We start from the raw sequence: 60,948 nt of genomic DNA, 5'->3' as shown, positions 1-60,948 counted from the left end.
TGCTTCTTCTTAGGTGGTCGTGTTAATTTATTTTAAATTTAGATACCCTTAATCTTGCTTTTACAAGGGTTATAACGAATCAAAAAAAAAAAAGAATAAAAGGAAAGAAAACAAATACTGAATTTCAGAGAATATTGGAAATGAAAATGATTGAATTGATGTGTTGAGGCGGCAACTTTTAGTCGGACATGGAGATCTATCAAATTGCTCAGGCTTTTGCATTTTGCTCCATAAAACGTGTCTCTTGGCTTAGGGCTTTTGCAACGCTCCAAATAGGGGGTTTTGTTGCAATGGTTATAGGTAGATGATAGCTCAAATATATTTTTATTTTGATAAAATGTTAAAAAAAAAGTTAAATTAATCATTTTTGTCTCTGTATAATATTTTTATTAAAAAATTAATATCGATTGAATTGATATAGTTAAAATTTGTGCAGCAAACTATTAAGTTTATCATTAATTATTGATAACTAAAAAATGTCAAACTATTTATAATTAATGAATAATAGTACTTTATAATGTTTTTAGCTAAAGATGTCAATTTTTGATCATATTGATGTACTTCTCTGATCATATCTGCAAGTTAGAGAGAATTTTTTTTCTTATTTATAAGTTATATTATTAATTTTTGAAATTAAAATGTATACTTGTGCCATTCATTTATTATTGTATATATTTTTATTTTCTTAAAAATGTATATATTAAATAAAGATAAATTTAAAATAGAGTTAATGAAGATTAAGATTTTTTTAAATAAAATATTATGAAAATAAAGTATAAATAGAATCAAAAGAATATTATATATTTGTGTAAAAAATTTAGAAGTATTATACCAATGGCTGCACGCCTACTTTACATATATAAATATATAAATTGGGATTAAACTCACAGCCCCTACGTAGAGCATAGTGGTATTAATTATTAAAGATGTCTTTTGTTGTAACTGTTGGTTTCCAAGGTTTTTGTTTGAATTCCTACCACAACGACTAGAATTTGCCCAACCAAAAAAAAAAAAAAAAACGATTAGAAGGTTTCAAGACAAGGCTCAAATGACGGAATCTTTTTCCCAGCGAAACTCTTTGTAGATCAACAGTGTTTGTAAGCATGCCGATTGCTGAATTGAACCATTTTTCTTTTTAATTTCGGGCTTGTATGTAATTGTTTTAGATAAAAAAGGATTTATTTCTTCTATTTAAAAATATCACCATGAAAAAATATCTCTTATAAAAAAGTGGATGCATGCAGTACAATAATTTATAGGCCATATATATATTGATTTACTCCTCCGCTCCTTAATATAAGACCCCTCATTTAACTAATTTGATTATATTAAGGAAGTTAGGTAAATTAGTTAATTATAATAAATGTGACATGTTTTTCCTAAAATATCATAATCATCTTTGTTAATACCACATCTTCCTCTTCTACTTGATTATGGTTAGGGGAGTATACATAAGGGCAATTTAGATAAAATTGATAAATATGATAAATGAGTCTTATATTGAGATTAAAACTAACTTAATAATTGGGTTCTATATTAAGGATCGGAAAAGTATTATTGTTGTTGTTATTATTTAAACTATGGAGATGGAGATACGGCCAGTTGAGTAATTTACAGTCCGAAGATCCCACGAACATAAACAAAAGAAGTGGCTATGTATAGGGGTGGATGAGGGCGCAGGACGATTGGAAGTCAGCCCTCTTACGGCAATAATAGGGCCTGCAAAGCTTCGCATGGGGTTTCTGGAAAAGGTTCCTTATCTGCTGAGGTGGCCGGACGTTATTGGGTACACTAGATTCTCAGGGCTGACGTGGAATAGGGTTAAGGAACTAGTTGAGAATTCACGTGTATCAAGGTAAGAGGTGGCCTTTGGATCTCTCCTCTCTGCAATGATGTGAGCTTTTTTGGCGTCTTTCGCCTCTTATCTGCCATCCCATTTCAACTTCTTTTGTCCTTCAACTTCTTTTTTAAAATTTTTCTTATTTTTATCAGCAACAGATTTTTACACACTTCTAAAAATGTTAATTATTTCTCAACAATAATATTATCTAATAACATTAAGAACTCTCTTATTATATAATGCTGTTTCATTCTTTTTTTTTTGTTTGAGTATTTGTCTGTTAAGTTGTACTGATAGAATAAGTTGAGTGTTTTTTTACACTCACCTATTAGTAATTGTAATACTTTTTTGTGATTAATAAAATTGAATTCTTTTTATCAAGAAAATCCAAAAATGAACGGATTGATTAATTTTTCTTAGTTCTTTAATTATATAGAAAGATAACACTATATTAATTTCATAAATTTCATTGAAAAATTATACTTTCAGAAATTTAACATATTTTATAAAAATAAACAATTTTAAGTAACTTTCTCAATGCGTATAAAAAAGTTATGCTTTTTATATAAAAAGAACAGAAAAGAAGCATCTTGAATTATAAAGAACACCATAAAATAAATAATATTACTATATTATTGGTGAATTGAATTCTAATTTCTGCTTATAAATTATAGGCCAACTAAATTTCTATTAATTTACAAGTTTTTAAGAATAAAATTGATTGATTGATATTCAGGTAAAAAAAAAAGAATAAAGTTGATATTACTTCTCGTAATTTATGATTTTGCTTGGCTGCCCTTCTAATTATGTTTTCCAAATTTCATTAGCCAATATATAATAAATGAGTGCCCTCTCAATTGCCCGGGAAAAGTCGGTTAACTCGGTTATTGACAAACTAAAATTTTCCTTTATTTTGCCAAAAAAAATTCATGTCATGAGCGTTAATCCCTTGTCGCTGCAAGGCGGTGGCGTTGTTGAATCTTGATGATTTTTTTTTTCCTTTTTCTTTGTTTTTGGTAACTTCAAATTCAGATTTACACTTTTGCCAGAGGATCAAATGCACGCTGCCAATTAGATTTTCAGAAACACATGCGGGCACAGATCCATTACCCATAAACCATAAATATTACACCATTGAAAAAATAAATAAAAGCTTTTGCCCAAAAAAAAAATTTTATACTATGTGATCCAAAGCTAAAACTAATTTATCTAAATTCAATTATGAGTATATGTGCACCAATAATATCTTCTTTTTTTTTTGCCAGAGAATAATATCCTTTTTGTTCTAAGATTTTGTCGCCTGATTAATATTTGTTCCCAATTAACTGCCATTAAGAGTACTGATGTCTAAAGCGGAATATACAGAAGTATATTGCGGATTAATGTTAAACAAACAAAAAAATACTAGTAATAACAATATCATTACTAGGTTAAACATTAGAAAAGAAGACAGCAGAAAATTTTGATGACTGAATATTAAAATAAGTTTGAAAAAATTAAAACAAGTTGGAACTACAATTAATTTTTTTAAAAATATTTAAGAATTAACATCTTTTTTTAAGAAAATAAAAAACAATAATTTTGATCTGATCCGCCTTATATAAAAAGGGGATACGTGACTCAAAAATAAACAGACAAGAGCATATGAACAGGATATTCTTCTGCTACCTGGCTTCCAGACTCATATTGAAACTTGTAAATAATGATGGAAGCATATTGTGTGTTTTTCAGGAAAAACGTCCTTTTCTTTTTGAAAAAATCACAAATAAAGACCCCTAAATTACTGAAATTACACAAAGGTCACTTGAATAAGCAAAATTACCATGAGGGACCCAGTCTCATATTGTAAATATGAAATCTTGATGAAATGTCTGAAATGCCCCTCAGTCAAATGACAAGTTCAATTTAACGAATAACAACTTCAGTAGATTAAATCATAACTTGATTGAAGGTATGCTAAATGACAAGTTGACTATAGGAAATAACAAGTTTACTTTAGCGGATGACAACTTCAGTGGATCAAATTATAATTTGACTGAGGGGCATTTCAGACATTTTGCCAAGATTTCATATTTACAATATGAGACTGGGTCCTTCATGGTAATTTTGCTTGTTCAGGTGACCTCTGTGTAATTTTGATAATTCAAGGGTCTTTATTTGTCATTTTTCCTTTCTTTTTAGATATTTCCTTAAAATATCCAACTGGTTTCGGTATTTCTGGTATATCCCCCAAAATATAAAAAATGACCCTAACCAACGATATATCATGAATCCTACTGTTTTAACCTACACATGTCAATTTTTACCAATTAAAGCATCCACGCATGGAAACAGACAAACCATTAATACATGTGCAATCAAAAAACAATTAGTGTCTATCTTTATCCATCTTTAGCCTTTTGCGTATCTGTCTGTGTCGGTGCTGTTTTGGACACAAGATTTTACTTAAAAGACATTAATTAAATATTTATCTTTTAAAATATTTTTACATTAAATTTTCATGTAATAATAACAAGTGAATAAATGATTTTGCATGTATTTTTAATTGGGTTAATATAATATTTAGTCTTTTAAATTTGTTCTTATTTTAGTTTTGGTTCCTCAAAGGGAAAATAGTCCAATTTTTTATTAGATTATAGGGATCAATATTATAAATAAAAGAAATTTGAGATTTTTTTTGGAGGATATTCCATTCCTGAACGAGACATTATTGATAATATACAAAAATTTAAGCCCATAACTACGAAATCATCAAAATCTAATAAATAATGACCCATGAAATATAAAAAATTGCAGTGAGTTTATGTGTGGGGGGAGAGGGAGGCGACGTGGCCAATATTAGATTATACAAATTAAATGAAGCAAAAGTAGTGATAAAATCGTTGACGTTCGGTAGGACCTTATCTTTAACCAGACGGTGACGTGGAAACCCTCGAGCCATTGAAGATGGATAAACCCTTGCCCATATAAAATGTTCTTCATAACTAGCATGGGACCCTATGAAGTTTCAATCACCAATTACTGCCCAGCTTCCTGCTCGTGTCATCGACATAAATAAATTAGGATGATATTTCCACAAAGACCTCTAATAATAATACTAAATCCTTTTTTTTTTAATTTGGTCCAATTATAGTAGTAGCATCATATATACATATCTTCAAACCTCATGGCCATTTTTTTCATATGTTCTCTAGCATGAAATAAATTAATATTCGTCCGATCCTAAATATAAGACCTTTATACATACTAATATAAGAGTCTTATATTTAGGACCGGACGAGTATTGTGTATACAAAACGCTTGTGAGAGTGTTTTAATTTAGTGATACAAAATATATGAGGGGATTATTTCAAATACATGTCATCGCTATTAATTAATGACAAAACTTGGCCACAATATAATTATATTCCAGCGTGAATCAAATGCTTGCTTAATAGGAGTGTTAATTATTATTAGAACTTAGAAGGGCGTTGCTCTAACAGTTTAACTGTTTTATATTAACGACTCTGGAATTTGAAACTTACTAGGTGCTCATCGAGGTCAAGCTCTTCCTCTCTTTTGAAAGTTGCATCATCATGGTCAAGTTAATTATTCAGTTGTGCTCGTGAGAAAGAATTATACGTTCAGAGAGATCACAGCTTTTTCTGGGTATGAACAAAAATATATTGGTGCAATTTCTGGTTTAACTTAACTTTGTTGCCATTGAAAACGATAGTTACTCAATGCTACCTGGGAAAAAAAAAATCATAAAGTAAGAAGCAAAAAGTTGTGCTCACCTTGAAAACTCACTTTGGAGGTCACGAATTTAATCTTATTTATAATTTTATGTTGCAAATGTTTACTCTTTTAATTGCAAAAAATACCTGCCATACTTACCAGTCGCTGCTAGAATGACTAAATGAAGGCGACAAAACTAATTCCTATTTGAAATAGTTTATAAATAGTTTTATTTATTATTATGATTTATAAATATGAGAAAAGTATATAAGAAAATCTTTACTTTTATTTATGTAAATTGCGTTATAAATATTTATAATTGTGATTCCAAGTAAGGCCATTCGGTGGCCTCACTACGGGTCCCCTTTTAAATTACACAAGACAATTCGATTTTTGACCGAAAATTCAAAACTATACCTGCAGTACCGTTGGAAAAACCATCTTCGCAAGACAAAGTGGGTCCCACACCTCTTTGTATTATATCTACAGGTGTGCTTCAGAAGATCGTTGCGCTAAAATAGATTAAGCTGTAGCCTTTACAAAAAAAAAAAAAAAGTGGATTTGAAATATCACTGCAGTGTAGTGACGAGTTAGGGTTTAGAATTGTGATTGAAGTTTTCAAAAATAACTTGTTAATCATAATTTACAAAATACTATCACTAGTTCTTAATATAAAATATTAGTTAACTTTTATTTTAATTCTAAATATAAGGCTCCAATCTACTTTATCTTTTATATTTATATATATTTTTTCAAGATAGTCCTTCTAATAATAATAGTTCTAGCCAATATACTTGATTAGTTAGGACTGGAGGTAGTACAAAGTAAGTATTTCAATTTACATAAAAAGTAATTTCAATCGAGCACTCTGCCCTACCATGCAATAGTTTGCAGTCTCAATCCACCCTGCAAATGATTGGCTTGCCCAGTAAAGGGGGGGAATGCCCCCGCAAATGCAAACAGCTTATTGGTATGTATTTTACAAATATTTTAGTGTAAGTTTATTCCGACTCAGCCAAGCTTTCTTAACCATGAAGATAAGAAGACGGTGATAACTGATAAGGATTAGTATAACATGTGTTGTTTTTATTAAAATTCATGCATATAACCCAAATGGTGCCAAATATTTCTTTTAAAACTTTTTTAAGTGCGGTGTTGTAAGTTCGAACCCTTCACGAGAAAACACAATACCTTCGTTAGTTTACAAAATGACTTTGCACGCAGTGAATCGAGGAATGAAGAAACATGAAGCTAGAGACATACAGTGATTTTTAGGGCATAAAACAAAAAAAAGAAAAGAAAAAGGAAAGTTGTGCTGAAACAGATGGAGTTATATGCCAGTGATTCCCAATTTAGTGACCTTTGAAGGTTTACTTGGGCCACCATGCTCACATGTGTCAACCTTCTGAACTCGGGTCGCTATCTCGTGCGGCCAGCCATTTGATCAACAGGCGCATCCTTACAAAATCAACAACGCTCCCTTGCTCATGTTGTGTTTGGGACCATATATCCTCTTCTTCCCCATTCCTTTTTTCAAAATCGGAGAACCTTCAGTTTCAACTTTACATCATTCCTCCAATACAACACTCCCAAGATCTTATCTATATATTCCGTGTTCCCCTCTTGGAATTTATCTCATCTCTTCTTTCAAAGTCTCACTCATCTTGTTTTGCACTCTTCTTGATTTTATCTTTTCTTCTTTTTAAAAAAAATATATTTTTTCCAATTCTTAATATAAAATCTAGTCAGAGATTTAATCTGGCCATAAGTATAAAACTCTGATACACTTTGTCTCCTATGGTTATTTATTTTTCTTCAAAGTAGTCTTCCATGTTAAGTAGTTTTTATTTTAATGCGCATGATCAATAAGAATATTTTAAAAAACAGTACTCATTTTTTTTTATAAATAACCAATTTAACTAATTTTCTTAAGATTCACAAATTAGTTATATGACTCTTATATTTTTGCCAATATCCAACACTTATATTATTCACAAAAACTTATTGTACTCCAGTTTCAAATACAAGCCATTTGAAAATGAGCTTTTGAAATACCACTTCTGGTTCTTAACATAAAAACTATTTAATCAATCTAAATAGATTAAGGAAGTTAGTTAAATTAGTTATTAGTAACAAATATTAATATTAGTTGATTTTCCTACAACATCCTTTTAATCATGATTATATTTGGATGGAGTGAAAACCCATTAATGAAAAGTATAATCAATAGGGATATTTGAGATAATGAATTAAAAATTTAAAAGACAAAATTAATAAAGATATTATATTTAAAACCCAGTCTAATCCTTAAGTACTTTTATATCAGGAATGGGAAGTAGTATAATACGGAGAGGAACGCTATGAGTTGTTGGAATTGTCAAAATGTCTTAAAAAGGACCGTGAGACTAGAGAGAAGTTAGAGAAGATATATATGTGTGTGTATCTATGTATGCATGTTAAGATTTATCTGGTTTATCGTAGAGGGAGTCTAACCACTTAATTAGCAGCAAATGTGAAAAATGATTGTGCTTTGGTCGCAGTTTAATTGACTGCAAATAATACTCCTTCAGTCCTTAATATAAGACCCATTTAATTAATTTGATTAGATTAATGAAGTTAGGTAAGTTAGTTAATTATAAGAAATATGACACGTTTTTCCCAAAATACCATAATCATCTTTCTTAATACCCTCTCTTCCTCTTCTACTTGATTATGATTGGGGGAGTATTCATAGGGGTAATTTAGAGAAAATTGATAAATATGAGAAATGTGTCTTATATTTAGCACTAAAACCAACTTAACAACTAGGTCTTATATTAAGGATCGGAGGAGTAGTATATTATATAAAATTTATTAAATATTAATTACAGTAACTATTTTTATCAACATTTATTAAAATATTATCTTATAAAGTATTATAATCTCGGCCAATATTTAGTAAAACCTGGTACATAGATTAGAAAAGTATTGACATTATATTACATAAATAACACTGTTATCCTTACCTAAAAAAATATCGAAATACAATTAAAACTGAATAATATAACAAAACTATAATAAATATTGTTTGAAAAACGTCTAATTTTTCATAAAACATGTCTTTCTCCCTTTCAGTGTCATGCCAAAGGTGACATCTGACTGGACGGGATTTCCGTGGATGTTCGTCAAGGAGGCCCAATATTTGTCGATCTTTAAAGGCCCAGTACATCACAACGGGCCAGAAAGGAGAGCACCTGTTATGGGGCTTTTCAAGTAGCCTTGGGCCTCGGCTGATAAGACTTCTATCACCAATCGCTCCACAGTGTCTTGTTCCTCTTCTGTTAGGAGACTGGTCAAACGGGCCAACCAGCGGGTTGCAGGTTGGCCCGTGATGGATCAGACTCCACGGTACGGGTTCAAATGGTCTGTTTTTTGATGGGTTGGTATTGTGCCAACCCTAACCCTCCAAACCGGCATAATTATATTTTTTCCTTCTTTTTTTATTTTTATTTTTTTAAATTTTTTTTTTTTTTAAATGTTAGTAGTTATATATAATAAAAAATAAAAACTCTAGAAATGATATAAAATATTACAAGTATTCAAATAAAAATTACAACACAATAAAATACAAATAGCATATAATTATCCAATTTTCCCATATGATAATATATGAGTTCACACATTTTCTTCCAATGAAACCAATGAGCCACACTAAATAACCCTTTTTATTTAATTATTTCTAATGGCAATAAAGTTTGAAGTTGAAGTTTGCCTTACTTTTGCCTTTATTATTTATTTAATTTTTTTAAAAAAATAGGCAGGTTGATTTGCGGGTTCAGGTTATGGCCGTGCGGGCTAAATTTTTTGAGGCATTAGCTGGTTAGACCCGTGGGTGCAACTCATATTATCAGCTTTATAGGAGAGTACCTAGAAGAGCCTATGTAAATCCCCCTCCTTTACGTTTATGAACCACAATTTGATTTATTTTTATAATTTTTTATTAATTATTGCTACAAAATAGTATTAATATAAATTAGAACAACGTTTTGCACACTGCCCTAAATATATTTTGCGTATGTCATATGAAATTTGAGGTAAATTATACTATTTCTCGAGAGACTGACAAGGGAAAAAAGTGTTGCAAAACGTATATAATGAAAGAGCAGTCAAATTAATTACAATATTATTTTGATATGTTGATGATCTGTTTTGTGTGACATAAACTGTCCTCGCATTTTATCCGTAAAAATATCCAGTTTCATTCACACGCGCACACAAAATTCTGTTAAATCTTTATGATGTGGATGTAATATTAAAGAAAATAGTTTACCCAAAAAAAAAAAACTCAAGAATCGTACCAAGCAAGTTTATTGACATTCAGGTTTAATTGTTGAGTTGATCCTAATTATAAATGTAAAACTTATTTTTCGTATATATTAATTTTTTAAATTATCCCCGTAGGCACTTTTAATCATAGTTAAGACGGTTATAGTATTTAAAAAAATAAATTATATTTTTTATAATCAACTAATTTGTCTAATTTTTTTAATTTAATCAAATTAATGGAGTATTTTGGTTTCTCAGTAGTTAGTAGTACCTCAGGTCCTTAATATAAGAATTAGTTGACTAATTTGAGTAGATTAAAAAAATTAATTAAATTAATTAAAATAAATAAATATTGTCTTTTCTAAATTATTCTTACTAATCAAGTGTATTAATTAGAACTACTATTATTATAACTCACAAGGACTATTTTAAAGATAAATAAATAAATATAAAAATAAAACAAATTAAAATATTATGTTTAGAACTAAATTACACTGTTCCCTGTCCCACTCTAAGCGTGGAGAACCTTGGCGCTTCCTCGTTCAGTTGAAGACCCCCGTCCCGACACAACCGATTCTGTATAAAACCCAAGCATTTCAAGCTCTACCAAAGTTGATTCAACTGAGTACGATTGTTTTTGTGCCAATGACGGACCAGACCGAGTTCAGCGTTCTCTGCAGCCTCTTTACATGGACTCAGAGAAGCAAGTCGTCCGCTAAGAAGCGCTCCAAGTTCCGCAAATTTCTTGATACCTTCTGCACTGACAGAAATTATTTCGGTGCTATTCGGTTGATTCTTCCCAACCTCGACCGAGAGCGAGGCTCCTATGGCCTCAAGGAGTCGGTTCTCGCTACCTCCCTCATTGACGCTCTTGGGATGTCCAGGGAGTCCGAGGACGCTTTACGCCTCATCAATTGGCGCAAAGGCGGTGCAAAGACTGGTGCCAATGCCGGAAATTTCGCTCTTGTCGCTGCTGAGGTTCTGTTCCCCCTTTTCTTTTTACTTGTTTAAGTTTTGTTTGTGGTACCGTGATGGTTTCGTATCGTTCAATTGACGATATGCAGTTTACTGTTGTCCTCCTTTCTGTTCATGAATTGAAGCTCTTCACTCGAATATTTACTTCGAGGTTTATGATCTCAATTCGCCGATAGTTGAACTGCAAATTTTTTTAATGTAAGGTTTGAGCTGAAGTGTTGCACCTCACGAGATTAATCCTTCATGGAATTACTTTTCTGTTATCGGAACCTGTGGCTTCTCCACGTTGAAGTTTGCGCTATACCTCAGGTTCTCGGGTGGTATTCACTCGATATTTATTTTTTGCCTTCGAGTCAGTGGCTTCCATAGTTTCTGATTGTTAGTCACTGGATATCTATACATGAATTATGCCTATTGTTTCAATGATGACGAGTCTTTTGTTACAGTCTAAGTATTTTGGGTTGTTATATTGGATGGGGGTTCAAGTATAGGTATCAAAATAATATGAGAGATATAGGTAGTTTGCAGTTTATGCTATGAATTATGCACCATCATGTTATTGGACTTGCATTTAAGAGTTTTGATATTTTTACCAAAAAGAAAAGATCGTTTATTAATGTGAATAAATGAAAGAGGAAAATAATAATAACAGTAATATGTTTCCAATGTCGTATTCTTCTTTGAGAGACAGGTGCTGCAGCGTAGGCAAGGTTTGGCATCTGGTAGATTGACAATAAGGGAGTTAAACGAGCTGCTTGATAAACTAGCTTCAAGTGAAAGCAGGTTATACCATTTGATTATTTCTATACTTCATCATTATCTGTGACTGCTAACTGGGTTTTAGTCATTGCTAAATATCTTTTCTTAGTCCATTGATTTTTGGAAGCTAATGGTATCATAGTTCATCAAAATTGATTAATGATGCGTATCACATGTTATACTATGTAATTGCCTGGTAAAGGACCAGTTGATGGGAAAGAAGGATTAATGGGCCTCAAGAAAATAGGCATAGCATGAAACTTTCTTCCCTCCCCTTACATCCCCCATCCACTTGAAAAAGATGCAGAACGAAAAGAAAATGTTTCCTTCCCCATAATCTTTCTCTCTGCTGAATCTTGAAGTGGCAACTAGTCATGAAATGAAACGTTCAATTTTGTTAGTGTCTTCGTTGTTGGGAATGTCTTTTGACTTTCAGTTTGATTTAGGTGATCAGAGTTTACTTAGTGATGGTAAAGAAGGGGTAGAGCCATTTATTGGAGGTTCCACCTAAGCAGTTTTCCCCCCAAGCAGAATGTGTAGTTTCTTGACATGTTGCTGATGGAATTGCGCAATGTTTTATATTGTTGCTGGCCATGATGCTAGTTGCTAGTTTAAAATTATATCTTATTGTTTTCCCTATTTTATAAAGCTTCATGCATAGTAAATCTCACAGAACGTTTAACTTGAAGATCTTGCCCCATGCTTATGCCTCTAACATGTTTCCCTATTTTAAGTTTATAAAATGATAACATTTTTCTGATTCTAAGGCCGTCTTCTCATTAATGATGTTAAATTTTTCAACGTGGTTCTCCTGTGGCTTGACCATTGTTACAGGGCTGAGAAGACTTCAGTTCTTTCTACACTTATTCAAAAGACAAATGCACAGGAAATGAAGTGGATTGTCATGATAATACTCAAAGGTATGTTTCTCTTATGCGGGAGAATCATCTTTTATAGAATGTTTTTGACACGATTTAAAATCCTCATGCAGATCTAAAGCTTGGAATTAGTGAAAAGAGCATTTTCCATGAATTCCATCCGGATGCTGAAGACTTGTTTAATGTAACTTGTGACTTGAAATTAGTTTGTGAAAAGCTAAAGGATCGGAATCAACGTCATAAGAGACAAGTAGGCTGTGATTTTGAAATGTTCTCTGGAAATCTTACCTTTCCTAATATATATGTGTATGTGCTCTTGTTACATTTCAAATAAAAGTAAATTTGAGATCAAACAATTGACAGACTATCAGGAACGTGCATGCATGTCAAGCCTTGGCCATTTTGCTATTCTGAATTTATTTTTTAGCTGATTTAGTAAACTTTTTTGGCCAAATATCATTGAGCTTGTATGTACTGAAGACTGTATTGTCATTCTTTCAAAGTTTTTTCCCTGTTTTTTTTTTCTTTTTTCTTTTTTCTTTTTTTTTGGGAGGGGTTTGTTGTATGCACGCTGCTACTTGGACATGCTTTTATGTAAATGGTTTTAAAAATTTAAGAGCCTTTTTGCTTATTTTTAAAGCACTTTTATATGTTTTTTTTTTCAAAATCAGTAAAGCATGTTTGGGAATTTTTTTAGAGTTATTTAGAACTAAACTTGTTTTTTCAGAACTTTTTTTTAAAAATGATAACATTATAGTAATTAGAAGGTTTCTAGATGGAATTCTAGTAAATACGGACCACATTACTTTCAGCCCTCTTAATATTCATTTCCGCCATGACTCCCATGAGCATTTTTTCAAAAATATTTTTTAGTTTTAAATTTTTTTTGGGGACCAACTATCCAGACAATTTTTCTGTTTTCTTAGATTTCAGAATAAATAATCTAAATGGATTTTTTTGGCGTCATTGTTCGTTGAAACTGTTTACCTAAATTGTCCTGCAAATATGTATTGGAACACAACAGCTAAAAAGTCAAAAAAATTTTGTCCCTTGTCTTCAGGATATTGAAGTTGGAAAAGCTGTGCGTCCTCAACTAGCAAAGAGAGTTGCTAGTGCAACAGAAGCGTGGAAAAAGGTTTGTTTTATTAGGCCTTTCAACCGTTTCCCACAATACATATGGTATGCGAAGGAAACTATGGGTTCCCATTACGACGGAAGATATAATGAAATTCTTATATTATCGCCGCCATATGTAAGTAATGTTGACTACCATTCTACAATACGTAGAAAAGGTAGAGAGAGGTCATTGGGCTGCCCCGTGGATTATCTTGATCCAAAATTGCAATTACTGCAAAACATCTTTACTATTTCCTTGTGTTTCTTATTCTATGACATCAATTGGCCATAACCATCATGTTGCTGTAGATTATCTGCTAACATTATGCATTCTTTGGTCTAAGGTGGCTTTTACCACAAACAGAGAAGCTAATATGATAACTATGTCAAATGGCGTGATGTATGAAAATGCATGATTATCTCAAAGATCTATGTTACAGAATTATAATTACGAATGAGAGAGAAAGAGGGAGACAGGAGGGAAATGAGAGAAAAACCAAGAGAAAAAGAGGGAAACTGAGGAGAAAGATTGAATCGTGCAATCAGATTACTCAATGCGTAATGTACATGTTTGGGTGTGGGTACTTAATTATAGACAATAGGGATAGTCCCTAACGACTATTTTTATAACTAACCCTACCTATCCTATTATTTATAATTATATAACACTCTACTTGTTTGCTTGAAATGTGTTTACATATGATGTCTAATGCCTCTCCTCATTTTAGCTTCATGGGAAGGAAGTTGTTGTCGAGTGCAAGTTTGATGGTGATCGAATCCAAATTCATAAAAATGGGACAAATATACATTTCTTCTCAAGGCAAGTTCATGCTGCATGCTCACACAAATCTAAACCTGATTTTCGTTGTTCCAAATTTGTACTTTATGCAGGGGAGGATTTGTGCCCCCTTACACTCTTTTTCTGCTCCTTTCTCTCTTTAAAGTCATAGGTTTTATTGATAAATTATTCGATTCTTTTATTTGTTTCAAGAGATACCTTGTGACAGTCGTGCTATGATCTTTGAATTTCCCCCATTTTTTCCCATTCGCTTGGGTCTTCTCAGAAAATGTTGTATTGTTCTGGTGATTTTATTTCATTTAACTTGTTTTCTTAGTAGGGATGTGTGCGCTTATGCGTCATTGTTAAATTGACCGATTCACTGTTGCAGGAACTTTCTTGACCATTCAGAATATCAACATGGGATGTCAGACATTATATTACAAAATATTCTTGTCGACAGGTAGATATTTATGTCAAGTTTCTGTTTTCTTCACTAAATTTGTTTATCTGTTTTCATTTCCCTATGTTTTTTTATCTCTTCTTTGTGCATGTATGCTAATTCTACTAAACTAAACATCACAATTACAAGGCATTAAACCCTACATATTGGAGACCCACATTGGACTGTTGTAAACAATTTTGTAGCCACGCAAGTTTCATGGTTCTTCCCTTTATGAGTTTGTTTGTAAGAGTGGTTCCCCATGCTTGCGTAGGTTTCCATTACACATCAAGAAGGCATTCCAGGAATGCACACTTTGTCTCATTTTCTGTCAAGGCACAGCAAAAAATGCATCAGAAAAAGATATATAATACTGGATCTCAACTCAATAGAACATGCGATTTTTTTTTTTTGGTCTATTTGTTTTTTTCTTTGTAGGGAAGCTTATCCACTTGTAATTTTCCCTCCTGAGAGAGAGTAAAAGAACAAAAGCTTACACATGAGTACATTAAACGCTAATTTTTGAATCACTCTTAACATAATGTCAGTCATTCAAATGTGAGGAGATAACATACGGTTTGTTTGATTAGCTTATGTTTTTAAATTTATCCTTGCTTCATGGATTTGTTTAGGTGTATTCTTGATGGTGAAATGTTGGTTTGGGATAAATCCTTGAACCGTTTTGCTGAATTTGGTTCTAATCAGGAAATCGGTACTTGTCTGGCTTAGTCAAACTTTTTCATACCTTTTCATCTTATAGCTTTTATTTTCCATAGCATTTTCTCTTACAAATTTTCTGTCTTCTGCAGCAAAGGCGGCAAGGGATGGGCTTGATAGTGATAGACAGGTTTTCGTTTTTGAATTTTGTCATTTTTATTTTGGCTGAAATTGATAGTTGAAGTTTAACTTTGCTCAGTTTTAAATTTTCTCCCTGGTGCAGTTATGTTGTATCCTTGCACTAGATGGGCTCACAACCATCGAATTCAGCCTTTAAGGGAGCTTTTGTGGGTTGGGTGTCAGTGGAAGAATGGTTATCTAATTTTCCATGATATGCTGGCCCAAAAAAAAAAAAAGTTGCATGATACGGGAATTTGCTTATGCAATAACTGATTCAATCATTCTATTTCATATCTGTATTCCTTGACTTAAGCATGGCTAGACGTTGCGTTTGATATCCTTTATGTTGGAGATACAAGTGTAATACACCAGACTTTGAAGGAAAGACACGAGCTTCTCTGTAAAGTTGTGAAGCCCTTGAAGGGTAGTTTGGAAATTTTAATACCTAATGGTGGCCTCAACTCTAATTGTCCATCTGGTAAGATTCTTTCAGATTGTTTTTCCAGCTCTTCATTTTGTGTTTTGAGCGACGGTTTTTCCACCTCTTCATGTCAGTAACTGTACAAGTGTACATTGGATATATATATAAATTGAGTCATCCATAAAACATAACTGCCTGGTTTACATATTTTACAAATTTTCAAATGCTCTACTGATTATGCGGTGACATAACAATTAACATATAGCACACATTAACGTATGACTTAGCTGTGTGCTTTCGTATAGATCTGGTCTCTCACCCATGATGTTATGCAGGGGAACCTTGTTGGTCATTTATTGCTCGTAATGTGGATGAAGTTGAGAGATTTTTCAAAGAAACTATTGAGAATAGGTAGCAAAAAGCCACGTTCTCCTTTGCATCTTAGACTATATGTGGAAGTTTGAAGTTCGTTGTGTTATTTCTTCTCAAAATCCCAGTTTTCCTTGATGACTTGATTGTAGCCAGTGTGAAGTAGGAGAGTTTAGAAAGCCTTGACATCTAACATGTAACTGCTTGGTTGCTGGAAATATTGCATGACGGGTAGGGTATTTAGATACTTAGGGCCTGTTTGGCAAATGGCCAAAACCATGGTCAAAAATTTGCCAAACAGGGGGAAAAATCGGCAAACTGCAGTTTTGGGCCAAAAACCATGGTTTTAGAAGAAATGAATTCATTTTGCTTCTGGCTCAAATTGGAGAGTATGATTGTACCTGTCAGAACAGATCCGGGATCAATGATAATATGACTTTAACACTCCTCAATTATTTTTCTATAAATATATTTAATTTATATTTTATAAATATATATACACATTAATTATTTATTAATTACATTATCTTATATATTATTATGTTGGTAAAAAATATATTATTAACAATTTTAGTCCTTCAAATTAAAATATATTATAAAATCTATCTTTTATGTAATTATCATATTAACTTATGCTTTTTTTAGTAATTTGCATATATAAAAAGTACTTTTAATAACAACTATCTAAACACTCTCACTTTATCAGAATCATTTTTTCACAAAATCTATTCTCCAGAAGCTATTCTCCAATCTATGGTTTGGTTTCATCCAAACACCCCTTAGAAGAACTGAATTTGGGTTATTGAGGGGTTGATCACTTTTTGAATCATAGGGGATGGTGATAATTTGTGGTTGGTTGGGTAATTAGGATTGTGGAGCATGAGCAATGAGATAAATGTTCTACGTTTGAATTTGAAGGAATTCAGAGATTAATGCTCTGATTCACGTATTGTTCAAGTTTCATTATATGGATAAGGAAGATAGATATCGTTGGATTTCCCTGCAATTTATCTTTATCTTGGGAGTTTATCTGTACTTAAACCATTTTTTTCACACAGCAAACGTTAATAGGACACAACTTCTTGTTATTTTTGAATCATCATCATCATCATCGTCATCATTATAAAACAATAAAGATATACTAGACTAGTTGGTGGAGTTTCTTCAGCCTGCAAATTATGCTATGTAACTTTAATTTTGGATTATAATATCGTTATCTTCTGTGTTATGTCCCTGTGTAAGCATATTTCATGGGTAACCTGTTCTTGTAGTATAAATTCAAGCTGTAGAGATCTGAAGTTAATGGCAGTTTTTTTGTGTTGTTTAATATGGTTAGCTTCTGAAGAATAGTCTGATGTGGATAGCTTTAATTTATTCTCTGGTTTTACCTTAAAAAGCACACACAATTACATATGCTTCTTGTAAAGTGCTTTGTTTTCTCCTCCATTTAGAGATGAGGGAATTGTTCTGAAAGACCTTGGTTCCAAATGGGAACCCAGCGACCGTAGTGGAAAGTGGATGAAATTGAAGCCAGAGTATATACGTGCTGGGTCTGATCTGGATGCACTTATCATAGGTATACAGTTTACTTTCTCGTCTTCTATGCATTCTAGAGTCCTATTTTTGTCATTGCTAATTTGCATGTGTTGTTTTGACTTTGTGAAGGTGGCTATTACGGCTCTGGACGAAGAGGAGGGGAGGTTTAGTCATTTATCCCTATCAGCTCATTTTTAAGCTTTTTTTTTCCTGCACAGAAGTTATAGGGGTGCGCTTCTCATTTCAGGTTGCTCAATTCTTGGTGGGACTAGCAGAGCGTCCCTCCCCTGGTGCGCACCCCAAGCGGTAAGTTTTTTTTTTTAAAAAAAATTATTAATGCAATGTACTTCTGTGCAACTTTTAACTAGTTTTTCCTGGTCACCATTTCTCGTCTTTATATCAGTTGTTTCGAACATATTAGATCTGCTGCATGGGGATAGTTATTGCCAGTTGTTATTTTCTAGGACCATCTAAACATATCAGAGCTTGAATCTCTACTCATTTTTAACTAAGACAAATACCTTGAAATTAAGTAAACTATGCTTAAGTGAACCGCAAGAAGAATTATCCACATTACATTCTTCTGCTTTTATTAATGAATCACTGAGATAGTTTTTATGTATTTTGTGCATAATGATCTATAGATAGCTAAAATCATGTGTTTCTTTTCGTTGCAGATTTATCTCATTTTGTAGAGTTGGTACTGGACTTTCTGATGATGAGCTTGATGCCCTAGTAACCAAACTGAAACCATATTTCAGGTAACTCATATGTGTTGATTAAGTGGGATGAGGTACCTCCTCCGAAAAGCTAGCAAATTAGGTGGCAGAACCAACCTACTTGATTAGCCCATAGAGCATTCTATACTAATTAATATGAGATTCATGCATCCCATACTACTGCCTTTATTTCTAACAAAATGTCTAATGAGGCCAATGAAATTTATGACGGCTAATCCCATGATCCTTTTCCTTGAAATTTGAGAAGAATGCAGCTAAAAATGGGCTATAGACATTTACGTGATGTTCCAAAGTACTACTAGGTCAGATTTGCTTGTTCATGGAGCTTGTCTGGTATCCTGTGTTTAAATGAAATCTTGTTGAAGATTGGAAGTGTGATTGATTAATTTTCTTCATACTATAGCGGTTTTTTCCCCCCTGATAGGAAGTATGAATACCCAAGGAAGAGGCCACCAAGTTTTTATCAAGTCACTAACCATTCAAAAGAACGGCCTGATGTGTGGATCGAGAGCCCTGACAAGTAAATATATTCATCTTGATGTCTATAGTGAATAATGCTTTCACTTTCAATTGTGATCAATATTTACCTGTCTCATGCAGATCAATAATTCTCTCTATAACTAGTGACATTCGAACTATAGAATCTGAGGTGTGTCAGATGTCGTGTTTTGGTAACTGCAAAGCTCCAGGTTATATTTCCTTGTCTTCTAAATTGCAGATTTCATTTGAATGGTTGGATTCGCAGGTATTTGCTGCACCTTACAGTCTGAGATTTCCTCGGATTGACAGGGTGAGATATGACAAACCCTGGTATGAATGTCTTGATGTGCAATGTAAGTAAAATTTATCAACTACTTCTTAATAGTAGGCACCATTCATGTTCACTATAACAGATTTAGTCTTCTCTAATTAAATTCTTTATTCCTTAAAATTTGTTAAATAGCTTGTGTTGATGTCAATCTGATGGACATTGTAAACCTTAGATCTTTTTTCCTCTCTTCTGTTTCTGCAGCATTTATAGAATTAGTGCATTCCGGCAATGGCACAACAAAGGCGAGCACAGAGTATGGCAGCATGCAATACAGTAAATCAAAACGCGTGAAATCCTCTAAAGGGGAAGGGACGAAAAACATGTCTGTTGTCCCTTCTCATTTAATTCAGACTGATGTTTCCAATGTTAAGGGGGGCTCATTAATATTGTCGAATATGATGTTTTGTATCCCCGAGAGCCTAGCAAGTTACTTATGATTTGTTCACAAGATTGCTGACCGTCTTGTTTTTTTGTGACGTGTCCTAGAAAACATTTTGTTCCAAGTTAATATTTATCAAAATAGAATGTATTTTTGCTGTGGTAAAAATAGTAGGAAAGACATTTCCATTTATGAAAATGCTATGTTGTCACCAAGAAAAAATATGTCATGTTGAAGACATTTTAAGAGCTTTAGGTAATAATCCTCCAAATCAGTTGTCCTAGGTCCTAACTGGATTGAAAAGAACAGCTTCTCTTCCTTGCTGTGCAGCCAAGGTGCTACGAGGAGAGAGAAGAGAGAAGTGGGGGCTGATTGGACCTATCCAGCCGTGGTCCCTTCTTCTCTCTCTCTCTCTCTCTCTATTGGTACAGTACAGTACCTCTGCTGCATGGCCGAGAAGCCAGGTGAATTGAAAAGTCCTGAGGGTGCAATAAAATTTTCCTTGACAGATACAGATTTTGTCAACGTGCCTCCATCTCATTCTCTTGATTCCTTGCATAAGATGATTGCTGAGAATGGGGGCACTTTCTCGATGAACTTGAACAATTCAGTCACCCATTGTGTTGCAGCAGATAGCAAGGGTACTCCCCCTCTCTCACTCTGCCCCTCGCTCTTCATCTTTCGTCCTTTTTATGTGCATGCGTGCAATTTCATGAGAGTGCAGGCATGCAAAAGGGCCTAGTTCTGTTTCCCAAATATATAACGAAGGGTCTTCTGGCAGGTTTTAAATTTGAAGCTGCAAAACGTCATGGTGATGTCATTCATTATAGTTGGGTGTTAGATTGCTGCTCGCAAAAGAAGCTTGTTCCCTTGCAGCCAAAGTGAGTAGGGTCATTGAATCTTGACTTATTTAGCTTCATTAAAAGCAGTTCTGACGGGTATTCCTTTCAATGGTCTTGTTTACAAGGTACTTCCTTTTCCTTTCTGAACTCACAAAGAAGAAGTTACATGAAGAAATTGATGAGTTCTCAGACTCATACTACTTGAATCTTGACCGTGCGGACATCAAGCAGGTAATACTAGCTATTTTTCTCTTCTCAAATGGTCAGAGTGCTGTACTCTGTATGCTAAACATGGAAGCACAAGGGCCAAACAGAGGAGAGAATCCAAGTTCATTTGATAATTACTCTGGGCTGGATAGATTTATCTTGACTTCTGTGGTGCTTTGCATGTCAAAATGAGAGGGGGAGAGTGGATTTTGCCCTAATCTATTACTTTTTAGCCTATTTTTTTATTACGGTCATGCCTATTATCTCTAATAGAATGGGGAGCTATTCCCCTTTCAAGAAGTCTCAGCCCTGTTAGGAAAAAAGTCACATGAAAGTTGGAGGTGAAGGTCAAGTTTGTCTGGTGAAATGTGGTATACTTTTCCCAACTAAGTCGGAATTTTTTTATGCCTCTTATCCCTTTGATTTTAGCACGTTTGGGGCTGGTTTTCATAATGTAATGAGCTTTTTGAAAGAAGTAGCACCTCAATTTCCTTTTGTATGGACCTTTTGATGTAAGAAGATGGCCTTTATACGTCTTAATTGCTTGACTGGTATGTCTTTGTTTTTTCTTAAATAAATAAAATCAACCTCAATCATATACCTATGTAATTGTACTTTAACTCTCTTTCGTTTCTCCTCTAGCTCTTGAGCAATATTCCCAGATCAAAGAAAGACATTAGCACTATCGACTATTACAGGAAAAAGTACTGCCCGAAGGATAAGTGGTTTCACTTTCAAGGATGCTCCATTTATTTCCCCACTTTTTTCCCACCTTCGTAAGATAATCTAATTATTTACCTTTCCATATAAATATTTACAATTTAGGTTATGATGGTTATTTTTCTGTCTTGCTAAAAAGCTTTCTGATTATTTAACATTTTTCATGAAGGAAAGGAGATTGGGAAGTTCTGTTGGGGCTTTCTCTGAGGAGATTGCGGTCTGAAGTTCTCATGAGCGGCGGCAAAGTCACTGATAATCCCACTTCTGCTACCCACCTTGTGGCCTTGTCAGTTCCAGGATATAATGTTGACTTTAAAGGAATGTTGACAAGGTTAGCTACTTGTCTGTCATCTTGTTAACCATTGCGTCTGCTGGCTGTGTCATCGTGGCTTTTCATGAGTCTATCTTGTCATCCTGACTTAGAATCATTTTATTCCTAATGATATTATGTGACTTCTTTTTTTTTTACGTGGTTTGCACTAGAGGTTCCTCTTGCGGGAAAACTAACCTTGCATTTGTTCTTTTCCCCCTCCTTCCCGGGGGTGGGTGGATTTTCAACTGCGTATAGTTTCACTCCATTTGAAGGAAAATTTCTTTCAAGCAAGAGGTTGCATGTTGTTGGATCCCGGTGGCTTGAAGATTGTTTGGAACAAGGCCAAAGATTACCAGAACAAACATATACATTAAAGCCCAGCGGAATAGAAGAACTAACTACTGAAGAGTGGTGAGTTAAAATTTATAGATGATAATCCAGATGTCTGAGACTTGTGGTTTGAGAAAAGAAAATTTTTTGAGAAGCTACTGGCATGAATACGCTGAATTTGACAATGATTTTACCGATGCTAATAGTTGCGAGTTTGATATGCCAGTGGAATAATGATCAAGCGGACATTCTTAGTTTCTTTTGGATTAAAAACATTTTCTTTTGCTACTTCACTTAAAAGGTCCACTGATAGACCTTGGTATTTTAGCCATCACATGCTGCTCTAAGGAATTTAGCTTTGTTAATTCAATACCTTTCAATATAAATGCAGAAGCTGATTAACGTGATGGTTTTGTCCCGACTGTTTCAGCAAACATGACTTGGCTTTAGATGGTTATTGTGGTGGAGATAATGTAGAGGACCGAAATTCGACACTTGTCTCTTTAAAGGGAAGTCATCAGCTGAGAAGTGCAAAACCTATGGAGGAAAGTTTGGTATCCCTGGAGAAGAGTGGCAAGAGGAAACGAGGAAGACCTGTAGGCAGAGGTGGCAGTAAAATGGTTAAAACAGCCGGCAACCAAACTCATCGATCACGAGCACGTATTGGAAAAAGACCTGCAAAAATATGTGACTACGAAACAGATGAAAGTGGTTCTCATGATGAAAAACCATATGAAGGTGAGATTGTCTCGAGAGGATTCAGTCTTGACTCTCATAATGGCGCAGAAGTCACTGAGACTGTGACATCACAAAATCCTCAGCCATCAAAACTAGACGATGCAGTTAAGCAAGAGGATTTGAAGGACGTTGAACATGAAGAACATTCTGTCCCCGAAATTGAAATGACTGAGCAACATAATGGCCAAAACAGTAGGGCTGAACAGGTTATGGCTGATCCAATACAGGCGATGCTTTTTGACATGTTTCCTAGCCTTGCGACAGAGGAAATTGATGAAACAAAGAATGATAACGTTAAAGATGATAAGCCCCAGGAAGTTGTTGAAACAAAGAATGATAATGTCAAAGATGATAAGCCACCTGAACAATCCAAAGCTGAGCCTACAAGGAAAAGAAAGTCAGCTATAAGGATGTTGCTAATGAGCTGCTTAAGGATTGGTAGAGCATCGTCTCGTTGGAATGCTAGGTATTGCTTCCTTTCTGTATATAGGTACCAAAGGTTTCCTGCCAAATTATTCACTTTCTAATCTTGTTATCTGTCTTTTCCTTTGCAACCCTCACATCTGGACTTCTCTTCCTCAATGGTAAGTTGTTACTAGTTTGAGAGGATGATGGTTGCTAGTTAACACGTACCATCATCGAACGCGAATTGGAACACTCTATCTGGCGCACGCATCTTCTGAAATGGCATAAAAATTTTATATGCTTTGTACTGGATCTAAACAATTGTATTTTGTTCTCTCAGAATGAGAAGATAAATTAATAGTTTTTGGTGTATTGCTCTCTTGGCATTGAGATCTTGAAAGTCAGTCTAGTTAAAAAAGACAATTAAACAATTGAAAATAATTGCCCCGTTGCATTTGTTGTTCTGGAAGTCTAGATAGTGAAAGGGGAGAGAGAGGGTAAATCTTCTAGATTCTCTGTGATCTAGAAAAAATTTTTAAATAAAAAAATTACTTCCTTCCATCTTAAATATAAAATTATAAATCATAATTTTCATTTTCCTAACATAAATTTTTAAGTATAATTAATATTTATTTTTAAAAGTATTCTTTCCAAATTTGTTTGTAGGCAACTGAGATTTAAAACTAAACTCTGATTTTACGACATGAAGGTGTATTATGCCAAACATCCCCTAAATAGAAAGAGAAAACCAGTTTCATAGGTTTCAGTAACTCCTTGATTTGTACATTTTCAAATTGTCATTTGTTTGCCTAGTGCTGAAAGATTCAGCCATGTGATATCTGTCTCTAATCCTCGTTACAACGATTTTAGTTATAGATGCTCACCAGAGGAAAAGGTGATAAATGATGCTCACGCATAAGATGACCAGCCTACTACCAAACTTGAACCTCGTAGGTCGGAGCCAGGACAAACTAGCTTGATACAGATAATAAAACTGAAAAAGTAATTTTTATGAATAAATAATTACTATCATATCTCTAAGAAATTAAGAAAAATCTATTAAATAACAATGACAAACATTACCCAAACAAGAAAAAATCCCTCCCCTTTACGGAGTCTAGTAAAAGAACATGGCTTTGAGAGAGAGATACGGTTTGGCCATTAAGAAAAGGGCAATATATACGCTGCAAGGATGTCATGGTTTTCGGTATGAAGTTACAACAAAAAAGAATCCCAAGATCACCAGCCATATTTGGCTTGTGTTTCAGCTTTTGTGAGCATGCCCTTCGCACGCCGCTCAGCAAGTTCTGATTCTTTTTGTTTCATATCGAAGAACAGAGAGCCTATTTGATGCTTCCTCCTATGCAGCTTCGAAGGCTTCCCCTTTGCTGAAACAGGCTGCAAGCGGACAGAGGGGTCAACAGAATAATCTTTAATGCTAACTAAATGACATAAATTCCATTTGGTGCAATTTGCTTTCTTTACTATGTCATCGTGTTCTATGGACATTGTTCACATGAATTAGATCGGATCGACCTACCCCCAACACGCATCATTCTCGTCATGAACCAACCTAGACATGAGAGTGGCAAGCTACACGCCCCTGAACCAGAGGTAGCATATATACATTCCAAGGAAGGGGGTAAATTGTCCTTTGAATATGACATGGCAATCAAGTCTTATCCTAGTATGAAAATGAAGAGGTAAATCTGACATACAATAAATCTCAAATTTAGACGAAGCTCCATGGTGAATAAATCATATACATAGCAGACTGATACCAACATAAAATCATAATTCTGTTACTGCTAAACATGCATCCAAAAGAAAATTATCACACAAGACGGAAGAACAATGAATATTTCTTTTCATAGAAACATAACAAAGGGTATCTCTGGTTTTATTTTATTTTTTTGGGTTAACTAAAGAGGTAACTATTTGATTCAGCAATATGTATACCAAGTAAAAAAACATAACCCAATGAAGTATTATAAATCTCCCTAGGCTGAACACTGCTATTGATTACTCCTCATTAAATTCTAAATTAATCAACCCAATGGTCCAGTAGCATTCCCACCGCAAATTCGCATGGCTCAGTTTTCATTCGGGACAAGAAATCCAACAGAATTTGCCTTTAACAGATACTCCAATCACTATTTGATCATACTTTCACATCAAATAGAAATGGAAATGCTGAGGGAAACAACTAACTAACGGAGCCTGACTACTATCCAACTAAAGCTGACAGCCCGAACCCCCCTGACTGTTGGTCAAAGTTTAATTTGCAAAAACCATGAATTGAATTTTGACGGTCAAAACACAGAAACACCAGCGAACAATACCTGATAAGAAGGTCCGAATGCTATCCCTGTTAGCTTGACCTGGTCCTCTCTTGGCCGATTCTTAATTAACTCTTCTTGCTTCACCTCGATAATTTCCGAGGGAATCTCACTCCTTCCACGCTTCCCAGACACTTTCACCCCGTTGTCCCTCATGCCAGATATATCAGGCACTTGTGCCCCGTACCCATCAGCCCAGTTATTTCCATATTGTCCGTCATCACCATAGGCATTATAATTTGCATGTGCATCATTATTTACATAGTATGACGCAGGGGGGACCGTATTAGCAGTCCTAGCCTCCAGCTGACAACCCACATTCTGATCAATACCCGAACTATAGTTGCCATAACTACTACTATCCATATAGTACCCCGGATTTTGGTCGGTACCATATTGGTAGTTGCTATAACTCTCATAACTTGCATAATTCCCTTCATTTTGATCAGCGTTAACGTTATTCTCCGACGCAGAACCATCAGCGTTCGATGCCTGTGCATCCGTTTCAATTATTGACCGTCGGCCTGAACCAGATGATGCTTGAACGCCCAATGTAGCCGAATTTCGGGGAGCCGGAATAGTGGATAAGAAAGACTTCACCGACGAGGTTTGAGGCGTAGACTCCATCTTCTTTCTCTCGTTTTCTGCTTTACGTTCCTCATCGTCATCGTCATCGTCGTCATCCACTTCGCTAGATTTCTTCAAATGAATTATGGGAGGCCGGAATTGAATAACTTTTTTGGTACTGGGGCCAGAGGCAGAAACCCTAGGAGCGGGTTCTGGCTCGATTTGGGATTTAGGTTTAGGGAGGGAAGAGAAAAGGGAAGTACGCCCACTAGATTGATAAGTGCTTATTGAATCTACCTCATAAGCATCGATATCTTTATTCATCGTTGATGGTGCCGCAGACGACGGATTACTTGAGCTGCTTTTGGGTTGAGGAAGAGACGAGAAAATAGAGGAAGATTTAGCGATGCTTCCGGAGCGAGTTTCCGAGTCATCTTCACCGCTTATAGCATTCCTGGAACTAGAGGATTGCTTAGGTTGAGGAAGGGATTGAATGAGGGAAGAAGATTTGGGTTGAGGAAGAGACGAGAAGAAGGAGCGGGTGTTTGAAGACGTTGACTCAGCATGCTCAGAGTTAGGTTTAGATGAAGAGGAAGGGATTGGTATCTGAGGTTGCTCTTGCTCTTCATCGTCAGAAGACGCGTAGTTCGCTAGCAGCGAATCCATGCGAGAGGAGAGGGGTGCCTCAACAGAGACACGAGCAGGGATCAGGACTTGGGAGGGACAAGCAAGCAAGAGAACGAAAGAGGGAGAAAACTGGAAAGCGGCTCGAGATTGGGTTGAGCATTCTTGGGCTTACAGTATGTTTGCTTTAAAATGGGCCAGGTAAAGCCCACCCAATACAAAGTGGGTTTACATTTAGCCCCTTGTTCCCCCCCCCCCCTGTGTTGTCTTAATAAGCCCACCAGTACAATATTTTAGAAAGAAATGTAAAAATGCTGGGGCATCTGCTGTATGGGGGGAAAAAAGAATAAAACTGGTGCTGATACTCTACTCATCCAAGTCGTTTCTCTATGCGGTATGAATCTCCTGAGCGGCTAAGGATCTAAATTTGTAGGGTTTGGACTCTTCTGTTTATCTCTGGTCGGCGGTCCATTTTAGCTGCTTAGTTGCCATTGACGGAGGTGAAAGGAGTGGGTGAGGGACTTTGATGTGCTGAATTATATTGTTGGTTCTATCATTGGAAGCTGGCGAAGATGAACCGTGGGTTCAAGCGAATGTTGACTGCTTTTGGTTGCCTTTCTTTGTAAAATTGGGTGATCTGATTTGGGTTCCGTCAAGTGTTGGGATAGAACTCGTTCCTCTTACTATGGATGGTGAGTTTGTGCGTGTATTGTTGGAGACTTTGTTGAACCATGTTCTCCTTCCATGACTGAAGAAGCAGCAGCCATGCACTTGGCGGATGATATGTCAAAACCTAAGATCTCTTGCTCCTGTTGTTTATTTCCTTTGCTAATGCATTTTAGCTTTTGTTGATTTTCTTTTGTCATGCTTTTTATTTGCTGTTGCTGGTTTACGAGTCAGAGCAACAGTGACTACATATCCCTGAGTGTTAAGGGATGAAAGATCCTTCATTTATTGGGGGATATTGTAAGCCAAATCTGTCCTAGAATAAGTTAATTAGGAAATTTTCCTAGTCAAAATTTTGTGATTCAATGAAGGATCTCTAGTTTCACTAAACTTCTCTCAGCCTCCTTAATCAAACAGTTCGAATTAGATCAGTGCTGTAGAAATTCTAGTGCGAGAACTAACATGAAATGCAACTTTATTGCATCAAACATCAAACTTACAACTTCTAGGTTTTAGTACATAAAGCAGAAGACAAACCCAAGCTTTCTAAGAAAACAAGATCAGCGACTCTCCCACGATGAAAACGTAGAGTGAAACGACGAAGAAAGAAAGAAAGAAAACCCCAACTTGTTCTCTCTGAAGTTCATCATCGATCGATTAGATGCTCATAGGGCTATCGGGATCATTAAGAGCTGCAATGGCCGTTTGGATTTTTATCTCCAAGAGATCTTTCTCTTCTTCGTCTGCCTGAAAGAAACAAAAGCAACACGACAAAGCGTGGTTCAGTAGCGTACGTAACTCCCTACTTAGACCTTTCAGTCTGAGGTGCTTGTTTAGATGCATTTTGCAAATTTCTGTGTAAACATGAATATGCCTGAATCTGGCATTGTACTCGACCACTTCTGTCAGTTGGTGATAAATCAAAGACAATTACATATCATATTTCCCCGTTACTTTCAGATTCTATTGGATTGTTCAACTTTCCTTTCCAATCAGTATCATTGACAAGGACTCTCAGTTACAATAAAACAAATTTTCTTTCGGCTTGAATAATCTTGCTATAGTTAATTTGATGTGACTACTAGCTAGCTGATTCATTAGTTCATTCATGACGATTTATAGTTTTGACTTTAGGAGCCCCCCCCCCCGCTTAAATAAATGGCAGAAAATATATATATATATCTTTGTTGGTTAAAAACACAAAATGATAGCACAGAATAATGCATCTTAAAATAAAGAGGGCCAAGTTCAAGAGAGACTTTGGAGTAAGCTTATCAAGTTTACAGTACATAATAAACAGGATGTGTGTGTGTGTGTAGCAACAAGAGGGCATCTAATAATAAACTGGAAAATAATACTTCTTAAATCTCAATTTAATCTGTAAACATTTTCTTCAATTAAATTTTTCACCATAAAATAGCATGTGCTGGACTCTCTAGTCGGTTAAAATTCATGTGGGATCTAAATATTGAGAGAGGATTAAATTGAGATAGGAGTGATCTTTCTAATATTAACAAAAAAAATTATGTTTTGAATATTTACTAAATCTAAAAAAAATAAATTAAACAATTTACCCTCGTTCCTGACTCATCAGCTCCAAATTCCAAGAGCAAGACATATGCATGTTAAGTAGATTTCCATAAGAATGAAGATGATTTTCCAATATGAGTATATATCTCACTTGATTTTGAACAAAATAATGTTATAAAAAGAGGCTTCTATGTAAATAAAATAAGTTTGAGGTTCCTACTGACTAAATTTTCAAACAAAATTAATTACTCAAAACTATCCATATCAATATCAATCAACATTGTTAGTGATAACGAATGAATCATGTAATATAAAACTTATATAAGTTATTAATAAAACCAATAAAAAAAAACATAGATATCATGCTGTTACTCGAATAGCATCCGGAACTATTTTTTTTTTTGGCATAACATCCAGAACTATTTTTGTCTCTTCTAATTTGGTTAAATGAATGGGACTGCCAATTTTGTTTGACTTCGAAAAATTATTTTCAGACACGTTTTTTGCTCTGGAATTTTTGTTGTGGGGCAAAAGATGGTGGGTGTTACAGTTTATCACCCTATTGAGGTTCTCTACAGTCCACGACCACGCTGCGCGGATAAAGAAATACGTGGCAGGAGTTATTTGGGGAGAAGATTCTCTTTTTGTTTTTTTTAAAAATATTTTCCTTTATTTTTATTCTCAACGCTATATTTTTCCCTCATAAAAAACGAGAACCGTGATAAAAAGGTTTTTTAACAAAAGGGAATTAAAAAGCAACATGACTAGACGGCACAAGCTAAACGACACCCCATAATAGTGCGGTGGATGTGAAATGGCCTTTTATAATTTCCATTTTCAAAATAATAAACACATACACATAGATAGAGCTTAATTTTCAATTGGGATTAAAAGGGTGAATTTTCAATTGGTTGGTTAAAAAGCTTTCTATTGAAAAATTAAATCTATAAATATAAAAAAATATATAATTTTTATTTTTAAAGGGAAACCAAATGAAATAAATAAATTTTTGATTAAAAATGATTATTAAAATATAAAAATAAAATTTAAGAGATCGGCGTGGTACTTAAAAAGGTAAACTGATTTTTTCAAAAGAAAAAGGAAGCAGTTGGGCTTATGTTGTGTATTGATGAGTCAAAATAAGGACCGTTCAGTTAGGATCCGTGTGGGAATACCGCATGGGAGTGAAGGGCTAAGATTCATTGGAGCAGCCGAGTAGGAGAGGGCCCACGAGGAATCCAATTAAAGAGGTCCGAAATAGCAGAGGGTGAATATGTGGGCGTGCTGTGTTATCTTGGCGTGAGTGGATGTGATCGAAACCGCGTGCGATTTAAAATTCACAAGGACCATGTGGGGGGTCCAATTGTTATGGTTGTGAATTGTGATGGGGAATTGAATTGACGCCGGCGTGGTATTTTCCCAATAACAATCACGTTTTAAATTCTGTGTTTTGTTGGTTTCTTAAAGTTTGATTTTGTCCCCTTCGGCGCATCAACCTCGTTTGGGAATCTTTGGGAAGTTTCTGGTTAGCACCTTGGCTTGACTCGTGCTCCAGATTTGGATTTTCCCCTTTTCTTTCTCACACGAGCTAAATATGTTTTAAGCGGCCTAAACACTTTTGCCGCTCGTGGGACATCTTGTTCTTGCGGTCACGCTGCAGATCCAGTTTTCAAGTCAAAGGTAGTGTTTCTGTTTTGAGGTCGAATTTACATCATTTTCCAAAATTGCCGCACATGATAGGGGAGTGCGCAAAATCAAACCCAATTCATCAAGAAGGCAACCAGTGTAATTGAATTGAGTTCGGCCTCTTCAAGTTCAGGTTGAGTCTTTTAGTTTGGTTAGATTTTGAACTACTTTGGTTCAACCTAAAATAACCCAATCCAATCAAAATTTTACCATGTGACGTTCTCAGAGAATTCTTGAGACTTGGGTAAAAACCTAATGAATAGTTACGTTTGCGGTGGACCTAAGGTAAAAACGTAATCAATGTGAATATTTCTATTGCTCACTGATATTTAGACATATAATCTTAAAACACATGGACTAGACAATTCAGTGGAATATTGCTCACTGATATTTAGACATATAATCTTAAAACACATGGACTAGACTATTTCAGTGGACTTGAGTAGGACTTGGGAAGTTAGGGTGGAACAGAGCAACGAGTTATCCGTCTTGCGAGGGACACCTCATGGCTCCACGACAGGAGAGACCGCAAGATTCACCTTTATTAAAAGCTTTAATTAATTAATCCCTGATATATTGCATACGGGCCCTCTCCAACTCACTTTCTTCACTGTCTCTTTGTATTCGCAAACCCCTGGAAATTTACAGCCTTATCACTCCCCTTAAAATATTAATATGCACTAATGCCTCTCCACTTTCCCTTTTTCCAAAACCCATCAATTTCATCCCAGGTAGGCCCCAACCCAACGTCTTAAATCTGATCTTATCAGTTTTTTAATTATGTATTTATGAAGAGAATAAAGCGGTGGCATCTTGATGTGGTAATTAACTTGCATAGAATAAAGGGGATGGAAAACTGACCTCGACAAAGACTGTCTTCACAAGCCTGCCCGAGAAACAAGTTATGTTGGCCGTAACAATCTTCAGCTTCAGCGATTCGAACACTTCGCACAGTTTCACCATTGTGTTTGTCCTCTTGCTACACGTCAAACTCACCACAATCGTCTTCTCTCCCATGTACGTTACCTTTAGCTGTTCCGCATCACATCGAATCCAAACCCGCGTGTTAAAGGGGGTGTAATAAAAAAAAAATAAAGGGAAACTCGCCAATTTTATAATTTCAATAATAGAAGAGAGAGAGAGGGTGGGGATTTCCATTTAATTCATTAATTGGTAATTTAATGATCACCTCAAGTACTTCGATCGGGCAATTCCTTGAACTGATAACAGAATCGTAAAGCTGCTGCTCTGTTTTCTTCTTCTTGGACCTGAGCAGGACAGGGAGGTCTTGCTCGTAATCGATATCGCTCGAGTTCTGCTTCATCTGCTTCCCAGATTCAAGCTCTGATATCTCCGACTCAATACTCCTCTCTTGTTCGTGCAAGCGCTGGATGTAATCGATTGCGTCCTTAATTATGGAAGCCTTGTCCATCTGCTCATGTCAAATGAAACGGTCACTCCTCAGTCCTCATCGACCATCTCCAGACTAATGTTAATAATAAATCTACTCGAATTTGAAATTTGATGCTACCTTGCTGATGTTTGGGACGACGGCTCTGAGAGCGAAGAGCCTCTCGTTGAGCTTCTTGCGGCGGTTCCGCTCGGACACAATGTTCTTGGATGCGGCGGAGGAGGCACCGCCGTCGGGGGAGCTGGAATCATAGTAACCGGAGAAGGCCTCATCCCATCCCCAACTGCCAGGTCAGGAAATAGAATCAGAATCCGAATAATTTGAATCTGCAGATCAATTGTGCGCATAGATGAAATGATTAGAATGAATTTACCTGTCGAGCTCCTCGGTTTGAAGGAACCTGTTGGTTTCCCAGTAATGCCTATACTCTTCGCCGATATTCTCCATGAAGAGGGAGCCGGAGATGGAGTGAGAGAAGAGAGAAGCAGAGTATAGTGGTGTGTTTGGGGAATTTTGTTTTTCAAGTGAGGGGTGGGGAATTGGGAGGTGAGGGACATATATAGGGGATTTAATTGAGCACGTGGGAAGATTAGGATGTGGTGTGAAGAAAGAGGATTGGATAGAAGCTTAAAGAAATTATGTGATGTTGCGGCCGGTGTGGGGAATACACCCTTTTCAGATGCTGGGTGTTTCCTTGAAGCATCTATTTCCCTTCAAACCAGTGTCCTCAAACGCCGCGTTTCTGACCTCTGAATTGAGTAAATTCCTGACGGAAAAACAGCCCAAGTGAAATATCATTATGATAAACAATAAACAATTCTTTCATTCTATGTGCAAAGGGAAAAATTAATAAGGATTTGTAAAAATTTACATAGTAAACAGCTGTGTGTAAAATAATATGCAGTATTCATAAACTACAGATAATACCACTCATACTTCAAATTGTATAGTATATGAAAATATATAAAATTTTATCTTCTTTTTTTAAAATGGATCAATTACACAGATAGGCTTAGATCCTGATAGAATTTCGTGATCAGCACTAAAGTTTTTATGAAAAATCTACAATAAAAGAAGATTAGTCACCGCTATTGACGGTAAAATACCACACACTCAATAAAAGAAGTAAAAAGAGTAAATAACAAACACAACCAGCACATTTATAAATTCATTCTTCCACTATTTGGGATTAGAACTCACAATATCCTATTTTTAAATAAACGTGAATAACTGAGATAAGAGATGGTTGGTGATGTAGTTATATATTAATTAATTAAATTAAAAAGTATGCAGTACGATTTTTTAAATTACTGTACCAGTAAAATAGGGTCGAGTTGGGAGAGCACACTGAATTAATGAATTGGGGTTTTATTGGAAGGGGAGTGTGTGTCATCATGGTCAGGGGTCAACCTCCCACTCGGTAATTGAGAGCTTGGTCCAGCCAGCTCTTCATTCCTCAGTCTCACGCAGACCACGTTAACGCGGTCTTGGCATCGCTTTTACCCAATTAATTTAATTCCTTCATTTTCTTATTCCTTTGATCACTGGATCAATCCAATTAAATAAAGGATTAATATAACCTTTAAGTTTACTCTTATTTTAGTTTTGATCCTTCAAATTTCAAACAATAAGTTTTGTTCTCTCTAGACAAAATAAAACTTGAAGGACCAAAACTAAAATGACAATAAATTTGAGGGATCAGAATTTGTATTAACCCTTAAATAAATGTATGCTCCTTTTGTTTTGTTTTATTATAAATCACTTCCAACATTATCACTAAAATTAAGAACAGGCTTGCCACTCATTAACCTCATCCCAAGAAAGTTCTATTTTTGCCTTTATTGAAATTACATATGAGATAATTTTATAAAAATAAATTAATACCATTGAACAAGGAGAATATGATGAAGATATACTAAAAACTAAAAACAGAGAACATGGTGCCCTATAAAGAAAACAAAAATAAAAAATAAAAATAGAGAACACAGTGCCTTGTAAAGAAAACAAAAAATTTCTTTAAGGTGCGTTGTAATTTTTTTTTTTAAAATTCATATGATGTATGTTTGTATCATTACACATAATTATATTGTTAAATTATCTAACATGCAATTAAAAATCTGAATATTTATTTATAGCGCATTAATATATTTTTGTATGCATGCTTGACGTCTCCCATCATTAGACATATTATTTGTGTGTTTCACAAACAGGTCATGCTAATCAGTAATACTGTTATGAATTTAATTTTTTTAATTAATGATAATATATTATATGAAGCGCGTAAATAAAATCCAGAAAAAAGAACCGATCAATGTAATAAGAAGTTATTTATTTATTTTTTTTCAATACAAATGTAATAAGATGTTCTCCAATAATATTTATGTGGATAAAAGCTTGTAACTATTTCTGGTAAAGAATTTTCTTAAAGTCTATGCTCTTTATTGGTCTTTTTTTTTTGGGGGGGGGGGCTATACATGGATCATCAACAAAATTGCACCGACCATTTTGTGCTACGAGTTGCCGTCCCAATTTGTGGGAAAGTGAGCTTCTATTTCTGTTGGTGATGATTATTTCTCTGGGCCTAAAAATTTTTTATATGAATATGTAATTTTATTTTTTATTTAAAATTGTGTTGATTTTGTTCTGATAAGATATAATATATATTAAATGAGGATAAAGTTTAAAAATCATTAAATTTTAAATAAGAGTTAATAAAATTTAAAATTTTTCTTAATTTATATGAAACTTGGATGTCAACTAATTTATTAATCAATTAGGGCATCACAATTTTTAGATATTTTTTTCTTGGAGGAATTTATTTTCATCAGACTATGTAACTTTAGCAAGTGAATCATATTTAGGAAACAAAAATAGATCATCGCCTTACGATAATAGGGCCGCATCTGTGTTATGCGTACTGGGATCTAGAGATATTTGTTTTTAGGAACCAGTTTGGTACTCAGTAAATCTGGATTGTTTAGGTTTAATATGCATAGTTTAATTTTTTTTACAATTTTGTTTTTTTAAAATTTTTCTGATCGGTATAAAATCCAAAATAAAAAAATTCTCGGTCATTAACGTTTAACAAATAATTTTTAATTTAAAAATTATCTGCTAAAAATTTTAAATTTAAACTATTAAAATTATGTTTGAATTATGTAGATTTTAGCTCAGTAATGAGCTGTGAAAGTAGTTGTTGCTCATTTGTGCGGAAAAACAAAATAAATAATATTCTAAATTAGCTAATTATGTTGATAAAAGTGCCAAGAAAAAACCCAACGAAGAAATAATTAAACAGAAATTTTTATACTCGGATCAATTTGAAAAAATATATTTTTTAATATGTTATGAAGTAATTTTTTTTTAAAAATTCTCAAAAAATACCTCTAAAATTTTAAAACCCAGATCAGACTATAAAAATATTTTATTTTTTGCTTTTCAAATGTTGTCAATTGTTATTACAGCAGAATAAATAAGACTTATTTAAAATTTTGAAATTCAAAGGCTTTTATTTTAAATTTTCTTTCATATTTTATTCAGTAATATAACATAAAATAATAAAATCACTTCTTGAACCATCCAAACCAGTAAAAGATAGGAGAGTTACTTTAAGATTTCAAGGAAGGAAATTAATTGCTAAGAAATCCTGATAAATAAGACCTATTTAACTAATCTGATTAAATTAATAATGTTAGGTAAGTTAATTAATTATAAGAAATGTCACATGTTTTTCCTAAAATACCATAATCATCTTTCTTAATACCTCCTCTTCTTCTACTACTTGATTATGGTTGGGAGAGTCTCTATAGAGATAATTTAGAGAAAATTGATAAATATGAAAAATAAACCTTATATTTAAAATAAAAAATAACTTAATAATTGGATTCTATATTAAGAACCGAAGGAATAAATATCTTTCTTAGGATGTATTGTAATTCTTCTCGTTGAGCTGTGAATGTGCTGTCAGGGAGCCCAGGCGGCGGTGCCAGTGGGCCCTGAGGAGAGCGACAATTTCATGGGACCACGTGGTCACGTGGGATGGGAATGCATGCAGGTGATGGACGGCGGGGATTGAATTTGAATTTTTGGGAAGAAAATGACTTTTGTCTTCCTCTGAAATATTTTGCGGGCGGTTGGTCATTATTACTGCATGATGCGAAAAAGGCATGAATTTGAGCTCTTCTAGATTGTGTAACATCGTATATTTTTTAAAGTATTAGTGACATTGATAATAGAAAATTGAAAAAATCCAAAAAAAAAACTCTTGGAATATAAGAAATTTCAGCGTGGGTCCTAAAATTTTGTAAATAACAGAAATGGTTAATGACTCAATCTATCATTTGTAAAATTAAGAGGAATTGACAACTTTACCCTCATTTATATTCATTCACTACAGTGATTTAAGGAATCGCTATAAGAGTTTAGCCGTTATCTAGATTCGTGTGGAGAATAACTACTCACTTTTTCGTAATCAGGTGCTTTGTTATTAACTACAACTAATTATGTAATTACTAGAACCGTGTAAACGTTACCTAAATTCGTATAGAGAATGATTACTTACTTTTTCGTAGTCAGGTACCTTGCTATTAACTGCAACTAATCATGTAATTACTAGAACAGTGTAAGTGTTACCTAGATTTATTTAGAGAATAACCACTCATTTTTACTTAATCAAGAAAAAAATGTCAATTCTTTTTTATTTTACAAATGACAAATTAAGTCATTGACCCTTTCTGTCATTTACAAAATTCCATGACTAAATCTGGAATTTTTTATATTCTAAGGGTTTTTTCTGGAATTTTTCCTAGAAAATTTTTCTTAAAAAGACATTTAAATAACTCAAATTCTAATTTGAGTCATTAAATTTGTTAAACTTATAATCAGGTCATGTGACCCCAAAAATTTTTTTCAAGTTTTATGAAATGACTCGAATACTTGTTTCATTAGAAATCAAAAGAGAATTATAAATTAACATATTCCATCTCGCAGTTAATATATTTCAATTATAAATTAACAATTTTTTCTCTTCATACCACACTTACAATAAGTATTTTAATAAAACTTGATTACAATACAACTTTGAAAATTAATAAGTTCAATTGCGTAGTTAACAAGTTTCAGTTCTAAATTAACAATTTTATGTCCCTATAATACTCGCAGTAAGCCTTTGAATAAAACTTGAATACAATACGATCTTAAAAATTAACATATTATATTTCAAGTTAACATATTTTAATTCTAAAAGGGTGTTTGAATTAACCCAAAAATATTTCTAAAAAGTGTTTTCATACAAATCAAAACAAAACTCCTATCACACACTTATTTCATATATCGTAAAATCATTTTCAAAAGCAAGATTTGGTTTTCACTCAAGCACCCATAGATTAAAAAATTTTGTCTCCAAAACACCCTTGCAATAAGTTTTTGTATAAAAATTAATCACAATGCAACTTTAAAAATTAATAAGTTCAATTACCCAATCAATACGTTTCAATTCTAAATTAACAACTTGAAAATGATAGAAAATTCTCATTTCTCTAAGTTTCTAATAAAAAAGAGTTAAAGTCATTTCATAAAATTTTGAAATCTCTTTTTAGGTCATATAACCTAATTAGGAATTTGATAAATTCAATAACCCAAATAAAAATTTGAGTTGTTTAAGTATCTTTTTAAGGGTATTCCCCTTTATAATGAAATAAAAATTTATAAAAAAAAATCTATATATATGACTTATGCGGAACTATGATATACTTTGCGCAGTTCAAACTTGTAAGTTAATGCAAAAGAGAGGGGGGAAAACAGACCAGGGTTGCTTGATTGAAGGTAAATAAGAATGTAAAGTTATAATTCTTAAAAAATAAGATTTAATATTTTGCTTATTTCATTAAAAGCTATTTTTCCTAATAAGTTAAAGGGAAAATCCTAATTAGATCCTGCTGAAATACTTAAAATTAAATTGAGGCCTACACTTTTAACAAATTCTTAATTAGGACATAAGACCTAATTAAGAATTGCTGAATATTGTTAAGTAACTATAATATCACTCTTTAGTTAAAAATGAAAATTGATTATTTTATCCCTCTAAAGTGGTTCATCATCTCTTATTAATATTTGGACAAAAAAAATATAAATAATTTTTTAGTGTTTGAAATTTTGTAATATAACTAAAATCTTCAAAATATTTTCATAAAACATTTCAAATTATAATATATGTAATATTTAAATAAATATTTTTAATTTTTTTTTCTTTTCAGGTTGTAAATATTTATTTTAAAATTTTAAAATATTTTAATCATAATAAAAATTCAATATTAAATCTAAACATTTACATTTTCAGTTGGATCCAATATTGTTTAAATAAATAAAACTAATGTAAATTAGAAGAACTGAAAATAAAAAATATTTATAATTTTACTTATATTTTCAATTTAACATGTTTTATTAAAATATTTTTAATGGTATAAGTAATATATACAAATTTTGAACATTGTAAAATTACTTATATATTTTTTGGTCTAAAAAAAATCATAAGAGATGAGAAATTACTTGGGAGAGGTATATTAATCAAGTTTTCTTTTTAATTGAAGAAGGGCATTTTGGTGATTTAACAACATTCAAAAATCCCTAATTAGGTCTCATGGCCTAATTAGGAATTTGCTAAAAGTGTAGACCTAAATCTGAATTTAGGTATTTTTGCTGGATTTAATTGGGATTCTCCCTAAGTTAAACTACCTCAAGTTGAGGAAATAATTTACTAATTAATATTCCAATGAAGTCCAAATAAAATATGATCTGGCATATAATAAAAAGGAAAAATTGAGAAAAAGCACCGTATGAAAAATATTACTCCCTCCGGTAATATTTATAAGCTTCAAATTTGAGAAACGTGTAGTCTATTTTATAAGTTTCATTTTGAATTTGACTTAATATTTAATGTATTTTTTTAAATATTGCCTGTAATTATTTCTCTCTTATCATATTTTCCTACAAATTCTCTTTCATCCTTTTTCTTATTTATTATAAAGACATATTTGGAAATAAAAGTATATTTCCAACATGTTTATTACTTTTAATTAATTTTTCCTCATCTATAAATTAATTATTTGAAGCTTATAATAAAGACTAAAAAGAGAACAGACTAAAATAACTTAAATCAAAGTATTAATACTTTATAGGCAAAAAATTCATAAAATACTAGCAATTTTATGTATAAAAATTTATTGTACTCCTTCGGTATTTAATGTTGGACATAATCGAGATTTAATATTAGTCTTATATATAAGATCTATTTTATATTTTTATTAATTTTTGTTAAATTAATCCTAATAATATTTTCTCAACAATAATCAACTGAGAAAGTGAGAGAGGATGTTAAAGAAAATGTTTAGGATATTTTAAAAAAATATTATATTACTTAATTTAACTAATATTTTAATATTTTTAAATTAGTTAATTATGTTTTACATAAAAAATTAAAAGATTATTTTTTATTAATAAAATTTTTAATGAAGATTTTTTTTCCCAATTTTTCCTAATAAAAATGACCGTTCCTCGCAAGTTGCAATGGAATCAATGAAAAAGTGAAAGCTGCTATTATTTGGGCAACACTTCTTTTAAGCTGGGCCCTCATATTTTCCCATATCGGGCAGCATGAATTTGCATGCTTTTCTCCTTTGGATTTTATCCCTTGCGTGCTCCTCGAAAAAAAAAAAAAAAAAAAAAGAGAGAGAGAAATGAAAAGAAAACGCTGTTGGACCTCTTCCACGAGGATGACGTCACCAACCTTATCTCGGATGACGTCCCGCCGGGGGATCGTGGTCAAGGTCAACTAGGATCGAAACGCGGAGTTTTTATGGACGGCTTAAGAAATGCCGCGAGCAGAATTCAAATGGCCACTGCGCAGTACAGGATAGTACCTGCGGACAAAGATATTTGATGCAAAAAATTAAGAATTTTTCTCTTGAAGAATAACCAAAAAAACGCAACAAATATAATGTAGAAAACACATGCTACAGTGCAGAATATAGAAGATTGGTTACATTTTCTTTTTGTGTGTGTAAATTGCACACTGTGTTAAAAATCTACAATCGATCTCTCATGTTCTGCATTAATTTTCATTTGTGTTTTTGACATTTTCGTTTTTCAAGCTGAAATGTTTTTAACATTTTTTCCTAAGTGTTTTTGGATATTGTTTAAGGAAGAATTATTGATTTTTTAAAGGAATTTTCAGTTGTTTTCATTAAATTTTTTAATTTAAGAAAAGTTGTTAAGATGTACTTCTAATAAAGATAGAAAGAAGTATTATGTGGATGATAAATACAAAAGTTGAATAAAGTGTTCATTTTGATTCTAACTATATAATATTTGAATCCACTTAATCTCCTAAATTTATAATTTTTCTGTCAAAGCAGTCCCTATTGATTATAGTAAGGAGATTTTGTCAAGTAATAGCAATAATGTGCATGATTAAAACAAATATTCTGAAAGAAATAACACAAATTTATTATAAATAATTAATTTAATAATTTTGTTAACATTCACAAATTAATTATCAATCTCCTATAATAAAAAATTGTTGTCAAAATGTGAAAGTTACGTGGTTTTGGATTAGTCTAGTGTGGGAATTAAAAACAAAGAGCGAGGATAGAATATAATTTCTTAGGGTTAAGGTACATCTAGTACCCTGAAGTATTTTTTCGGGTGCATCCAATACCCTAAAATATTTTTTTAGATGCACCCAACACCTTGAAATATTTTTTTAGGTACGTCCAACACCGTAAAATATTTTTTAGTGCATCAAGCATCTCTAAGTATTTTTTTAGGTGCATCAAACATCATAAAATATTTTTGGTGCATCCAGTACTAAGGCAAAAAAATATTTCAGGATGTTGGGCGCTCCTAAAAAATATTTCAGGATATTGGATGCATCACAAAATACTTTAAGATGCTGGATGCACAAAAAAAATATATTTCAAGGTGCTGAGTACACTTTAATCCAATTTCTTATTGCTGCAGAGTCCCCCCCTTCCTTAGTACAAGATTCATGCATGTATACATACAAGATTAGCTGTTACCTTTTTCTAATTGAATTTATCCCTTTAATTAAAATATTTCAAAAACATAAAGGCCTTTAAATGAAATGGAAGACAAGGCAGTAATGGGGTTCGGATTTGGACAGATCATGAGAGATAGAGTGGTGAGATCATCACTATTAAATTTTATATTTAACACTATTGAAAAGAAATGGGAAAATTACACTCGGATCCCACATAACATAATTAATTCATAAAAAATCTTTTAAAATCCCGAAATGATTTTTAAGTTCTTGGGATCTGTGTGTAATAAATTCTAATTATGAAATTACTTATTTATTCCTATTAACTTGAACCCAATGTAATTCATTTACAACCTTAACGGTAGCTATTGACAACTTGAGGAGAAATGGTTAACAATCTCAGGAATGCTCCTGGTATCCCACAGAATGAGTTGTTAAGGGCACTGCCGAGGTTGTCAACCACTTCTTCTCAGGTTGTCAACAGTCACCGTTGAAGTTGTAAATGAATTGCTATAATAAAATTAGTAGAAGTAAGTAAGTAATTTCATAATTATAATTTACTACACATCCCTGCGGACTTAGAAATCATTTCAAAATTTTAGAAATTTTTTCTGAATTAATTATCTTATGTGGGATCAGCGTGTAACTTTTTCAAAAAAAAACGCTGCTGGACCTTTTCCACGAGGATGACGTCACGCTGGGGGATCGTGGTCAAGTAGGATCGAAACGCGGAGTTTTTATGGACGGCTTAAGAAATGCCGCGAGCAGAATTCAAATGGCCACTGCGCAGTACAGGATAGTACCTCCGGCTTTTCATTGGCGTAAAATCAATCAAAACGACGATGATATTCTGCAACAAGTGTCCATGAGAAATGAGGTTTTTACAAATTTTATATCTCTAATTTATTTTAGGACAAAGATATTTGATACAGAAAATGAAGAATTTTTCTCTTGGAGAATAACCAAAAAAACGCAACAAAAATAATGTAGAAAACAGATGCTACAATGCAGAACATAGAAGACTGGTTACATTTTCTTTTTTGTGTGTAAATTTGATAATGTGTCAAAAATCTACAATCGATCTCTCATGTTCTATATTAATTTTCATTTGTGTTTTTGACATTTTCATTTTTTTAAGCTGAAGTGTTTTTAACATTTTTTCCTAAGTGTTTTTGGATATTGTTTAAGGAAGAATTATTGATTCTTTTAATTACCAAATTTCTTTGTCATTAGGTCCTTTTTAAGGATTTTTTCTCTCGTTATTTTAATTAAATTTTTAATTTAAGAAAAGTTGTTAAGATGTCCTTCTAATAAAGATAGGAAGAAGTATTATGTGGATAATAAATATAAAAGTTGGATAAAGTGTTCATTTTGGTTCTAACTATATAAGATTTGAATCCACTTAATCTCCTAAACTTATGATTTTTCTGTCAAAGCAGTCCCTATTGATTATAGTAAGGAAATTTTATCAAGTAATAGCAATAACGTGCATGATTAAAACAAATATCCTGAAAGAAATAACACAAATTTATTATAAATAATTAATTTAATAATTTTTTTAACATTCACAAATTAATTATCTGTCTCTTATAATAAAAAATGTTTGTCAAAATGTGAAAGTTACACAGCTTCGGATTAATCTAATGTGGGAATTAAAAACAAAGAGTGAGGACAGAATATAATTTCTTATTGCTGCAGAGTTGTTCTTTCCCCCCCCCCCCTTTCCTCAGTACAAGATTCATGCATGTATACATACAGGATTAGCTGTTCCTTTTTGCTAATTGAATTTATCCCTTTAATTAAAATATTTCAAAAACATAAAGGCCTCTAAATAAAATGGAAGATAAGGCAGTAATGGGATTTGGATTTGGACAGATCATGGAGGATATAGTGGTGAGATCATCACTATTAAATTTTATATTTAACACTATTTCGTTACTTTAACTGCTTCCATTTACGTTAATGTTTGCCATTAACTCCAGCACAAGAAAATTCCCACTCACCGCGTGTGGTACGTGGCAGTAAAAATATAATATATTTTTTCAATTTATTCTTTATAATTATTATTCAATCAATAATTGATTTTTATCATAATTTTATTATTCCTGGCCTTATTTATAGAAGAGAGAATTTTTTTATCCCTACCCTAAGATACCTTATTAAATTTATTACATGAATATATATATATATAATTTTATTCCTAATTCATTGGTATGTACATTGTTTATTTTCTTACAAATCAGACACACACATATAGCGCCTAACATCGGTTGAATCGATCCAGAAACAAAATGTTTAGTTCGCATTGTGCCAACCTACAAGATCCGTATTTAACGCACGTTGCAACAAAATCTAATAAATGAGCCATATTCTTTTATGTTTTGTGAACAATAACTTTATTATATACTACTATAATATTAATGCATATTGATTATTCCTAGACAACGTTATTTTGGTTAAAAATTTACGTCTAACTTTTAAAATGTAAAATAAAACACGATATAGCGAGTTGAAATGATAATTCATTATAACTGTAATTATCTTTTTCATGGAATGACTTTTGGTCCTTAGCAAAGTGATGAGGGCCAAGAGCTCATTGCCTCTATAAACTGCCTTGATCTAATTTGAATAATTTACATTAATTTTTTTTGAATTTTTTTAAAAAAATTTGTTTTAATATATACAAAATCTAAAACTAAAATGATTTCTTAATTGCAAATTTCTTAATTAAAAATTAAAAATATAGATTAGATTAGGTTTGAATAGTTCAGATTTCGTTATAATGTGATGATTGAGCACTTGATAAGAACCTTGTTGAATACTACTCCTCCGGTCCTTATTATAAGACCCAATTTGACTTATTATTTGGTCCTAATTATAAGACCCAATCTCTCTTATATTTATGCATTTTTTCCAAGATAATCCTTCTAATAATGATAGTTTTAGCCAATATACTTAATTAGCAAGGATATTTTAGGAATAACAAACTTATTATTATAAATACTTAATTACTTTCTTAATCTCCTCAAATAAGTCAATTGGGTCTTATAATTAGGACCGGAGGAGTATATTTAAATTGTAGAAATCTGGTTTTCACAGCTAGACATATTATAGGTTTATTTTATGTATGTACTCTTCCGGTTCTAATTATAGGACCCTGATACTAATGTGTATAAGGATATTATATTTAGGACTGGAAGAGTATATATTAAGGAGGACCTTGCTTCACTTCCATTATTTTTGGAGATCACGTCGTATTCTTTTGATTGAAGGATGAATTACAAATTAAACACAAATAATTGACCATAATAGAAACGAAATTTTACCAACCTAAACACTGGAACCCTCTTAGAAACAAAGACAAACCACATTTGAAATCAAGCTACCCGGAATGATATGAGTTTGGTATAATCATTTTCTAACACAACACACACACGCAGGCACGCGCGCGCAGAGAGAGAGAGAGAGAGAGGGGTGGATATAAGTCGTACGAGCTAGAAAGGACCATTACCCTGACTTCAGGGCTTTGGAGCATTTCACAATTTCAATATGAACACAATCCTACGTTAATTGGGGGCAGTACTGTTTCTGTGCCTTTGCCAACTGCATGCTTTGGACTTGGCTTTCTCACCAAAAACAAACAGTTAGGATCACTTGTTTCCATTGTAATTTTCCTGGCACGTAGGTCCCGTTTGGTAGGGAGCATTGAAAATGAGAGATTGGGATTGGGATTGCAATTGAAAAAAATCATTAAAATAATACTTAACATGAGTAATTGTTTGTTATATGGGATTAGACAAACTCATAAAGGTGGGATTGGAGAATACCACTTCCCCCCATAGTATTCTCCAATCCCACATACATGGCTTTGGCTAATCCCATATATCAAACAATTTCTTATACTAAACACTCTCTTAATAGATTTTTTCAATTATAATCTCAATTCCAATCCCTCATTTTCAATGCTCCCTACCAAACGTAACCGTACTTCTGTCTCTTTTCTATAATCCAGCACATCAAGTTTATTTCGTTTCTCATTATTCTATTATAAGAGGAAGCTGCCTTCCGATTTTCAGAAAAGCTATTGATTACTTCTTCCATTCTTCACACCTTGCTCCTTTCTGATTGAGATAGCTGCACCCTTTTGAATTAACATAGCTGCATCCTTTGAATCAATATGTTTCTTTCACATTATATGTTGACCATGTCTTGGTCTTCACTTCAATGACAATTCTTCTTGATATCTAATATTATTTAGTATTGATAAGTTTCGTTGAAAGTAAATCTATATTGGGAGAATCACCGTCAGCTTTCAAGGAAGGGATTCAATTACCTTAAAGTTCATTAATAACTGAAGAATATGTAATAACAAGTTTCAGAATAAGAAATAACAATAGGTTTAGAATAGTTATTTATTATTAAGATTTTTTAGTAATTAAATCTATTTTTTAAGACTTCATGGTAATTTTTCCATCTATATTTTATAAAAGATACACTACTTTTGATGCTAAATATGAGAGTAGGTTGAAAATTCAATTTAGTCATAAATATAAGACTTTGATTCATTTTCTCTATCACATCTATTTATGTTTTTCAAAGTAGTCCCTATGATAATTATACCTGTTAAGGGGTTTTTATTTTAGTACACATGATTAACAACGGTATTTTAGGAGAGACAATACCTATTTATTACAAATAACTAATTTAATTAATTTTTTTAATATTTATAAATTAGTTATTTAACTGTTATATTAAATACCTGAGTAGTATTAAAATAGCAACGTCACTTTCTTTTTGCCCCTTTTCCTTTTGATTCTTCAAGGAAACATCCTTCAGACTTCTCTCACGATTTAATATAATATCTTAGTTAATTTATTAATCAAGGTTTTCAAAGTTGTTCGTGACCCACTTTGAAAAAAATAATTAATTGAAGTCCATGTCAGTGATTTTATGAGTCCCTGAATTTGAGATATTTGTCTGATTTTATGGAAACGTAATGTCAAGGGTGCGTTTGTATGAGGGAAATAAAGAGAAGAGGAGGAAGGGAAAAATTTTAACGAATTTGATTTGAAAAAATTGAAGAGTGAGATTAAAAGCTTTTAATTAATCATTATTATTATTTATCAAAATTATAAAACCCTACTTCTCCAATTTTTTAAATGCAAGTCATTAAAATAATTTTAAAAAAAATGTCTTACTCACATTTAAATTGAATAAAAAATATTGAAAAGAAAACATTATTTTCTTCCCTTTGAAAGTTGGTTGAATTTCTGGACTTCTTCTCTAGAGGCAGATATCGCTACTATCCTTTACTTACTTGCCTGGGAATGGTAATGGGTGAGTGGGAATATCGTACCTTTCGGTTTGGCTTCTGGGGAGATTTCTCCACCTTTTTGTCTATTGACCCCATTCTTCTTCATTGAAACATCCCACAAACTTCTTTGGATTTAATTACAATATCTTAATTGACTAAGCTGGGGGTTTCTAGTCCATTTTTCAAAAATACGTGATGGAATCAATGGAGGAAGAAGAAGAAGAATAAAGAATGAAACTTGGTTTATTTTAATTTATTCTGGAGCAAAAAGATTTGAGGTTTGTGTAGTCAAGATTATGATTCTATAGTTGGAAGAAAAGAGTTGGAGTGAGATCATGGTTGCATTAAATAAGTAATAATGGAGAGATGAACACGGTTGCTTTTGTTTGATGATTCATTCTCTTTGGTTGGTAAAAAACAGTTTTTTTTTGGGGGGGGGGGCTTTATCATTGTTTTATATTCAAATAAAAATTTGTGCTGGGTAAGAAATCAAACTTCCGATTAAAACATTTAACATACTACCTCCGATCCTTAATATAAGATCTTGTTTGACTTTTATTTTGGTTCTAAATATAAAATCCCAAGCCACTTCGTCTCTCACATATTTATGCATTTTTTCCTAATGTATTCCTTCTAATAATAGTAGCTTTAGCCAATATACTTGATTAACAAGGATATTTTAGGAAAGACAATACCTATTTATTACAAATAACTAATTAACTTCTTTCCTTAATCTACTCAAATTAGTCAACTAACTTTTATATTTAGGACTGAAGATAGTATTTCATAACATGTTTTATTTTAAATAATAATTATTTTTCTAATTAAACAAGCTGTTTTAGTTAATAACGTATTTTGAGAGTAGTTTTACAAGAAATAACTAATTTTAACTAAATTTCTTAACTTACATAAAGTTGTTAAGGATGCTTATAAACAAGAATAGAGAGAGTAATTATTAACGGAATGATATATGAATTGGAACAGATTGTTCCATTTTTTGAGAATTTTACCAAAGTACAAACGATTTTATTTGACTCTTGTTTTTAAGTATGAATAGAATGGATGCCATTTAATGAGTCATGCTATCTTCACTTCTTCATATAAGAGTTAGTTTAATTTTAATTCGATTTTAAATATAAGACCCTAATCCACTTTACATTTCATATTTATCTATTTTTTTCAAAGTAATCCTTATAGTGTAGATGTTAAAGGTTCTATCAGATGGTAGTTCTAGTTAATACTCATGATTAATAATGATATTTTAAGAAAGACAACACCTATTTATTATAAATAACTAACTTAACAAACTTTCTTAATCTAATAATTTTATAAAATAATATATGCTTTTTAATTGAAGGCAATTTTATTTGAATTAATGTGGGATCCTAGATATGAGTATTTTTAATTAATTGATCATGGTGAATGAGGTGAAGACTCTTGTGGGCTTCTTTTGGGCTTGTACCTTCTGAGAAAAACAAATATGCGTGCCCCCGCCCTTTGGATTTTGGGCTGCTTTTTATTTGCCGAGTTTTTTGTTGCTAACACATATTGGCCTGCTGGCCTCGCATAGTAATAAAGTTTTATAAATATGTTGCCTTGTGTTCCTCATGCGAAAAAAATATTAACTGTGAATATTTATTTTTATTTTTTTGAAAAATAGTTATTTTATGAACCGCAAATGCGCAAACGAATTTCTGAACTTGACAAAAAATGGCGGCAACCAGCGATGAGGAAATGGACTCTCTCCTCTCTGCTTTCGATCAGATTTGCGAGGTATTCTCTAACTTCACATGCATCTTCCATTGCGCTTCAGTCAATATTCACCTTTGCTTGGATTCTGGCAAACGGGGAATGAAACCGAAAGAAAATTTCCGCAGTTTATATGGAATTTCAAAAGTTAAATTAGCGACTTCAACTCATCAACAGTGAGGCCTTCCTGACGGTTCTTTTTCTTTCTTCTTTTCAATTGCATTTTCATACAGTGTATCCAATGCAGGATCATGGAACATCCCCGATCGTTATTAATTTATTTCTTAATTTTGGAAATTATGAAATGAATATTTCTGTCTTTCGTGTTAATGCCTTTCGTTTACTGCGAACTTGTGAAATTAATTGTTGGTTTTTCTTGGCTCAGGACGTTAAAAGCGGCATTGCGGAGATACAGGTGCTGCAATTTAACTACAGTGCGGAACTCAAGAAGCGAGAATCTGTTGAAATCACTTGCAACAGTCTGAGAAGAGGTTCATTGTCATGGACTACTGTCGCATGTCTTTGATTGTCGCTGGTTGCTTTCACTCCTATCTTCGCTATCTTATTGAATTTTAAATGAATTGTTAATGCTCTGTAAATCAGAAAACGGTAGGAGAGTGGCTACTGATTCAAAATAATGATAATGAAATTGCTAATAGCACGAATTGAAGTTATTATGAAACTTCACAAACCTTAAATTTGCAAATGCTGTTTGGTTTATTTGTTCACTGTGAAATAGGTACAACGTGTCTATAGGACAATGATAAGTTAAATTTTCTTCTAGTGTGCATGTTCTGTTACGCGAGAGTTCTGCTCTTGTTGGGGACTAAAGACTGATATGTATGGAATTTCATTGGACCGTCAAGACTACGATTAAAACCTCAAGCCAGCGCATTAGTGATTCTCTAACAGTTCCACAAACCCGCGTTATATGTCTCTGGACTAATTTAGTTAGGCTGGAATGTTGCAGAAAATGAGCAGCTAGCAAATCTTTACACAGAATCTTTGAAAGACTTGGCTGATCAGGTGCAGGGTGCCCCCATTGTGCTTTGTCCATCCTTTCTCGCTTCTTAATCCCTTGAGCTGGAGTTTGTCAATTGATTAATCGAGTAAATACTGAATGGATGAACTGGCATGTTGAATAATTTGGAAATAATCACATCCAATCATTGCCTGAAGTTTCTAGTTTATTTATCAATCTTGTGACATTCAGCTTGACTTCCGTACCAAATGCCTCAATTTGAAAGAGGAACTGGAAAGAACTAGTCATGCGCTCGTCTACAAAGAAGATGTAAGTTATAGGCCACACAATTGGTATAGTTCCTTTAATGTTCGCATCACTCCACTGTGTTTAGAATAAGTCTTCCGTGTACTTTTAAAGATACTCCTGCTTCGTTCTGTTCCTCCTCTGAGTTGTACAATACAAGTTCAGACATTTAGTTTTTCAAGCAGGGACATTGGAATGATATGGAATTGCTTAAGCAAGACTACGAAGAAAAGATTGGAAATTTAGAAGCTAAAGTTAAGTGAGTTTTGATCAGTATAATTCGTCGAAGTGTCGTAATGAAATCTTTCTTATCTGTTTATTACGACTGATGATTTTTCACTCTATTTCAGGGCATCTCTCCGTGAGAAAGCAACATATGAAGCAACTGTTAGCCAACTCGACCAAGATCTAGCAGCGCACAAAAATAGTGTACAAATTTTAACTAGCAGGCTGGATGAGCTCCATTTTGAGGTCGAATCAAAATGTAAGTCTTTTATTATGCATAGTATATTTGCATTTTCTTTCCAACATTTTGTAATTTTAATATGCCAGTGAGGAGTGCTTATCTCAAGATCATTTGCTTATAATTGACAGATAGTGTTGAGATTCAAGATTTGAAAGAATGCCTTCTGATGGAGCAGGAAGAGAAAAATGAGTTGAACAAAAAGATCCAACATTTGGAAAAGGAATGTTAGTGCTGATTGCGTCCATGCCCTCTTTTTTTAATCCATGCCTGTTTATTTCATGTTTCTCTATCTTGAGACTGAGATCTGCCAGACCCTTGTATGAACCTTCCTAACCGAAACAACTGATTTAATTTTTTTTTTTCCTGTCCTACTTCTACACAACACAAATTCATTGCTTAATGGAAGCATTCTCATATTTTATGATATATCACTTATCAGGCCACTTTTTATCCCCTACAGTGCTGATTTGTAAAACAAAGATGGTCGACCAGCAGCAGGATATGACCTCAAATTGGCATGTGGAAACTCTTAAACAGAAAATAATGAAGCTGAGGAAGGAGAACGAGGTCCTCAGAAGGAAGCTCTCTAATTCAGGAGAGGGCTAGGGCCTAGGGAATGGCATCGAACTGAAATATAACGAGCTTAAGCCACTTCACTGGAGAAAATTAAATGAGTTCCACTACCACAACTTCAACTTCGTAGTGTGAATGATGCCAACTGTATCTAAAATTAGTGTGCTAATCGACTTTCCATGCTATGAAAGCAAGTAGCGTAGAGGAAAAATTGACTTCACCAAGCACTTGTTTAATTTGATTGAGAATATAACACCTCTTTGGAATTGACTGAGAATACCTGATTTACTGCAGGTCGTGTGTATAGCTCCCTCGCTGTGTCAGGCTAGAGTTGCAATTATTTGACAATAGATTTTCTGAAAATTTTTATGCTAGAATTATCTCCCGTGGCTTTTTCCCCCCGGATATCTTGTAAGTGAAAAATAGATAATAAAAAGAAGAATTACAATGAGGTTCCATACAAGAAAAATAATTACTAAAAAGTCCAATAACAATCTGAGCAACCTGTAATGACAAGTTCTAAAGTGGAGAATAACAACTTCTGAGACTTGTTTTGTAATTTTTTTTTTCTTGTACGGGATCTCATTGTAATTCTCCCATAATAAAACTGCAAAATAAGAAAAATTGGGCATAAATACCCCATTGAGAAATTAATTGGCAAATGAGACCTAGGAAGATCAGTTGCAACAAAGAAGATCAGTTACACACCACAGAAGATCAATTGCACGCATATGGAAGATCAGTTGCACGCATATAGAAAATCAATTGCACGCACACGGAAGATCAGTTGCACAAAAATAGAAGATCACTTGCACACAACAGAAGTTCACTTGCATAAAGTCCCTAGGTTCCATTTGCCATTAATTTCTTAATGAGATTTTTTCCCCCCCCCAATTTTCCCTGCAAAATATGATATCTGAATGATGAAGCTATGAAATAGCCTTAATTTTTAAGGGAACTTGTAAAAAAAAAAAATGTTGTTAGGAAGAAAACCTTATGAATAGCAGCTAAACTGTGAAAAAAAAAAAAGTGATGAGAGACTATTAATCAATCAAGATCTATTAAAAACAACTTAATGTATAACGATTCAATCTGCGAAGCATTATTTTGAAAACAAATATTAATTAAAAAGTTCAAATTTAAAGTTTTGGCGTCAACGTGAACTAAGTTACAGTCGGTGGTCAGTACTTGTTAAGGCACAAGAGTAGAAGGAAAATAGAGACATGCTATTACGAAAATTAGCAGTTACAGAAAGCTAAGCTATACTAATTCCCAGTTTACATCTTGTGGTTGAACCCAGAGTCAGTCAATCCTTGGAATAACTAACCTGGATATTTCTGGGCAGACATGAACTCATAAATCCACTATCCAAACTCCTATCTCCTTTACCACCCCAACAAAGTTTAAAAAGTATACCCCCCTCCTCTTTTCCTCTCGTGTTAATCGCTTTGAAGCTCGATTGAAAAATGTCTTTCAGCCATTTCTCAAACAAGCTGTTAGTAAAAGAACCACACCCAACTCTCATTTCTTCTATCACCCTCTCTTCTACACTAAACTTCTCCAACCACTGCTTCCCACAAGCCTCCTCAAAATACCGTTTGATCTTCGATGAAAAGAGAGCTTCCATGTCCCTCTTGTCGTCACCTGGATTTTGATTTAACACAAAGCGATGATCGATTGAGTCAAGCAACGCATTTGTTTGATAATCGCGTGAGATGGGAATACTGCCTCCTGCTTTGTCTTTCCCATCATCATCATCTTCTTCTTCAGCTCTTACGTTCAGATCAAGTGTGTTAAAGCTTGATTGTCTTGAAAAGTCTTTCTTACAGTTCTTTTGTTCAGAAACCAAGACCACCTCTTCCTTGTCTTCGATTCGGGGTCTTTTGAACTTGGTAAGCAAATCCCATTCAGCCTTGCGTTTGTGATGTAAACCAGGTTGGGTTTCAGTGTTGACTTTCAACACCAAGCTGATCACAGAGTCGTCCTGACTCTGTTCTTTCGTCGAGGCGTTGTCAGTTAATATGATTATTATTTGTCCTGGATTCGCCTTTGTGCTGAAATCTCCAAACTTACCTGTTTCAAATCCATCTGAAAGGAATTTTCTGAACCGGGCATCAGCAGAATCAACGTTTTCTATCAATACCACAACCTGTTCGTGGGTTTTCAATGCTCTGTTCAGCATTTCAGAGCAAGGGGATGATAAAGTCTCTTTCTTTCTCATGTCCAAGTTGAATAGTCGATGAGCTGAGCCAAAAAGTGATTCTGCAATAGCTCGTGCCAATCTTCTTTTTCCAGTAGAGTCATTTCCCTGCAGATACAACCAACAAGTACTGTTTTGCTTTGCTGATTTTGAATCAACGAAGAAGGCCTCTGCTATTGAAGAAACTAGTGTTTCAGACTGCCATGGCACATTCTCCTGCAACAGTTTACAAATATGAGCTCGTCGCAGTTGTGTTGCATGATCAGTTTTATTTTCCACCGTTTGCCCCGAGTCACCGAATGAGGAATTTCCAAGAGCAAGAGTAATCTTTACTTCTTTACCTTCCATTCCCTTGAGAGAATCCAAGCTCGGCTCAGTTTCCTTGTGTTTCTGATTTTCATTGCCGAAATTGAACTCAATGGTGCAAGATTGTTGCCTCCGAAACCGAGGTACAAGGTTTGAGCTGCTATAACTGGGTTTAACAGTGGAATCTGCGAAGCATATGGAGCTTGAATCTGTCATGATGCTATTACTACCTTGGTTTGGCCACCATGGGTATGATGGACTATAAGGATAGATCTTCGCATTTGAACTAGGATTGCTGTGGACGGTGTTGCCCCACTGGTCTTGAAAATGCTTGCTTTGGTGAAGACAGTGGCATAGTCTATTCCATTTTCTTCTCAACTGGGCTAGTTCATCCTGGACAAAAGAAGTTATAGATAAGTCGAACGTCTCTAGTTGGAGTTAATTTTAATTGGAATCACACACACACACACACGTATATGTATATATATCGTAGTTCACCTCGTGATGATCTTCAGTGCTGTGAGATTGGAGCCAGGAAGGCAACAGATTCTTCTGGCCTGGTTTGAACATCTGAGCTTCTTTCTCGTAACTGGATGAACATTCTGCACAGCAAGTAAGCTTATCTTGGTCCTCCTTGACACTGAAGAAGGGCTTCGAATCGAGTACACTACAAATTGATTGCACAACCTCCAATGAACATCCAAATTTAAACAAAGAGACATCTTTTTGAATATGTTCTCCTTCAGAATCTCTCATATGATTCTTTCTTAACAGAGTAATTGATCATTCCAAAATATGCCACCCCCGACATTAACAAAATTATTTACTCTTCCACTGCTAATTTGTCTTGGTAAAATATAGTTTCTCTGAAAATATCGTGTCATGTAATATCAAGAAGTAACATGCAGACAAAACAAAAGTGAAGCAGAAAAGGTGCTGCATTTGCTTGTGTCTTTACCAACCAAACCATACTTTTGACAGTATATGCACTGATCAGGTTCAAAATGAAAAACAAATTAAGCTTCAAGGAGCAATATCACCAGACAACTTTCCAATGAAGACATTTTTCTTTTTGCTTTATTTGACATTAGAATAGAGCAGCAACCTGATAAATTAAGAGATTGATTTACCTGGAAGCATGGAGGCTCAGGCCTAGTCCATTTGATGATGGAACAGGAACAGCTTGCAGAGCCCACTGGGTTTCAAGAGGCGGTTGCCTCATTTGACACCTCATGTACGTCTGATAATTTGCTGTGCCCATTAGCCATACCTTATTATTATTATAAGCCTTTGAACTGCTACCATAATCACAGAATAACTTTCCTATTTCTGCAACTAGATATTCAACAGAAGAGAACCCTTTCTCCTTTTCACTCAGATTTGAGTCCCCCACTGTCCATTTCAGGTCTCCAATATATAAAATAACACCACCGCCGCCGCCACCACCTCCTCTTAATGAAACAACAGAATCCACCTTCCTTTCCAGTTCCAAGAGGCTCATCTCAACTTGTTCTCTTTTCATAAAGCTCAAAGAAGAAGATGCGAATTGAAACTTGATGAACCGAGTTGACTTCAACTCATCAGGAACCTCTCCTCGTTCAAACCTTCCCATGAGCTCTCCCACAAGGCCTTCAGTGAAACTCACAGCATCACCAACTATCACAGTGTTCTTCCTCTTCTTCCTGAGCAGGATATCCAGCACCAACTTTATATCTTCATCATAATTACAAGAGAACGCTACTGGGGCTCTCTTGAGAGGAGAGAACAGCGCAGGGTTATTGCAGTGATCAAAAGAGTAAGGTAATTCACTGGTGGGGGAAGGTGAACAAGGAGAAGAATAAACCCCACCGGAGCTATTGTAACACTGGAAAACAGAAGAGGCTGAAGAGTCATCAAGATTGTTCTTGACAGCAGTACTAGAGAAGCCAGCCTCTCTCATGACTCTACTAACACTAGGGTCATCAAGGATGGATATTATAAGCTGCTCAAGCTCAACTTTAATGGTGGTCAAAAGTGGTTGCTGCTGCTGCTCGATGCATCCTCTTCTATGGTGAGCCTGAGCTCGTTTCAGGGCGGCTACGAGAGCGTTGGAAAGAGAGGGTTGGTGGGGGTGGAGGAAGGAAGGAGGGGGTGAAGTTGGCAACCTGTTGAGGGCGACATTGAAGCAAAGCTCGAGGGCTCTGCAATGGAGAGGATGGGACGAAGAAGAAGACGACGTCGTGTGGAGATGATGAGACTGAGACTTGAGACAGGCTCTTCTGAGAGAACTTGAACGGAGTGTGAGAAGAGTGGCGGCGACATGGAGAGGAGTGACCTGGGCATGGCCCCTCCGGCGAGCCAACCCCAGAGAGTGCTTCAACACCGAAGCAGCCTCCGCTGTGAGGGTCTGCGGCAATCCACAACCTCCTGAGCGCATTACTTGAACCCAAACCCCACCCCCACACCACCCTAAACAAGCTTTCTCGGCTTGCTTCACACTTTACGTACAACCGCACAGGACTACTTCTCTGTTCCTATCCCCACAAAAACCACCCTTCAAGGATTAGCTTGGAGCTAGCCTTGGCAAGTTCGCAAACACAGAGAGAGAGAGAGAGAGAGGGAGGGAGGGAGGGGGAGAGAATGAAAGAGAAGAGAGAGAGAGTGTTTGAATTTGAGAGAGCTTAGAACATGAAGTGAAGCTTTAGAAATATCATACTAGGCTGCACTGCCTTCTTTATACTTCTTACTTGTCACTGTGTTTCCTGTTTTTTCTTTTGGATGGTTTAGTTTATCATGCCAATTAATTTAACACAAGTGGAATAAGTGAATAACAAACTTTGACAGACCTTGGAAAAAATTCGAGGACAAAAGAGGCAACTCATCAGGAGGGTACATCTTTCAAGGCCAAGGAATTGTATATTTTTTCTAGCCATTTTTTTTTTCCCTGTCTTTTGGATTTAGTTTAAAGAGGCAGCTTTTGCTTACCTTTTATTTCCACTTCATTGCTCTCTCTCTCTCTCTCTCTCTCCCCCCCTCCAGTTTACGGTTAACGCTGCAGCACATTTCCCTCTATCTCCATTCTCAATATGTTCCTGTGATGTACTGTATTCTGGTCACCGCCCTATACGTAACAACTGCTTTTCTTTTCTTTCTTCTGTTCCTCAAATAATCATTTTATTACAATTTCTTGTATCAAAGCAGAAAATATAAATAGCGGCCAATAATATCCATATATAAGTAAAATCTCAACTTCATCGATGCGCACCTTGAAACCAAATTAACAACAAAAAAGCTGGAGGATTGCAGTATCATCTGCTTCCTACTGTTATATATATAGCAGTATGAATGCATGCTGATCCACGTCACATATAATGCAAAGGCCAGGAGGATAACAGTTAATTCAGTTTATATTAAGAGATAATTAAGTTCTTGTGGCCGTGTGCTAGCTATTCATGCAGAATAATAGAGTTGGACTGCACTGTTATACTTATTGCATGTGGTTGAGGAGTCTAACATATAGCACATGTAGTTTAGCAAGAGATTATGCAATATTATGAGTATATGTACGTAAAATATTCCACGCAGGTTGCTTTGAATGGACAGACAAGGAGAGCAGAAATTCAAGAAAAGCAGTAAAGGGGAAAAAGGGAGAAAGAAGGTGGTGGTCTGGGAATGTAATTAAAGGTGAAAAAGGGGGGTGTGGTATATTTATCTGTTTGTTTCGATAGTGTTTTACTTGCTCATTTATGTGAATATGTACAGCTTCATTAATACTCCCTCCGTTCCTTATTATAAGAGACATTTGATGCTTATAGCATGTTCCTAAATATAAGAAACACTTAAAAGTTGTCTCTACTTTTTTGTGTTGATTTCCTATTTTACCCATATTTATTGTCTCCAACTCACACTCTCTCTCCTTCCCACTTCTCTTTCTTTTAAGAATTTACTATTGTTCTCTCTCATGCTCTCTCTCCTTATTAATGAGGGTATTTTTGGAAAAAAAATATAATTTTTACACATTCATTGTTCTTAACTAATTTTAACTGTTTTTTTTATCAACGTAATTTGGTTATTCGTCTCTTATAATAAGGAACGGAGGGAGTAATATATATGGCAGGTTGAGAGAGAGAGAGATAAAGCAAGAGTCTCTCTTTCACGCCAATCCTCGTAGAGAGACAGCATATTATTCCCGAAGTACCCAAAAAGCAACCCTCTGTCTCCTATCCTACATTGCATTATTGGCTCTTTTTCTCACCCTCCTCTTTACTTCTCTAATTCCTCTCCTGCAATCTGCATTCACCTTTTGTCTTAATCTCGTCTTATGATTTTCAACCACCCACTTAACTGAAAAGAAGAGGGGGAAAAAACTGTGTTGCCAAATAAATATAGGAAGCAAACCTGAAATATACTGTTATAATGGACACTGGGTTGTGTTCACTTTATCTTTTGGTTGTGCAAATACACATAGCTAAGCTTTCTTAATTTGTCGTTTAATGTAAACGTGAAGTCTGGGCTGTTCTGCATAATTTTAATTATATGAACCTTCTCTAAGTAACTTTCTCAGATTGCTTTCATGCATGTTCTGCCGTCTACTATTTCTTCTAATTGAGAAAACTCAGTAACTCTGTATTATGAAAGAGAGATCATATATATATATATATATATATATATATATATATATATAAGCCTTTTGCAAGTTTTGCTTCTTTGACATCGTTTTGAGTAATAGTTATTATTTAAGCACCACTAATTAGTCTTATTTACATGAAATAAATATATAACATTAGTTATTTATGGTTATATATATCTAATCTATGTAGATGGTTTTTATAAAACATTTATCAGCGGAATTGTATATATTGTATGTGTAAATTATAAGCCTTTGATGGGGTGTTTTCTCTGCAATCCTTCATTTATTCTGGTTTTTGGGAAGGCAAGAGTAAACAAACATAACTTTGGCAAAACTGTTTTAAGAAGGAATCATATGTATGGGTCCTGAAGGGGTCACATTAATTTGACCCTTGCAAAATTCGAAGCACGAGGTGAATAATAATCATCATGAGCTAACTTTACTTTAAAATCATGATTTAAAGGGACAAAAACTCTAGGATGGGGATAGCAAAATTAATAGCACTGAGGAGTTGAAGCTATCTCTTGATCTTGGAATCTTATTATTATTATTGTGTCAATTCCAAGACTAGGGATCCACTCAAAAGATGAATCCACTGCATTAAAAGAAGCCATGAAAAAGGAAAAAAATAGTAAATGCTAATCAAGAAGTGCTTAGGAACTGAGACTTAGAATTGCAAAAAAGTTAATTCAAACTTGGTCCTAAAGGGTATAAGTGGATGTATGTGCACTGTATATTTCTCTGATTTTCGTTTCGTTTAGCCTCCACCACACAAACTTTTTCCTGTTGGTTTGTAATATTTTTAAAAAGAATAATTATCAGAAGAATTTATACACAGTCAAACCCTGAAAAGTTTAAACTTTTGAGGAGAGATGGAAAAACTCACTTAGTACAACTCTTTTGCAGTCAAATTACCTGAGGTTATTGCTTTGCAAAAAGCTGATTTATGGAATTTCTATCTTCAATTAATATTCATTCTCAGGAATCTCTTGTGACCACTTTTTGTCATTGATTATATATTTAGGTATGATCAATATACTCCAAAATCAATAAAGAGAACAACGAACAATTTCATTGTACTAGCTAGCTCAAATCAAATTAAAGAAATATTGCAATTTGATTTTGATTCTTTATTAGATTTTATCAAGACCGTACCAGATATCCCCCCTCTGATTCATCATTCTGAGAAATTAATGAAACTCAAGCATGACTATGATTCCAATTATTTGATCAAGAACCTATCTTTTAGTTAAAAACCATATCTATTAGACAAAACACAATCTTTCTAACTTTAGATCTTATTTGAACTCCTTAATTCCCAACCCTAGCTTGTGATGAGTGTAAAATATTAGTAGCCACACATGACAGAACGTGATCGATCAAGTAGGGGCACTTGAATTTGTTCTTTTGAGTCATCGCCGATGGTTGCTTAGTAATTAAATTAAACATAGATGCTCACTAAATGATGATAGTGATGAGAGGCTCATCTTTTGTGGTGATCAAAGACTGATCGATGATCGATCCTTTGACAAAAAGGGATGGGACGGAGGATTGAATCATGATTGGAACATTATGTTTCAAAGTTTAAAAAAGTGATGATCATCAACAAGACAAAAATATAGCAAAGAGCATTATGATGATGATTTCTCTACTGCGAAGGAAAGGATCAACTTTTGTGTGAATGTTTTAGTATTCTTTCATGAAAATAAACGCTACACATATCTTTGGACTTAGATCGCATTATTTGGTTTGCTTGTTCCCTAACACATTTTCAACAAAGCTGGAAAGTTACAATTACAGACCTGTTTAACTGAAACACATCAGCCCCACTTTGCAAAAGTCCTCACAGGCGTATATATTATTTTACAATGTTTTATTCCACAAGAGAACATATATAAAACGACAAATCATTAGGTCACATTGATGTTTATTAAGTCAGTACTTATTATTCTATTTTAACTAATGTGAAAAAAATATCCAAGAAGTCAATTTGGTGTTCACTAAAGATGATGATTATGGAGTGGGGAAATCATATTTTATGAGTTACTGTCAAATTTTGGCAAAAGATTTAAAAACTAGGTGCAAGGGCTGTCTCAAGAATTTGTGGGAAAAGGTCACGTTACGTTGCAGCTGAGATTTGAAGAGATTTATTTTGAAAAGAAAGACTGATTCCCAGAAAAGTCAAATTATTTGCTGGCAAATTGGACAATTTAAAACCCAGCTTTGTCATGATCACTGTGTCTTTCTAGTTACTTGCTTAACATGTAATTAAACTGCCGGCTTGGTTCAGCTTTAATTAATTAATTTATATACAACAAGAGAAGGCAACTGTAAATCTGATAAAAAGGAATCTTGATTTAATTCCATGCACCAAATTAAAACAAGATAATTCCAAATCTTATGCTAATTAAGCATGAGATTAGAAGTGATCATGATATATATATATATAATTGCCACCATGCATGCTAGGATAAGTACAAAATATAGGTTTCTAATTTCCAGATCTCATCCCAATCAGACAGAGCTATTTATAATCATGCCCTTATAATTGGAGGGTACGTGGATGATGAAAATGAGTTTGATGGACTTAAGATTCTGTCTTATAAAATGATGAACCTAATATATATCCCTTTCTCGGCTTCTATGGCGATGATGCAGAAGAAAAAGGTATTCACAACACACATGATTTTGAAGATGGAATAATAATGAAAATATATGGATGGGTGGGTTGTAAGGTACATAGATACGGAGGATCAAGCACTACTCAGACAGAAACATGACCTATGCCCTTTTTCTTCCAAGTGGGAATGTGAGGGAAAGAAAGAGACAGAGAAAAATGTAGGGTAGGGTCCTACACAGATATATAGTAATTAAATAATTTAAAGGACAAAGAAACCAGCGATCTGTGACTGTGAGGCCCACTGAAGTTGATTCACAATCTCTAGCCTCTATAAGTCACCAAAATAAACAGTCACACCTGACTCAAAAAAAAAAAAAAAGTTTGAATAGAGAGATTTTTGGGGAACTGAAAAGAAGACCTAGCGTGCAACTTTATACAATAAATGTCCCCAGAAACACATCCCTTCCTATCAGTGTGTGAATGATGTGATCTCTCTCTCTCTCTCTTC

The 60,948-nt window shown here is 34.0% G+C and overlaps 5 protein-coding genes across 8 annotated transcripts; 2 read left to right on the top strand and 3 right to left on the bottom strand.

Moving 5' to 3' along the window:
* The first annotated feature begins 10,427 nt into the window (after positions 1 to 10,427).
* LOC114711212 (DNA ligase 4) lies at positions 10,428 to 23,834 on the top strand. Of its 4 annotated transcripts, none has more exons than XM_028895579.1 (28): positions 10,428 to 10,840; positions 11,529 to 11,620; positions 12,431 to 12,516; positions 12,588 to 12,724; positions 13,535 to 13,609; positions 14,319 to 14,410; positions 14,760 to 14,831; positions 15,443 to 15,522; positions 15,620 to 15,657; positions 15,751 to 15,757; positions 15,970 to 16,125; positions 16,404 to 16,479; positions 17,889 to 18,013; positions 18,103 to 18,137; positions 18,221 to 18,279; positions 18,651 to 18,734; positions 19,138 to 19,233; positions 19,314 to 19,362; positions 19,459 to 19,546; positions 19,726 to 19,929; positions 20,419 to 20,544; positions 20,685 to 20,784; positions 20,871 to 20,976; positions 21,595 to 21,728; positions 21,842 to 22,003; positions 22,241 to 22,396; positions 22,746 to 23,519; positions 23,653 to 23,834. In XM_028895579.1, the coding sequence occupies exons 1-28, from the start codon at positions 10,508 to 10,510 to the stop codon at positions 23,663 to 23,665; spliced, it is 3,555 nt and encodes a 1,184-aa protein (XP_028751412.1). In that variant the 5' UTR covers positions 10,428 to 10,507; the 3' UTR covers positions 23,666 to 23,834. The 4 variants fall into 4 exon arrangements, with proteins under 4 accessions (XP_028751412.1, XP_028751414.1, XP_028751411.1 ...); XM_028895581.1 differs by having other exon boundaries at positions 23,643 to 23,834; XM_028895578.1 differs by having other exon boundaries at positions 22,746 to 23,834.
* A 630-nt stretch (positions 23,835 to 24,464) lies between these two features.
* LOC114711229 (proline-rich protein PRCC) lies at positions 24,465 to 27,085 on the bottom strand. Its single transcript, XM_028895598.1, has 2 exons — positions 25,801 to 27,085; positions 24,465 to 24,856 (listed from the first exon to the last, which is right to left on the bottom strand). The coding sequence occupies exons 1-2, from the start codon at positions 27,028 to 27,030 to the stop codon at positions 24,698 to 24,700; spliced, it is 1,389 nt and encodes a 462-aa protein (XP_028751431.1). The 5' UTR covers positions 27,031 to 27,085; the 3' UTR covers positions 24,465 to 24,697.
* A 1,027-nt stretch (positions 27,086 to 28,112) lies between these two features.
* Positions 28,113 to 32,818, bottom strand: LOC114711180 (transcription factor bHLH35). Its single transcript, XM_028895538.1, has 5 exons — positions 32,655 to 32,818; positions 32,402 to 32,564; positions 32,060 to 32,302; positions 31,732 to 31,902; positions 28,113 to 28,401 (listed from the first exon to the last, which is right to left on the bottom strand). Exons 1-5 carry the CDS (start codon positions 32,726 to 32,728, stop codon positions 28,312 to 28,314), a joined length of 741 nt encoding a protein of 246 aa, XP_028751371.1. The 5' UTR covers positions 32,729 to 32,818; the 3' UTR covers positions 28,113 to 28,311.
* A 16,057-nt stretch (positions 32,819 to 48,875) lies between these two features.
* On the top strand, positions 48,876 to 51,000 carry LOC114711190 (protein At-4/1). Its single transcript, XM_028895553.1, has 7 exons — positions 48,876 to 48,934; positions 49,370 to 49,425; positions 49,613 to 49,690; positions 49,852 to 49,925; positions 50,017 to 50,150; positions 50,261 to 50,356; positions 50,593 to 51,000. Exons 1-7 carry the CDS (start codon positions 48,901 to 48,903, stop codon positions 50,736 to 50,738), a joined length of 618 nt encoding a protein of 205 aa, XP_028751386.1. The 5' UTR covers positions 48,876 to 48,900; the 3' UTR covers positions 50,739 to 51,000.
* A 910-nt stretch (positions 51,001 to 51,910) lies between these two features.
* LOC114711187 (protein SMAX1-LIKE 4-like) lies at positions 51,911 to 55,845 on the bottom strand. Its single transcript, XM_028895550.1, has 3 exons — positions 54,342 to 55,845; positions 53,710 to 53,878; positions 51,911 to 53,604 (listed from the first exon to the last, which is right to left on the bottom strand). Exons 1-3 carry the CDS (start codon positions 55,625 to 55,627, stop codon positions 52,012 to 52,014), a joined length of 3,048 nt encoding a protein of 1,015 aa, XP_028751383.1. The 5' UTR covers positions 55,628 to 55,845; the 3' UTR covers positions 51,911 to 52,011.
* Between the last annotated feature and the right edge of the window lie 5,103 nt (positions 55,846 to 60,948).

The sequence above is a fragment of the Neltuma alba genome, unplaced genomic scaffold, assembly GCF_004799145.2.
Source record: "Neltuma alba isolate B1F8T4 unplaced genomic scaffold, ASM479914v2 tig00011283_pilon, whole genome shotgun sequence".
NCBI classification, from domain to species: domain Eukaryota; kingdom Viridiplantae; phylum Streptophyta; class Magnoliopsida; order Fabales; family Fabaceae; genus Neltuma; species Neltuma alba.
The sequence above is the reverse complement of the archived record's forward strand: the minus strand, read 5'-3'. Positions and strand labels throughout refer to the sequence as shown.

Coding starts and splice junctions, on each gene's coding strand:
- LOC114711212 (XM_028895578.1), top strand. CDS start 10,508: ATGACGGACCAGACCGAGTTCAGCGTTCTCTGCAGCCTCTTTACATGG. Junction 16,126..16,403: donor CAACTCTAATTGTCCATCTG/GTAAGATTCTTT, acceptor GATGTTATGCAG/GGGAACCTTGTTGGTCATTT. Junction 22,004..22,240: donor TTTAAAGGAATGTTGACAAG/GTTAGCTACTTG, acceptor AACTGCGTATAG/TTTCACTCCATTTGAAGGAA.
- LOC114711229 (XM_028895598.1), bottom strand. CDS start 27,030: ATGGATTCGCTGCTAGCGAACTACGCGTCTTCTGACGATGAAGAGCAA. Junction 24,857..25,800: donor CATTCGGACCTTCTTATCAG/GTATTGTTCGCT, acceptor GTCCGCTTGCAG/CCTGTTTCAGCAAAGGGGAA.
- LOC114711180 (XM_028895538.1), bottom strand. CDS start 32,728: ATGGAGAATATCGGCGAAGAGTATAGGCATTACTGGGAAACCAACAGG. Junction 31,903..32,059: donor GCCCGATCGAAGTACTTGAG/GTGATCATTAAA, acceptor GATGCGGAACAG/CTAAAGGTAACGTACATGGG. Junction 28,402..31,731: donor TGAAGACAGTCTTTGTCGAG/GTCAGTTTTCCA, acceptor TGTTTCTTTCAG/GCAGACGAAGAAGAGAAAGA.
- LOC114711190 (XM_028895553.1), top strand. CDS start 48,901: ATGGACTACTGTCGCATGTCTTTGATTGTCGCTG. Junction 49,691..49,851: donor CGCTCGTCTACAAAGAAGAT/GTAAGTTATAGG, acceptor TTTTTCAAGCAG/GGACATTGGAATGATATGGA. Junction 50,151..50,260: donor TTTTGAGGTCGAATCAAAAT/GTAAGTCTTTTA, acceptor TATAATTGACAG/ATAGTGTTGAGATTCAAGAT.
- LOC114711187 (XM_028895550.1), bottom strand. CDS start 55,627: ATGCGCTCAGGAGGTTGTGGATTGCCGCAGACCCTCACAGCGGAGGCT. Junction 53,879..54,341: donor CTGAGCCTCCATGCTTCCAG/GTAAATCAATCT, acceptor ATCAATTTGTAG/TGTACTCGATTCGAAGCCCT. Junction 53,605..53,709: donor GCACTGAAGATCATCACGAG/GTGAACTACGAT, acceptor TCTTTTGTCCAG/GATGAACTAGCCCAGTTGAG.